Source organism: Ranitomeya imitator, chromosome 5 (genome assembly GCF_032444005.1).
Source record: "Ranitomeya imitator isolate aRanImi1 chromosome 5, aRanImi1.pri, whole genome shotgun sequence".
NCBI classification, from domain to species: domain Eukaryota; kingdom Metazoa; phylum Chordata; class Amphibia; order Anura; family Dendrobatidae; genus Ranitomeya; species Ranitomeya imitator.
In genome coordinates, this window is record NC_091286.1 from 403,770,964 (window position 1) to 403,843,052 (window position 72,089).

Sequence of the window (72,089 nt, forward strand, 5' to 3'; positions counted from 1 at the left end):
ACTTATCACTATAGGTATGATTTTTATATGAAAAATGGATAATATTGTTTTACGATGTTTTACTTATATTCAGCACAAAATAAAGATGGTGGCTCTGTTACAATTTTCCTATTGGTCGAAAAAACAGTCGAAGATGGAATGAAAATTCTGAAACCGTATACGGTTTACATTATATATAAATGACATTTATAAATAATTATCACTAGAAATAATTTACTTTTTTATCTGCACTTTAGAATCGAGTTTCATTCTACTTGCCACGTGTTACTGAACTAAATTACGAAGCCAAAATTCATCTACCAAGTCATCATGAGTGAAAGTGATGCTGGATCTAGTTTCCGCCATAATCCAAGAAAACGTGTTTGTAGGTTAGTATCATTTTGTGAAAAAGCCAATAATGTAGTATTGTGTAGTATTTCGGAAAATTATTTATTTTTCATTTTTTCATATGTACAGATTTACGTCTGACGAAATAATGCGAATGCTAGAAGAATCTGATTCTGAGCATGAGGAAGAACCATATGTTGCATCTGATGATGAAAACTATGTACCACAAGTGGATGTTACTGAATACTGAAGAAGATTCAGACATTGAACAAGAAATGGTCATAAAGCTGGAAAAAGAATACGACTCAGACGAAAGTGTTGAGGATGAGTCTGTGCCTCAAAGTGCAGGCGACATTTGGACTGCTAAGGATAAAACTCAATGGTGTAGTGATCCACTGCCAAATGCACAAACAAAATCTCGTAATGTCCTACGACAAAGAGGTGGCCCTGCAGCAATCAGCAACCTGTATACAGCAAAACAGCTATTCAAGTCAATCATGACTCCCGAGATGTGTGACATCATATTACGAGAAACGAATCAAAAAGCCAAGAGAGTTTGTGATGCTTACAACAACGAACTGGTACAACGTTTTCCTGATTCTTCTGAACGGCCACCACAAAAAACATTCAAGCAATTTACTGAAACTGAACTCCATGCATTTTGGGGCATACTGATTGCTGCTGGTGTGCACATAGACAACAAAGAGAATCTGGAGGAAATGTGGAATGTTGCTGCTCTGCCTCCTATACGTGCAGCCATGTCTTGTGACCGCTTCAAGATGATACTCAGATTTATCAGATTTGACAACGAAAATACACGTGCAGAACGTGTGCAAACAGATAAAGCTGCACCAATATGGGACATCTGGACAATGCTGAACAGAAACCTGGAGAGAGCCTACAAGCCATATAAATGTATCACCGTCAACGAGCAATTATTTCCATTTAGAGGCCATACTAAATTTACCCAGTATATACCTTCAAAACCAGCTAAATATGGCATAAAGATTTTCTGGGCTTGTGACTCGTCAAACGCCTACCCATTACAAGGTCAGCTCTACACTGGGAAACCAACTGATGGTCCTCGTCAAGTAAACATTGTTGAACGAACAGTATTGGACCTAGTGAGCTCGTATAAAGGCTCTGGAAGAAATGTCACCACGGATAACTTCTTACAACCATGGAACTAGCTAAGGTATTGAATTCCTGGAACATGACACTAGTTGGTACAGTGAGAAAAAAACAAAAGGTTCCTACCTAGCAACATGCAGCCTGCCAAAGAAAGGCCTGTAAACTTGACAAATTTTGCCTACAATCATGATGCAACAGTCTGTTCATATGTACCAAAGAAGAACAAATCAGTCGTGCTTCTATCATCTATGCACATGATGGGAGAAGTTAAAGAGACACTAGCAGCCAAGCCAGAGATAATAAAATACTACAACAAAACAAAAGGCGGAGTTGATGTTATGGATAAAATGTTGGGAGAGTACACTGTGAAACGACTAACATTACGTTGGCCTCTGGCATTTTTCTACAATATGATTGACGTCACTGGGTTAGCATCCTACATCATCTACAGAGAACACAATCCAAGCTTCAGGACAAAGGATCAATGAAGAAAGTTCCTGAAAGATCTCGCAAATCAGCTGTGTATGCCTGCAATTGAAGATCGTAGTACAAACCGAATGATGATGACAAACCATTTTCTACGAGGTGCAGTAGAAATGGTGCTTGGACGATGCATTCTGGTAGCATCGCAAGCAGCAGCTGGCCCTCAAATACCTCATGGTAGTCGTGGACCTTCCCCTGTTGTTGGTTGTTGCTATGTCTGCCGAGACCTGAGGCGAAAACAACATAAGACTAGAAAGTCTTGTGTGGTTTGTGTGAATAATATATTCAGCTGTGGTATAGTCCCCAAAAAATAATATCAATACATAAAGGACTAAAATATAACTTTTACTAGATATAATTAAAATAGTATACAAAAAAGTGCAAGGTGCAGACCAAAAACAAACAAATGTGGATAGCGCTATGGATCTATTACTACTTTTAGCACCTTCAAGATACAGCGCAATAACCACTGAAGCCCCACTCACAATCTAGGCATCTGTAGATACAAACTAGAAAGTATGGTTAACTTCCAACAACGGGCCTATGATCCCCATCCATGTCAGTACTCTAAAGGGTTATCATACCCCTGAGTGACATCAAAGACCCCTTTCTTAGGTACTCAGGACTGGGGGTTAATTCAATGAATACTCTGCTACAGCATATACCAACATATGAACCATAAAAATTGTGTATTGCTTAGCATATGTACAAATCCATCCATTTGACTGGAACAAATAAGGAACGGTCTCACCCGCCCAGAACCGTATAGCGCACTATCATTCAGTTCCCCTCATGGCAGTGGACCTCTTCCCCTCCTCTCCCGACGCGTTTCGGTATTCCTCATCAGGGGATAGCGTTGGGGTTATCTCATGACTGCTGTCCAGCCGACGCTGACATCCATGTGCGTAGTCGTTGATTTGTAAGTCAGCCTCTGTGTGAAACCCATTTGCGATGAACACTCGGTAGCAAAGACAACATGCATTACTTGCAAAGAAAATCAATAAAAAAAGTTTCTTACATTTTCTTTTATAATGTAAATGAACAGTTTTTTTACTTGTTTATAATAATAAAATAGCATTATCATTAAAAAAATATTATTCTTTTTTCCTTGCATTATCTTCATTCAAAATATATGAGGGTACATTTGTACCTATGCAGCTTGTTATGGATGCAAACATATCTTGACCCCTTATCTCGGAAGGGAGTGGAGATATTTTATTGAAATTTGTCCAATATATTCTGGACCAAAACTGCAGAGATGTCATGAAATTTCAGCCCTCTACGGCTTTTCGAAAAAAAATTATTGCAATTTTAAAACGGAATAGTTACAATTGTACCTACTCAGCCGGACGAAGGTTAAGCACAAGATCGAGACAGAGAAAGCTTTGGCCCCCTGCCCCCAATGCCCCTCCTTTTAACTCCTCACCCCTGTTTTTCCAAAACCAGTTTCTCCATCATGACAGAAGATCAGCTCTCCACCTTTCTGTCAAGATCACATCTCACACTTGCACGCTTGACCCGCTCCTGTCCCACCTCATCCCTAACCTCACCACAGTCTTCATCCCAACCGTAACACATTTCTTCAACCTTTTACTTGCAAATGGTGTCTTCCCCTCATCGTTCAAACATGCCTCAATCACACCCATCCTCAAAAAGCCCTCCATCGACCCATCCTCAGTTCTAGGACCCCTACTCTTCTCCATCTACACCTTCAGCCTGGAACAGCTCATAGAATCCCACAGTTTGCAGTATCATCTCTACGCAGATGACACGCAGATCTACCTATCTGAACCTGACATCACCTCCTTACTGATCAAAATCCCACAATGTCTGTCCGCTATTTCATCTTTCTTTTCTGCTCGCTTTCTAAAACTGAATATGGACAAAACAGAATTCATCATCTTTCCCCCTTTTCACTCTACCCCTCCACCAGACCTATCCATCAATATCAATGGCTGCTCACTTTCCCCAGTCTCGCATGCTCGGTGCCTCGGGGTGATCCTCGACTCTGCCCTCTCTTTCAAGCCACATATCCAAGCCCTTGCCTCCTCCTGCTGACTCCAATTCAAAAACATTTCCCGGATCCGTACATTCCTTGACCAAGAAACTGCAAAAACACTTGTGCATGCCCTCGTCATCTCCCGACTCGACTATTGCAACCTCCTACTCTCTGGCCTCCCAACTAGCACTCGTGCACCACTCCAATCTATCCTAAACTCTGCTGTCCGACTAATCTACCTGTATTCCCCAGCCTCTCCTCTCTGCCAAGCCCTTCACTGGCTTCCTATTGTCCAGAGGCTCCAGTTCAAAACCCTCACTATGACATACAAAGCCATCCACAACCTCCCCTTCACAGTCTCCCCCATACATCTGTGACATGGTCTCCCAGTACTTACCTACATGCAACTTTCGATCCTCTTAAGATCTCCTTCTCTACTCCCCTCTTATCTCTTCTTCCCACAACTGCATACAAGACTTCTCCCGTGCTTCCCCCATACTCTGGAACTCTCTACCCCAACACATTAGACTTCCGCCTACCATGGAAACCTTCAAAAGTAACCTGAAGACCCACCTCTTCCGACAAGCCTACAACCTGCAGTGTTCCTCAGTCTACTGAACCGCCGTGCGACCAGCTTTACCCTCTCCTAGTGTATCCTCACCCATCCCCTGTAGACTGTGAGCCCTCGCGGGCAGGGTCCTCTCTCATTCTGTACTTGTGTGTGCCTTGTATTGCTCATGTTTATTGTACTTGTCTATGTATGCCCCTTTTTTCACATGTAAAGCGCCATGGAATAAATGGCGCTATAAGAATGAATAATAATAAACAAAGTTTATAATATGATACAAGTACACTGCAAAAATATTTGTAAGGATTTGCTTTGAAATTGACTTTTTCAAAAACTTGTAAATTAGTAGATAGTAGAAAAAGCAAGCAATTGAAAATTGTAGAAGAAGAGGACTAGAAAAGCTTTGACCAAGAATTTAATTGGGAGCTACCCATGTAAATGTGAAGCAAGGCAGAACAAGAGCGTCCATATATGCTGGCTATGGAAATAAGCTGCATGTCAAAAATGTCTCAGTATGTCCAGATAAGGTCAAGTTATGGATCCCATACACATTGGACAACAGGGGGTTCAGCCAACATTTATCAATCGGTTTGGCCAACAGTTTAATGAGTATGGGGGCCCCTGACAAATGATGTTGGGGGAGATAAGAATCTGGCATGTCCAACTTTGGAATGCTGTACCTTTTGTTCTCCTTGAGAAAAGCTTCTGCCACAGGAGTCTGATAGCAGCTTTCTCATCAAGAACAAAGGAGCATTTGATAGAGCGAGAGCTCCGGTGTACTGTAAACTTGGGGGAGATAGCTGCTGACCAAACAATTTAAGAGCAGAAATCTCCAATGTTGAGAAATTGAGAAGGTATATAAGTGGGTCAGATGTAACACCTGATACAGGAGTAGACTACAAAAGGTTTTCAAAGTTCAAGTGATTCATTTTCTGAATCTTGCCCATATTAGGAAAATGTTATGGTATTTCTCCTCCACGCTGTTCAGGCTGATGTAGGAGTAGGAGACCAGGAATGTGGTCCATCTGACAGCTGGAAATGGAAATGGTCCAAAAGATTAACGCCTTTTTTTTAGAAATCAAGATAATAGTTTATTAGGGAGGATTATAAGAGAAACAGTTAAATCTAAAGTTGTACATCCTGCCAAACATAGCAAGCAGCGACTGCACCACCTGTATCAAATCTCCTTATGTTCAGAAAGTCTGTTTCTTGGCACATTTTTTTCCTCCCACTAACTATACGATGCCAAATGGAATTATTCATAAGGTATAAGGAGCTGCAGTGAACATGGCTCATACGCTATGCTGGTTAACAAGTCTCTGTAAATGACTGCAGTCTTGATTTGGAGAACCTCACACCAATATTTTTGATGTGTCTCTTATCTCCCAATATTTTGCAATGACATTGAATGAAAAAGGTTTTTTAAGAGCCAAAAATAAGGATGTGAAATAGATTGTACATGATTGTTTTATTTATATTTAAACCTAAGATACTAAAAGTTAAATTTTAAGCACATTAACAATGTTAAAAACACCAACTAATTCATATTTTCATTCCATTAATTCAATGAGTGAAGTTAGAACAATCTAATTTTGAATAACATAGAGAAATTCATATAAAATTACTGCAGTCTAAAAATTTCCGAATTGGATGAACTGCACTGGGTTAATACTAAAGGTTGACAAGCTTCTAAGACTAGCTTATCATCATAATGGAAGTAAATGAGAAGAGAAACGTAAACTTGTCTATTTATGTAATTTCTCAGCGACGCCGGCTTTTACTTCATCGACAAATACAAATCGAGTGGTAAATGTTAAAGTTATTTTTAAACTCTGGGCATTCACTACAAGTAAAAAGTTGGTTTAAAGCTGCATGTGTAACATTTGTCTTTTTTTTTTATCTAGAAAGAACATGACTAATACCAGTGATCTCTTCAACACCTACACTACATAGAAAAAAATGACAAAAAGTGACATTAAGGATGGTGTTTGACAGAAAAGACGAAAAATAAGATTTCATTTTCTATTACTTTTTACGTGTTGCCTTAAAGATTGACGTCTAAAATGTGTAATGGGTGGTATGTATATAGATCTCCCGCAAGGGCGGTAAAAAAGGGGAACAGAGGTAACAAAGATCTCTCTGTCACATATGAAAGACTATTTGAATAAGTGACTGACATCTCCGCAAGCACAAGTTCGATTACGCTGAAGTGATTCTCAAAGGGAGACGCTTTTTTATTAATGCTAATTAATATGTTAGAGAATGTAAATATCATGATTTTTGCACGTGGTTTTATTTTCCAAAACTATACTGCAACACTGATATGTGAATTCCTCCACATGCCATCTCCACATTTGCTTCTTTTCATGCTGTAGTTGCATATGATTACAGCCAACAATGCTGTGCCCAGCAATGGTGGCTAAGCCTATCCGCTGTTTCTGGATACTTTCACTGCACTGGATGGTCTTTCAGGAGAGAGCATTCTGTAGTGTACAGTATAGTGATGTCTCTCAGGCGTGTGCAGTAACCTCAGAGCCTTTTCTTTCATTCTTTAATTCTCCAGATAGGATAAAAGTGCATGTTGAAGTAAGTGGCATCAAAAAAAGTCATTCACAAATCCAGTGGATCTTGGGAGTTGCTTTCAAGAACCACGTGACAAAGAGCAGACCACATAACTGCTCAACATTGGAAACAAAAGTGTTTTTTACATTGATATCTTCCAACTAGGATATTAATAGGAGCTGGATATCCAATTTTTTTTTATTTTAGTTAGGGATTATCTTTTCCAGGAATAATGGTACTTTTGGAGTTGGAACATCTTTTTCCAGCCTACATGCATCAGGGACGTAATCCAACCTATACACATGAAGATGGTATGTAACTTTGATTATAATGTGAAATTCTAATATTAATAAGTGATATTCCATTTTTCAGTTTCAACAGATTATTGCATAATGTGAATGAAGGACCAGCGGCGTAACTACAGTCTGATGGGCAAGATTTGGTCCGCCACCCTCCCCATTGTGAATAAATTATAAATATATACAGTTATGCTCAAAAGTTTACATACCCTGGCAGAATATATAAATATGCATATGTGCCCTCCATCCTGGTATGCATGTCCCTCATCCTGGTATATACAGTGGGTACGGAAAGTAGTCCGTTAATGAATGAAGATAATAATAACAAAGAATTTGTGTTTGCAATCATTTTCAGGAAGAAACTGAGTATTATGTGACAGAATTGCAGGGGTGTCAATACTTTTGGCCACAACTGTATGTATTAGCATGGCCACTAATTTAAAAATAAATAATTAACTTCCCTGCGCTCCCCCGCCGCACACATCCTCTTGTGAGTTGGTCATGCGCCCCTGGTCAGGTGCACGTCGACATCAGATACTGGTCTCGGATTGGTCGACAGCATGCATCACAGCACAGACTGATGAGTCTGCATGGGGCAATACACTTCAGCTGATTATGTGTCAGAGGATGCACATCCAGTTGAAGTTTCTGCTGTTGTTAGAGGCCCCTGAACTGCCGGGCCCTGCTGCAGCGGCGGCTGCTGCAACTGTAACATAGTAAGATAGTTAGTAAGGCCGAAAAAAGACATTTGTCCATCCAGTTCAGCCTATATTCCATCATAATAAATCCCCAGATGTACGTCCTTCTACAGAACCTAATAATTGTATGATACAATATTGTTCTGCTCCAGGAAGACATCCAGGCCTCTCTTGAGCCCCTCGACTGAGTTCGCCATCACCACCTCCTCAGGCAAGCAATTCCAGATTCTAGTAAAAGAGAAAAATGTTCCAGCTTCTTGATAAAATGTAAAACTTTAATCCATCATATAAAATAGTAAAAGACACACTCCTGGGACAATGCCATATCACAAGTGAAGAAAGCTACGCGTTTCGACCATACGGTCTTTGTCACAGCTGGACGAAGTTCCGTGCTCCTTGCATATATCGGTGAGCTGGCTTTTTTCTTTCTTTGTACTTAATTCCAGATTCTCACTGCCCTAACAGTAAAGAATCCTCTTCTATGTTGGTGGAAAAACCTTCTCTCCTCCAGACGCAAAGAATGCCCCCTTGTGCCCGTCACCTTCCTTGGTATAAACAGATCCTCAGCGAGATATTTGTATTGTCCCCTTATATACTAATACATGGTTATTAGATCGCCCCTCAGTCGTCTTTTTTTTCTAGACTAAATAATCCTAATTTCGCTAATCTATCTGGGTATTGTAGTTCTCCCATCCCCTTTATTAATTTTGTTGCACTCCTTTGTACACTCTCTAGTTCCATTATATCCTTCCTGAGCACCGGTGCCCAAAACTGGACACAGTACTCCATGTGCGGTCTAACTAGGGATTTGTACAGAGGCAGTATAATGCTCTCATCATGTGTATCCAGACCTCTTTTAATGCACCCCATGATCCTGTTTGCCTTGGCAGCTGCTGCCTGGCACTGGCTGCTCCAGGTAAGTTTATCATTAACTAGGATCCTCAAGTCCTTCTCCCTGTCAGATTTACCCAGTGGTTTCCTGTTCAGTGTGTAATGGTGATATTGATTCCTTCTTCCCATGTGTATAACCTTACATTTATCATTGTTAAACCTCATCTGCCACCTTTCAGCCCAAGTTTCCAACTTATCCAGATCCATCTGTAGCAGAATTCTATCTTCTCTTGTATTAACTGCTTTACATAGTTTTGTATCATCTGCAAATATCGATATTTTACTGTGTAAACCTTCTACCAGATCATTAATGAATATGTTGAAGAGAACAGGTCCCAATACCGACCCCTGCGGTACCCCACTGATCACAGCGACCCAGTTAGAGACTATACCATTTATAACCACCCTCTGCTTTCTATCACTAAGCCAGTTACTAACCCATTTACACACATTTTCCCCCAGACCAAGCATTCTCATTTTGTGTACCAACCTCTTGTGCGGCACGGTATCAAACGCTTTGGAAAAATCGAGATATACCACGTCCAATGACTCACCGTGGTCCAGCCTATAGCTTACCTCTTCATAAAAACTGATTAGATTGGTTTCACAGGAGCGATTTCTCATAAACCCATGCTGATATGGAGTTAAACAGTTATTCTCATTGAGATAATCCAGAATAACATCCCTCAGAAACCCTTCAAATATTTTACCAACAATAGAGGTTCGACTTACTGGCCTATAATTTCCAGGTTCACTTTTAGAGCCCTTTTTGAATATTGGCACCACATTTGCTATGCGCCAGTCCTGCGGAACAGACCCCGTCGCTATAGAGTCCCTAAAAATAAGAAATAATGGTTTATCTATTACATTACTTAGTTCTCTTAGTACTCGTGGGTGTATGCCATCCGGACTCGGAGATTTATCTATTTTAATCTTATTTAGCCGGTTTCGCACCTCTTCTTGGGTTAGATTGGTGACCCTTAATATAGGGTTTTCATTGTTTCTTGGGATTTCACCTAGCATTTCATTTTCCACCGTGAATACCGTGGAGAAGAAGGTGTTTAATATGTTAGCTTTTTCCTCGTCATCTACAACCATTCTTTCCTCACTATTTTTTTAAGGGGCCTATATTTTCAGTTTTTATTCTTTTACTATTGATATAGTTGAAGAACAGTTTGAGATTAGTTTTACTCTCCTTAGCAATGTGCTTCTCTGTTTCCTTTTTGGCAGCTTTAATTAGTTTTTTAGATAAAGTATTTTTCTCCCTATAGTTTTTTAGAGCTTCAATGGTGCCATCCTGCTTTAGTAGTGCAAATGCTTTCTTTTTACTGTAAATTGCCTGTCTTACTTCTTTGTTTAGCCACATTGGGTTTTTCCTATTTCTAGTCCTTTTATTCCCACAAGGTATAAACCGCTTACAGTGCCTATTTAGGATGTTCGTAAACATTTTCCATTTATTATCTGTATTCTTATTTCTGAGGATATTGTCCCAGTCTACCAGATTAAGGGCATCTCTAAGCTGGTCAAACTTTGCCTTCCTAAAGTTCAGTGTTTTTGTGACTCCCTGACAAGTCCCCCTAGTGAAAGACAGGTGAAACTGTACAATATTGTGGTCGCTATTTCCTAGATGCCTGACCACCTGCAGATTTGTTATTCTGTCAGGTCTATTAGATAGTATTAGGTCTAAAAGTGCTGCTCCTCTGGTTGGATTCTGCACCAATTGTGAAAGATAATTTTTCTTGGTTATTAGCAGAAACCTGCTGCCTTTATGGGTTTCACAGGTTTCTGTTTCCCAGTTAATATCCGGGTAGTTAAAGTCCCCCATAACCAGGACCTCATTATGGGTTGCAGCTTCATCTATCTGCTTTAGAAGTAGACTTTCCATGGTTTCTGTTATATTTGGGGGTTTGTAACAGACCCCAATGAGAATTTTGTTACCATTTTTCCCTCCATGAATTTCGACCCATATGGACTCGACATCCTCATTCCCTTCGCTAATATCCTCCCTTAAAGTGGACTTTAGACAAGACTTTACATAGAGACAAACCCCTCTTCCTCTCCGATTTTTACGATCCTTTCTAAACAGACTGTAACCCTGTAAGTTAACTGCCCAGTCATAGCTTTCATCTAACCATGTCTCGGTTATTCCCACTATGTCAAAGTTACCTGTAGATATTTCTGCTTCTAGTTCTTCCATCTTGTTTGTCAGGCTTCTGGCGTTTGCGAGCATGCAGTTTAGAGGATTTTGTTTTGTTCCAATCTCCTCGCTGTGGATTGTTTTAGAAATGTTCTTACCTCCCTTCTGAGTATGTTTTCCTGGGTCTTCTTTGTTCGAGTCTGTTTTTCTTCCCGTCCCCTCTTCTTCTAGTTTAACGCCCTCCTGATGAGTGTAGCGAGTCTTCTGGCGAATGTGTGTTTCCCAGGTTTGTTGAGGTGTAGTCCGTGTCTGGCGAGGAGTCCATCGTACAAGTAATTCACACCGTGGTCCAGGAATCCGAATCCTTGTTGTCTGCACCATCGTCTTAGCCAGTTGCTCGCATCAAGGATCCTGTTCCATCTCCTGGTGCCATGCCCGTCTACTGGAAGGATAGAAGAAAAAACTACCTGTGCATCCAGTTCCTTTACTTTCTTCCCCAACTCTTCAAAGTCCTTGCAGATTGTCGGTAGGTCCTTCGTTGCCGTGTCATTGGTGCCAACATGTATCAGAAGAAATGGGTTGACATCCTTGGAGCTGAAGAGCTTTGGTATCCTATTGGTCACATCCTTGATCATCACACCTGGAAGGCAGCATACTTCTCTTGCAGTTATGTCCGGTCTGCAGATGACTGCTTCTGTGCCTCTCAGTAGTGAGTCTCCCACCACCACCACTCTTCGTTGCTTCTTGGCTGTACTTTTTGCTGTCACTTGTTGCTGTGTGCCCTTTTCTTTTTTGCTTGCTGGTATTGCTTCATCCTTAGGTGTGCCATCTTCATCCTCTACAAAGATTTGATATCGGTTCTTCAGTTGTGTGGTTGGTGATTTCTCCATGGTCTTCCTGCTTCTTTTGGTCACATGCTTCCACTCATCTGCTTTTGGAGGTTCTCTGACACTTTTTTCACCTTCTCTGACCAGTAGAGATGCTTCTTTTCTGTCTAGGAAGTCTTCATTCTCTTTGATGAGTTTCAAAGATGCTATTCTTTCTTCTAGACCCTGCACCTTTTCTTCTAAAAGGGCCACTAGTCTACACTTCTGACAGATGAAATTGGATTCTTCTTCTGGTCGATCTGTGAACATGTAGCACATGCTGCAGCTCACCATGTAGGTTGTCACATCTGCCATGTTGCTCCTAGATCCTGCTGACTTGCTGTGTGTTTTCCTTCTTGTGTAATCTACTCAGCCAAGCTTTCTTGCAATAACGTCCTACAGTCTTTACGCCACTCTGAAGGTCTTCAAATGGGTGTAGGGATTCGCTCTTTTTCATAGTTGGTAGAGTTCACCAATACGGTCCAGTCCAAAAATCTGAATTTGTATTGCTTCATAAGATTACAGTAGTTACAAAATCAAAAGCTTCTCCCAGGCACAAAGGTGAAACAGGAAGATAAACAGTTTGTGTACCAGCAGACAAGTAATAGCAGGGCTGGCCCACCCATTCAGATCACAGTCCTCGTGCGTTCAGATCACAGTCCTCGTGCGCTCAGCTTCTGGCTGAGGCTGCCAACACTAGAGGTTTTTTTCTTCCTCCCACACACAGACCACAGTCTCTCACCCATGTAGCAATCCAGGCACTTCATCTGGCTCAGTTTGGTCAGCAGCAAATTGCATTTTGCAACTCCCCACAGAATCCACACACACTGGACACCAAGTAAACCTATTTCATGGTTCTAGTGAAAAGCTAGGCAGGTGCTTCTAATCAAATACTGCAGAGCTAGAATTTAGTCCTGTCCTACCTGGCTTTTCTACAAGAAGTTGTTCTATCTTCTTTGTCAGGCGCACACTTTTCCCTAGTCTTCTTTGGCTGATTGCTAAAGGGACAGTGTGCTCCAGCTTGATTAACAGTTTTGACAGCTGCCATGATTGCTCTGTTGGCCCAAATAGTGCACTCTCCGATGCTGCTATATGCGTCTGCTTTGGTTTTGAAGTAATATATTATTGGCCAAGATGACACAATTATAGGCACAGTATGAATTTTAATCTGATGCTTTAACCCCTTAATCCCATATGACGTACTATCCCGTCCAGGTGACCTGGGACTTAATTCCCAGTGACGGGATAGTACGTCATATGCGATCGGCCGCGCTCACGGGGGGAGCGCGGCCGATCGCGGCCGGGTGTCAGCTGCCTATCGCAGCTGACATCCGGCACTATGTGCCAGGAGCGGTCACGGACCGCTCCCGGCACATTAACCCCCGGCACACCGTGATCAAAGATGATCGCGGTGTGCCGGCGGTGCAGGGAAGCATCGCGCAGGGAGGGGGCTCCCTGCGGGCTTCCCTGAGACGATCGGTACACGGTGATGTACTCACCGTGTACCGAGCGTCTTCTCCCTGCAGTCCCCGGATCCAAAATGGCCGCCGGGCTGCATCCGGGTCCTGCAGGGAGCACTTCCGGGTCAGGATCAGGCTGCAGCTGCAGCTCTAATCCTGCCCGGCTGTATGTCAGATCACCGATCTGACAGAGTGCTGTGCACACTGTCAGATCGGTGATCTGTGATGTCCCCCCCTGGTACAAAGTGAAAAAGTAAAAAAAAAAATTTCCACACGTGTAAAAAAAAAAAAAAAAAATTCCTAAATAAAGAAGAAAAAAAAAATATTATTCCCATAAATACATTTCTTTATCTAAAAAAAAAACCAAAAAAACAATAAAAGTACACATATTTAGTATCGCCGCATCCGTAACGACCCGACCTATAAAACTGGCCCACTAGTTAACCCCTTCAGTGAACACCGTAAGAAAAAAAAAAAAAACGAGCCAAAAAACAACGCTTTATTATCATAACGCTGAACAAAAAGTGGAATAACACGCGATCAAAAAGACGGATATAAATAACCATGGTACCTCTGAAAACGTCATCTTGTCCCGCAAAAAACGAGCTGCAACATAGCATCATAACCAAAAAAATAAAAAAGTTATAGTCCTCAGAATAAAGCGATGCCAAAATAATTATTTTTTCTATAAAATAGCTTTTATCGTATAAAAGCGCCAAAACATAAAAAAATGATATAAATGAGGTATCGCTGTAATCATACTGACCTGAAGAATAAAACTGCTTCATCAATTTTACCAAACGTGGAACGGTATAAACGCCTCCCCCAAAAGAAATTCATGAATAGCTGGTTTTTGGTCATTCTGCCTCACAAAAAATCGGAATAAAAAGCGATCAAAAACTGTCACGTGTCCGAAAATGTAACCGATAAAAACGTCAACTCGTCCCGCAAAAAACAAGACCTCACATGACTCTGTGGATCAAAATATGGAAAAATTATAGGTCTCAAAATGTGGAGACGCAAAAACTTTTTTGCTATAAAAAGCGTCTTTTAGTGTGTGACGGCTGCCAATCATAAAAATCCGATATAAAAAACGCTATAAAAGTAAATCAAACCCCCCTTCATCACCCCCTTAGTTAGGCTAGGTTCACATTGCGTTAATGGGTTAACGCTAACGGACAGCGCTGCACGGCGAAAATGTCACAATTAACGCCGTGCAACGGGTCCGTTAGCACACCCATTGACAGCAATGTGATTTTCGAGTGTAGTGCATCGCTAGAGCGTGCCATTTTCGGCTCGCGCTAGCAAGGTGCCGTTCTTTTGTGGCTCGCCTCAGACGCTGCTTGCAGCGTCTGCGGCGCGCCCGAGGTCCGATCCCCGATCTTCCAGAGCGGGGACGTTAACGCGACCACTAAACACGACACCTAAAAAGACATTGCGTTAGCGCAATCCGCTAGCGCTAAACGGATTTCCCTAACGCAATGTGAACCTAGCCTTAGGGAAAAATAATAAAATTAAAAAAAATGTATTTATTTCCATTTTCCCATTAGGGTTAGGGCTAGGGTTAGGGTTAGGGCTAGGGTTAGGGCTAGGGTTAGGGTTTGGATTACATTTACGGTTGGGATTAGGGTTGGGATTAGAATTAGGGGTGTGTCAGGGTTAGGTGTGTGGTTAGGGTTACAGTTGGGATTAGGGTTAGGGGTGCGTTTGGATTAGGGTTTCATTTATAATTGGTGGGTTTCCACTGTTTAGGCACATCAGGGGCTCTCCAAACGCGACATGGCGTCCGATCTCAATTCCAGCCAATTCTGCATTGAAAAAGTAAAACAGTGCTCCTTCACTTCCGAGCTCTCCCGTGCGCCCAAACAGGGGATTACCCCAACATATGGGGTATCATCGTACTCGAGACAAATTGGACAACAACTTTTTGGGTCCAAGTTCTCTTGTTATCCTTGGGAAAATAAAAATTTTGGGGGCTAAAAATCATTTTTGTGGGAAAAAAAAGAATTTTTATTTTCACGGCTCTGCGTTATAAACTGTAGTGAAACACTTAGGGGTTCAAAGTTCTCACAACACATCTAGATAAGTTCCTTGGGAGGTCTAGTTTCTAATATGGGGTCACTTGTGGGGGTTTTTTACTGTTTGGGTACATCAGGGGCTCTGCAAATGCAACGTGACGCCTGCAGACCAATCCATCTAAGTCTGCATTCCAAATGGCGCTCCTTCCCTTCCGAGCTCTGCCATGCGCCCAAACAGTGGTTCCCCCCATATATGGGGTATCAGCGTACTCAGGACAAATTGGACAACAACCTTTGGGGTCCAATTTATTCTGTTACCCTTGTAAAAATACAAAGCTGGGGGCTAAAAAAGCATTTTTGTGAAAAAAAAAAGAATTTTTATTTTCACGGCTCCACGTTATAAACTGTAGTGAAACACTTAGGGGTTCAAAGTTCTCACAACACATCTAGATAAGTTCCTTGGGAGGTCTAGTTTCTAATATGGGGTCACTTGTGGGGGATTTTTACTGTTTGGGTACATCAGGGGCTCTGCAAATGCAACGTGACTCCTGCAGACCAATCCATCTAAGTCTGCATTCCAAATGGCGCTCCTTCCCTTCCGAGCTCTGCCATGCGCCCAAACAGTGGTTCCCCCCCACATATTGGGTATCAGCGTACTCAGGACAAATTGGACAACAACTTTTGGGGTCCAATTTATTCTGTTACCCTTGTGAAAATACAAAACTGGGGGCTAAAAAATAATTTTTGCGAAAAAAAAAAAATTATTTTAACGGCTCTGCGTTATAAACTGTAGTGAAACACTTGGGGGTTCAAAGCTCTCAAAACACATCTAGATAAGTTCCTTAGGGGGTCTAGTTTCCAAAATGGTGTCACTTGTGGGGGGTTTTAATGTTTAGGCACATCAGGGGCTCTCCAAACGCAACATGGCGTCCCATCTCAATTCCAGTCAATTTTGCATTGAAAAGTCAAATGGCGCTCCTTTCCTTCCGAGCTCTGCCATGCACCCCAACCAGTGGTTTACCCCCACATATGGGGTATCGTCGCACTCAGGACAAATTGCACAACAACTTTTGTGGTCTAATTTCTTCTCTTACCCTTAGCAAAATAAAAAATTGGTGGCGAAAAGATCATTTTTGTGAAAAAATATGATTTTTTATTTTTACGGCTCTGCATTATAAACTTCTGTGAAGCACTTGTTGGGTCAAAGTGCTCACCACACCTCTAGATAAGTTCCTTAAGGGGTCTACTTTCCAAAATGGTGTCACTTGTGGGGATTTCAATGTTTAGGCACATCAGGGGCTCTCCAAACACAACATGGCATCCCATCTCAATTCCAGTCAATTTTGCATTGAAAAGAAAAATGGCGCTCCTTCCCTTCCGAGCTCTGCCATACGCCCAAACAATGGTTTACACCCATATATGGGGTATCAACGTACTCAGGACAAATTGGAAAACAATTTTTGAGGTCCAATTTCTTCTCTTACTCTTGGGAAAATAAAAAATTGGGGGTGAAAAGATCATTTTTGTGAAAAAATATGATTTTTTATTTTTACGGCTCTGCATTATAAACTTCTGTGAAGCAATTGGTGGGTCAAAGTGGTCACCACACATCTAGATAAGTTCCTTAGGGTGTCTACTTTCCAAAATGGTGTCACTTGTGGGGGGTTTCAATGTTTAGGCACATGAGGGGCTCTCCAAATGCAACATGGCGTCCCATCTCAATTCCTGTCAATTTTGCATTGAAAAGTCAAATGGAGCTCCTTTCCTTCCGAGCTCTGCCATGCGCCCAAACAGTGGTTTACCCCCACATATGGGGTATCAGCGTACTCAGTGCAGATTGTACAACAACATTTGGCATCCATTTTATCCTGTTACCCTTGGTAAAATAAAACAAATTGGAGCTGAAATAAATTTTGTGTGAAAAAAAGTTAAATATTCATTTTTATTTAAACATTCCAAAAATTCCTGTGAAACCCCTGAAGGGTTAATAAACTTCTTGAATGTGGTTTTGAGCACCTTGAGGGGTGCAGTTTTTAGAATGGTGTCACACTTGGGTATTTTCTATCATATAGACCCCTCAAAATGACTTCAAATGAGATGTGGTCCCTAAAAAAAAATGGTGTTGTAAAAATGAGAAATTGCTGGTCAACTTTTAACCCTTATAACTCTCTAACAAAAAAAATTTTGGTTCCAAAATTGTGCTGATGTAAAGTAGACATGTGGGAAATGTTACTTATTAAGTATTTTGCGTGACATATCTCTGTGATTTAAGGGCATAAAAATTTAAAGTTGAAAAATTGCAAAATTTTCAAAATTTTCGCCAAATTTCCGTTTTTTTCACAAATAAACGCAAGTTATATCGAATAAATGTTACCACTAAAATGAAGTACAATATGTCACGAGAAAACAATGTCAGAATCGCCAAGATCCGTTGAAGCGCTCCAGAGTTATAACCTCATAAAGGGACAGTGGTCAGAATTGTAAAAATTGGCCCGGTCATTAACGTGCAAACCACCCTCGGGGCTTAAGGGGTTAACATATTTCAAGACATGTACATGCAACCCCAAACGTCTATTTAACTTAAACCATCAGTCTTCACAAGTCCGTGGCTCTGAATCCTAACAGCTGGGCTCTGTAGGGCCCCATTGTGAATGAAGCAGATTTGCGCAAGTTCGACCTCTGCTCCATTCATTGTATGAGAGCAAAAATCCCAGTTGCATACTGAATGCAAGGGTGGTGACACTAATAGTGGCCGACCCTATAGAGGACAACACCAACTCCAAAGAACATGAGATTAGTAGGAGAATAAGGAGTAACAGGTGAATACAATACAAGCGTAACTTTTTGGGTCCAAGTTCTCTTGTTATCCTTGGGAAAATAAAAATTTTGGGGGCTAAAAATTATTTTTGTGGGAAAAAAAAGAATTTTTATTTTCACGGCTCTGCGTTATAAACTGTAGTGAAACACTTAGGGGTTCAAAGTTCTCACAACACATCTAGATAAGTTCCTTGGGAGGTCTAGTTTCTAATATGGGGTCACTTGTGGGTTTTTTTTACTGTTTGGGTACATCAGGGGCTCTGGAAATGCAACGTGATGCCTGCAGACCAATCCATCTAAGTCTGCATTCCAAATGGCGCTCCTTCTCTTCCGAGCTCTGCCATGCGCCCAAACAGTGGTTCCCCCCACATATGGGGTATCAGCGTACTCAGGACAAATTGGACAACAACTTTTGGGGTCCAATTTATTCTGTTACCCTTGTAAAAATACAAAGCTGGGGGCTAAAAAATCATTTTTGTGAAAAAAAAAAGAATTTTTATTTTCACGGCTCCACGTTATAAACTGTAGTGAAACACTTAGGGGTTCAAAGTTCTCACAACACAGCTAGATAAGTTCCTTGGGAGGTCTAGTTTCTAATATGGGGTCACTTGTGGGGGATTTTTACTGTTTGGGTACATCAGGGGCTCTGCAAATGCAACGTGACTCCTGCAGACCAATCCATCTAAGTCTGCATTCCAAATGGCGCTCCTTCCCTTCCGAGCTCTGCCATGCGCCAAAACAGTGGTTCCCCCCCCACATATTGGGTATCAGCGTACTCAGGACAAATTGGACAACAACTTTTGGGGTCCAATTTATTCTGTTACCCTTGTGAAAATACAAATCTGGGGGCTAAAAAATAATTTTTGCGAAAAAAAAAAATTATTTTAACGGCTCTGCGTTATAAACTGTAGTGAAACACTTGGGGGTTCAAAGCTCTCAAAACACATCTAGATAAGTTCCTTAGGGGGTCTAGTTTCCAAAATGGTGTCACTTGTGGGGGGTTTTAATGTTTAGGCACATCAGGGGCTCTCCAAATCAACATGGCGTCCCATCTTAATTCCAGTCAATTTTGCATTGAAAAGTCAAATGGCGCTCCTTCCCTTCCGAGCTCTGCTATGCGCCCAAAAAGTGGTTTACCCCCACATATGGGGTATCGTCGCACTCAGGACAAATGCACAACAACTTTTGTGGTCTAATTTCTTCTCTTACCCTTGGGAAAATAAAAAATTGGGGGCGAAAAGATCATTTTTGTGAAAAAATAAGATTTTTTATTTTTACGGCTCTGCATTATAAACTTCTGTGAAGCACTTGTTGGGTCAAAGCGCTCACCACACATCTAGATAAGTTCCTTAAGGGGTCTACTTTTCAAAATGGTGTCACTTGTGAGGGGTTCCAATGTTTAGGCACATCAGGGGCTCTCCAAACGCAACATGGCGTCCCATCTCAATTCCAGTCAATTTTGCATTGAAAAGTCAAATGGCGCTCCTTTCCTTCCGAGCTCTGCCATGCGCCCAAACAATGATTTACACCCATATATGGGGTATCAGCGTACTCAGGACAAATTGGACAACAATTTTTGAGGTCCAATTTCTTCTCTTACTCTTGGGAAAATAAAAAATTGGGGGTGAAAAGATCATTTTTGTGAAAAAATATGATTTTTTATTTTTACGGCTCTGCATTATAAACTTCTGTGAAGCAATTGGTGGGTCAAAGTGGTCACCACACATCTAGATAAGTTCCTTAGGGTGTCTACTTTCCAAAATGGTGTCACTTGTGGGGGGTTTCAATTTTTAGGCACATGAGGGGCTCTCCAAATGCAACATGGCGTCCCATCTCAATTCCTGTCAATTTTGCATTGAAAAGTCAAATGGAGCTCCTTTCCTTCCGAGCTCTGCCATGCGCCCAAACAGTGGTTTACCCCCACATATGGGGTATCAGCGTACTCAGTACAGATTGTACAACAACGTTTGGCATCCATTTTATCTTGTTACCCTTGGTAAAATAAAACAAATTGGAGCTGAAATAAATTTTGTGTGAAAAAAAGTTAAATATTCATTTTTATTTAAACATTCCAAAAATTCCTGTGAAACCCCTGAAGGGTTAATAAACTTCTTGAATGTGGTTTTGAGCACCTTGAGGGGTGCAGTTTTTAGAATGGTGTCACACTTGGGTATTTTCTATCATATAGACCCCTCAAAATGACTTCAAATGAGATGTGGTCCCTAAAAAAAAATGGTGTTGTAAAAATGAGAAATTGCTGGTCAACTTTTAACCCTTATAACTCTCTAACAAAAAAAATTTTGGTTCCAAAATTGTGCTGATGTAAAGTAGACATGTGGGAAATGTTACTTATTAAGTATTTTGCGTGACATATCTCTGTGATTTAAGGGCATAAAAATTTAAAGTTGAAAAATTGCAAAATTTTCAAAATTTTTGCCAAATTTCCGTTTTTTTCACAAATAAACGCAAGTTATATTGAATAAATGTTACCACTAAAATGAAGTACAATATGTCACGAGAAAACAATGTCAGAATCGCCAAGATCCGTTGAAGCGTTCCAGAGTTATAACCTCATAAAGGGACAGTGGTCAGAATTGTAAAAATTGGCCCGGTCATTAACGTGCAAACCATCCTCGGGGCTTAAGGGGTTAACATATTTCAAGACATGTACATGCAACCCCAAACGTCTATTTAACTTAAACCATCAGTCTTCACAAGTCCGTGGCTCTGAATCCTAACAGCTGGGCTCTGTAGGGCCCCATTGTGAATGAAGCAGATTTGCGCAAGTTCGACCTCTGCTCCATTCATTGTATGAGAGCTAGAATCCCAGTTGCATACTGAATGCAAGGGTGGTGACACTAATAGTGGCCGACCCTATAGAGGACAACACCAACTCCAAAGAACATGAGATTAGTAGGAGAATAAGGAGTAACAGGTGAATACAATACAAGCGTAAGTTTTTATTAGAAAAGCATTAATAATAACGGGTAACAAGATAAAAGTGACGCAATACAAAGACAAACAGATACAACAGGGTCACCCATCATATATAGGGGCGTTTATCAGGCAGCACGGTGGCGCAGTGGATAGCACAGCAGCCTTGCAGCGCTGGAGTCCTGGGTTCAAGCCCCACTAAGGACAACATCTGCAAAGAGTTTGTATGTTCTCTCTGTGTTTGCGTGGGTTTCCTCCGGGTTCTCCAGTTTCCTCCCACATTCCAAAGACATACTGATAGGGAATTTAGATTGTGAGCAATGATAATGTGTGCAAACTGTAAAGCGCTGTGGAATATGTTAGTGCTATATAAAAATAAAGATTATTATTAATCTCACAACCATTCATTGTATATAGGACTGCCGGAAACATCCGAGCACTGTCCTTAGCTAAATTTGTTTGTTCCATAGCAAATTAATGGAGTGGAGGCTGAAGATGTGAATGTCCGCTTCACTCAAGACAGGGCTCTGTAGATTACTGGGGGTCCCATCACTACGGATATGAGAAAACATTTGGTTTTGGGGAATAGCCGATTAAGCAGGTAAGGCATTATAGAAGTTCTCGAATTAATAGTGTCCTGTCTGGTGACAAATGTATTTAATAGGATTTGCAGTGTAGCATTTAGCAGTCTTTAAAGGGTTTAATATTTCAAAACCCAGTTGGTGACTTCAAAATGAATGATGCATCAGTGACAAATCCTTCACAAATGTGCTGATGTCATATACATATATTTATGGAATAAACAATCTGTAAATGAAGATTCCATAAAAGGGCACACTTCCATGTGCAGTGCTATATTTCATGTGTATCATCTCAAACCACTTGAAAATGCTCTGCTATGGCACAATTGTAAAGGAGGAGAGTTTCCAGCACAGAATGCCCCTATAGCAGCCATGGTAGAAATAGCTGCTGCAAAAAAAATGCTTGTGTTGGAGGAGCCTTATACTAATTTCATGTATACAATGACATTCTTTATTTCTGTTACGGGCTCACCTGTTGAAGTGGTTTCTCTAAGCAGTAGGTCAGGGTAAGCAGAATGGACAGGAGGCAATGGTGCAGTGAAGTATGTGTTGATTGGAGACACATCTATCACCAGGAATGCGGTGTATTTAGTACTGCAGACAAACAACCAGGCAGGTAGCACAAAAGGAGCAGAGTAGATGGGTACATGCTGAATTAATAACTATAGAGGAATCAGGTATCTTTCAGCAGATATGCAGTTAATCACAGGATTGCAGTCTGGTAACTTCCAGCAGGACAATGGTTGATCACAGGTATAACAGAGAAGTTAATGCAACCTGGTAACTTCCAGTACAGAAATGATTAAAGAAGAAATTATTAAAGAAGACTCCCATTAAGTTTTTATTAATAAAATGTATGTATATATATGCACATAATGTAGTTTAAGTGTATTAATATACTCACCTCCTGTTGCTTTCTATGGTCTCCAGCACTGTTCGCCTCTTCTGAGTGATGTCAGCGCTCTGCAGACTCTCCGGGCCACACAGCACTCTACGTGACTTTTACAATGTAAACCTATGGCATTCATTGTAAAAGAGACTTCCAGCTCACGCACAGCGCATAGAGTGAACTCACAATTTCAGTGATGTCACTCAGAAAAAGAAGACAAAAGCGGTGCTGGACACTGGAGAGAACAGCAGTTGGTGAGTATGTTAACACACTCATGCTACATTAAATGGATACATACACATATTTAAATGATACAAAATTTAATTGGACTGTTTTTAATATCAGCAACATATGAAAACTGAGACATGTAGCAAGGTAATGGCTAACCTCAGGATAACAATAAATTACAGTTGAAACTAGAAATTTTACATACACTATATAAAAAGACACATATGCATGTTTTTCTCAATATCTGACATGAAATCAAAATAACCTTTCTCGTTTTATGTCAATTAGGATTACTGTATTTTTCGTACTATAAGATGCACTTTTTTCCTCCAAAAATGTGGAGGAAAATGGGGGGTGAATCTTATAGTCCGGATATACCTGCTCTGGCTGTGGTGGGGATGTGGAGGAACGGCAGCAGCGGAGCATCGGGTCACTGGAGGCAGGAGCTGGCTGCTGTGGCTAACTCATGTTCCCTCTGCTAAAGAGAAATGAATATTCACTGCATTCCACACCCATGGGCGTGGAGGGCAATGAATATTCATTTCTCTTTAATAGAATCCTGGTATGAATGGCCCCATCCTTATTCTGGTATGATTGGCCTCCGTCCTGGAATGCATGGCCCCATCCTTATCCTGGTATGATTGGCCCCCATCCCCATCTAGATATGCATGGCCCCATCCTTATCATGGTATGATTAGTCCCATCCACATCTTGGTATGCATGGGTCCATCAGAAAAACATTAAAAAAAACATTACACTTACCTTTCTGCGCTCTCTTGCAGTGTCTTGTTCCGGTGCCAGCAGCTGCTTTATGCTTGTAAGCAGCACATGGCATGGATGTAATGCGCTGCTTACAAGCAGAGCACAGCTGTCGAAGTGCTCACTGCTCTGCACGCTGGGACTATGTGCGTGGAGGGCAGTGAGTATTCATTGCTCACTGTTTAGTAGCGAGCACAGTGTCAACTGCAGGCTTCCTGCAGCTGCCGATGCTCACGTGTGCCCGCTACTTAAGAGGAATGAATATTCACCGCATTCCACACCCATGGCATTCCACCCCCTTTTTTGGATGGTTTTATAGTAATATTGGAATTACATTCAAACCCAATAAGTGCCTCCTTAATGTCCTCCAACAAATTAGGGATCACCTGATGTTTCCTGGGACTAATTTTACGGATTTCCTCTGGAACAAGATTAGCAAGTATGTCAATGTTACTAAAATCTCCTGATGGTGGCATCTGTGTACTTTTCATCCTCAAATATGAAAAGGGGCTTTCACGCAAACCTCTCTCTCCCTTCTCCATCAGAGTAGCATCAGATAGTTCAATTGCAATGCCTAATTGTTCACATTTATGTCTATCATTATTAATAAAATATTCTTTCCATTTAAGTTCCCATAAAAATAGACTGACATCTTTGACCCACATAAATGGATCAAAGGAGAGTCCTGAGCTAAGAACTATTTGCTCCCTATCAGTAAGTGGATGCAAAAACAGATTGATAACACAGTTCAATTCCTCATGGGTTCTTGAAACAAGTCCCTTTCTGTCTATCTGTGGCGGAATTCCATTCTAGTCTATTCTGGCTCTCACAGACCTGTTTGTTTTTCTTTAAGAAGCCCCCTACTCTGCACTCATTACCTGTATTACTTGCTTCTGTTTGAACTCATTACCGGTATAAAAGACACCTGTCCACACACTCAATCAATCACACTCCAACCAGGGACAAAATTGTAGACCTGCACAAGGCTGGGAAGGGCTACAGGACAATAGGCAAGCAACTTAGTGAAAAGGCAACAACTGTTGGCACAATTATTAGAAAATACAAGAAAAACAAGAAAAAGTAATAAGCAAAGGGTTGAGAACAAATGTACCACTAGGGGTCAATAGAATAATAGCAAAAGTGGTAGTATAAAACAACTTTTAATGTTAGATATAACCTAAAATGTCAAAATATGCCTAGATATATGAGTCGCCCAGCCAGGGCAGTGGGGTACTCGGTACCGAGTCCGGTCTCAAGAGGGATGTCACGGTGGCTGTGACCCGGTCCGTGGCCCTGGGGCTTAACGTTAAAGGGGAATGGTCTTTAAAGGGGAAAATGTTCAAAGTCTGTCGTGATGCCACCTGTGGTGTTCGGTCAGTAGTGTGACCAACGCTGCATTGAAGGGGGTCCCCTGGGGGATGTTGTGGCAGCACGAGTGTTACACTTCCCACAGGTGAAACGGGGTCCCCAAGGTTCCTATGGTGTGTGGCCAAGATGATGGTATGTGCCGATGAATAAATGGAGGAGACAAGCTGTAAGTCTTTACCTGGTTTACTGCAGGTGGTAGGCCACAGTCCAGGGCACCGGCAACAGGCACCTTAGGAGTCCAGGCAGTCCAGAGACAAGTGGAATCCCCTTGGCAGGTCAGGTTGGGGTCCTTCCACTCTGCGGTTGCTGTGTCTGAGGTCCCTGCTGCCACTAAGTGGTCCCAACAAGGTCCTAATTGTTTCCCCTGTCCTGGGACAGGTACTTGTATGGTAGGCAGCTTGAGCCGTCCCTTCTGGGGGTCTCTGCACGGTGACTCCAGGCTCAAGGGTGCTGCTGTACCACAGGTGCAAATGGGCAATTTCCGTGTAATCCTATGCCCTCCGGTTCTGCTCTGTGTCTTAGAATTTCCACAAAAGACTCGGGCTCCCGGTACCCGGTTTCTGCGCACTGACTCCTTGGAGGCCTACTCTTAGCCTCGAGTCCTGTATCTCCTCTCTGCTCCCTTCCTGTCTGTCCTCGCTCACAGACTGTCTGTACAAACTGATCTAGCTCCTCCTCCAAACCAGGATCTTTATCCAGGGAAGCTGCCCTAAAACAGGGTTTTGAGCTCCCCCTCCTGGCCTGGACTTGGAAGGTGTTGTGTGTGTGATAACCTGCCAAAGGGAATCTCACTTGTCTCAAGGCATAGCACTACCCTCCCCGAGAGGAAGACAGCACTACTGTGGTACCCGAACTCCTGGGGTGCCACATTTACAGTGCAAAACAGTGCAGTGCCACACAAACAAGACATAACGTATAAGAATTTCAGCCAGCACTGACCAACAAATAGAATCAGAAAAATCCTGGCAGTGCTAGATTAACAATAATACAATTTTAAATCAAAACATATTTGATAAATAATACCAGCAGGTATTAATATGTATAAGGCCCAAGGGTAAATCCCCATTGTGTAAACATATTAAACAATCATCACTCTAAATATTAGTTTGGAATCCTCTCACCCAGTCAGAAGAATGGGGCTGCCAACTCATATAGTGATGACCAGAAATCCATGGTGAATCGGGGTACCCTGCTCCCAATGGTGACGCTGCACCACTTTGTGGACTTTGTTGCTACCTTATCAGAGGATCATAATGGCTATGATGGTGTCATGTTCCCACTTTATCGGTTCTTACTTCCCTGAAGTATCTTTATGAGAGGAAACGCATTGGGAGTAGAGCACCCCTATTCACCACGGATATCTCTCTTGTCAGATATAAAATGACTGCTTATGGAGCAGCATCTGACCAGGAGACCAATCCATCACCACCGCCTCTATCAGGAAAAAGGTTTTCCCATACTCCATCAGCCATCACTGCATTATATATCTAACTAGAGAGGATAGTATGTAATAAAGAACAGGGAGGTATAAATAACAAAAATAACAAGAAAATTCGATATTTAAGAAATGATGTAATAAGAAGCGCAAATATGCATGAAAGGAGACTGCGCAATTATATATTATCTGTAGCTTGGTTTCCATAAAAGTTTTTTTTTGAGGGGGGGGGGGGGGCGAACATATTTATTGCACAGGGACACCAAGCTGTCAGGGTCCACCCCTGATGCATTTATTACATTGTCATGATATTATATGTGTATTTATTAATTATTCTGTTTACCCATGTAGTCCACATTTTTACCCATTTATTGTATTGATATAACTCATGGTCTATTTATTTGTACATTTACTTAATTTCATTGCTCTTCCAGTGATGTTGCCATCTGTGTATGCTAATTTTTAAATCTTTATCTCTTTAATGAAGTATATCTATTTTATATTTATTGCTTTTCGTCCGTGTGAGGCCATTGACTAGAGGTATCAACATGGAAAATTCTATTCGAAGCAAAACATGCTTCTAATCACAGGTGATTTGAATGAAAGGAAAATGTATACTGTATATACTCGAGTATAAGCCGACCCGAGTATAAGCCGAGGCACCTAATTTTGCCACGGAAAACTGGGTAAGCTTATTGACTCGAGCCCCCCTCATCCCTGTCCTGGTATGCATGGCTCCCCTGTCCTGTCCTGCATGGCTCCCTCGTCCTGTCCTGGTATGCATGGCTCCCCGTCTTGTCCTTGTACTGCATGGCTCCCCGTCCTATCCTGGTATGCATGGCTCCCCCATTGCTGTCCTGGTTTGCATGGCTCGTTATCCCCTATCCTTGTATGAATGGTTCCCACTAAAAAAAAACAAAAACATCCTACTCACCTTCCACGCGCCCTCGCAGCATCTTGTGTTGGTCCTGATGCCGGCATGTCTTTCTGTGCAGAGCGATCACGTGGCCCGGTCATTAAGGTAATGAATATTCCCTACAAGCCTATGGGAGTGGAGAGGTGTGCATATTCATTACTTTAATGAGCGGGGCCACGTGATCGCTCCTCACAGGAAGAGATGCCGATGTTGGGACCATCGAGATGCTGCGAGGGTGCCAGGACCACCGAGATGCTGCGAGGGCGTGCAGGAGGGTGAGTAGGATGTCTTCTTGAAGCCGGTGTCTGCGGGTGTCACTTTAGCAGCAGCACAGGCTTTAGTCACAGTTGCCGGTACCTGCCTCTGTCACCCGCCGCTCTCCCTCCCCCGCTGGCTTTCTGGGACAATTAACTTGCGTATAATCCGAGGGGGGCTTTTTCAGCACAAAAAAATGTCCTGAAAAACTCGGATTATACACGAGTATATACAGTAATTAAAGTTACAATTAAAAGAGATAAATATAAGATATAAAAGGCATATATGGCACCCCTATGAATATAAGAGAGTGGTCTAATGTATAAGGGACATTATATTTATGAAGAATAACTTCTTCAAGAACTGAATTTCCCTGGAAAATCTGCACAAACAGGCAAATTTGAATTTTGCTTGATCCGCTCATCCCTATCTATCTATCTATCTATCTATCTATCTAGTCATGGTTAAAAATGTTGGCACCCTTGAAATTGTTCCATAAAATGAAGTATTTCTTCCTGTGGTCGGCGCTCATAGCAAGCCTGTAATTCAACTACATAGCAGCGATCTGATGATCGCTGCTATGTAGCAGAGCCGATCGAGTTGTGCCAGCTTCTAGCCTCCCATGGAGGCTATTGAAGCATTGCAAAAGTAAAAAAAAAAGTAAAAAAAAATGTGAAAAAAATAAAAAATATATAAAAGTTTAAATCACCCCCCTTTCGCCCCATTCAAAATAAAACAATAAAAAAAATCAAACCTACACATATTTGGTATCGCCGCGTTCAGAATCGCCCGATCTATCAAAAAAAAAGCTTTAACCTGATCGCTAAACAGCGTAGAGAGAAAAAAATTCAAAATGCCAGAATTACTTTTTTTGGTCGCTGCGACATTGCATTAAAATGCAATAATGGGCGATCAAAAGAACGTATCTGCACAAAAGTGGTATCAATAAAAACGTCAGCTTGGAACGCAAAAAATAAGCCCTCAACTGACCCCAGATCACGAAAAATGGAGACGCTACGGGTATCGGAATATGGCGCAATTTTTTTTTTTGGCAAAGTTTGGAATTTTTTTTCACCATTTAAATAAAAGAGAACCTAGACATGTTTGGTGTCTATGAACTTGTAATGATCTGTAGAATCATACTATCGGGTCAGTTTTAGCATTTAGTGAACCTGGCAAAAAAGCCAATCAAAAAACAAGTGTGACATTGCATTTTTCGTGCAATTTCACCGCACTTGGAATTTTTTTCCTGTTTTCTAGTACACGACATGGTAAAACCAATGGTGTCATTCAAAAGTACAACTCGTCCCGCAAAAAATAAGCCCTCACATGGCCATATTGATGGAAAAATAAAAAAACTTATGGCTCTGGGAAGGAGGGGAGCAAAAAACGAACACAGAAAAACAGAAAATCCCAAGGTCATGAAGGGGTTAAGTTAAGGGTACCATCATTTCTGTCCAGGCCTATTTAATGAGATTTATTTTTTAAATTCTGTGGAAGCATGGTTGGAAAGCAATGTCTAACTTTCGTTTGTTTATTTTCATAGATTTTTTTTATTTTATTATTACTTTTGTCAGACTCAAGTTATTTCTGTGACCATTGTGGGTTTTTCTGTCATTAAACGAGGGGAACCAATAATTTTGACCACGTGTGTAATACAATATTCCCATCTCCAAGATCCTATCCCAATATGTAGTAGGTGTAAGAATAATAATATTAGCAAATACCTCCAATAGAAATGTTTATTCCTATATGTCCAAAAAATAAGTGTGTGGAACTTCAAAATTCATGAACCAACATAATCTAGTATGGTAGACCACCATTTAGATGAGAAGCGATTCCAACTCAATGGTAAAACAAAGAATAATTTTATTAAATATCAATATATAAAAACAATTAAAAGCAGGGAACAAAAAACCTCCATAAAATGATGTGAATCTGAAGAAGTATCAGAGGATGACAGTGTGGGCTGAGATGATCGTAATATCCATAGCAATAAGAATTGTATAATACTTTTGCACTGAAGTTGCAATAGACTGCTGCAAGGCTGCTATGTAGCATACCACTTCAATAATCTGGAAAGTAATAACCCTCACAATGGCTCAGTTAAATCAAATAATAATATCAGTATGCCAATGTAGCAAAAAATGCTCTGCACTAGCACCATACTGAGTAACCCCCCCATCCCGAGGAGAGAAAGACTCCCCCTCCTCTCATGCACCCATACCCCAAGGTATACAGATAAATGATGTTACCTGAAGTAGAATGCTTCTTCCGGGGACATGGCAGGTTGGGGGTGCCAGTGCATGTTAAATACTGCTATTCCTATGAGGCTCCTTATGTGATAGGCTGTTCCCAAAGAACATAGTGGTAGTGTGTGCTGCTAGGACTCCGCCCCCTGTGGCTAAAGGGACTCCCGGAATTGTGCTCAGTGGAACTCACCGCAGTCCACTGTATGATCACTTCCGGAGGTTTGAGGGGAACCCAGACACCGGCGCATGCGCAGTACATTTGGCAAGATCCAGACTGGCCAGAAGTAGCGTAGGACAGAGTTCTGGATAAATGTAGATGTGGTGGATAGCAATGGTAATGGAAGGGGGAGAGGGCGAGGGAGGGGTCAGGGAAAGGAGAAGTTGGTGACCCGTGATCAACTGATGAAAATAAATTATTAAAATTACATGTGAAATATAATATTCATCATAATGATTCAAGTATTAGTGAAATCATATAGACAGAATGAAGAATACATGAGTTGAACTATGAGCACGCACAGGGGGGCAGGATAAGGTGAGTATTGTACCCATACCCATGTTATACTCTCTGATATCACTAGCAGAATCCCCATGTATAAAAAATGGTTGAAGGAGGGAAAGGGAATGGATTGTCTAGATCTCAGAATAGTGTTTTTTTCTGATGGCATGATCACTACTGGTCTGTACAGAAGAAAACCTACAGCAACTAATTCCCTCCTGCATGCCACACCATCGCACCCCCCTGCCACCAATAGAGGTATTCCGATGGGCTAATTTCTGAGGGCCAGAAGACTTTGTTCTTAGAACAACTTTTTTCAGGATCAAGCAGTGAATCTTGCAGACAGATTCACCAAGAGGGGTTACAGTAAACGGTCAATTAGACAGGGATACAGAAGAGCAAAGAAGAAATTCAGAGGAGAAAATCTGGTTTATTCAGCCTACAACAAACAGTCGGGACAAATGGATGGACAGGTAAGATTCATCTTCACTTTTAACAACCAGTGGGATGATCTTAACCCCTTAGTGACGGAGCCAAATTTTTGAAATCTGACTAGTGTCACTTTATGTGGTAATAACTCTGCAATGCTTCAATAAATCCCAGTGATTTTGAGACTGTTTTTTCGTGACACTTTATACTTTATGAAAATGGTAAATTTAGGTCAATATGTTTTGTGTTTATTTATAGAAAAATATCAAACATTTGAGAAAAATGTTAAAAAATTAGCAATTTTCAAAATTTTAATGATTATCCCTTTAATCCAGATGGTCATACCACAGCAAACCATTAATAAATAATATTTCCCACATGTCGGCTTTACATCAGTACCATTTGTATAATGTTACCGTATATACTCGAGTATAAGCCGAGATTTGCAGCCCAAATTTTTGGGCTGAAAGTGCCCCTCTCGGCTTATACTCGAGTCAAGGTGGGTGGCAGGGTCGGCGTTTGAGGGGGAGAGGGCGCTGAGGCATACTTACCTGCTTCCAGCGATCCTGGCGCTCCCCGCCTGTCCCACGGTCTTCGGTGCTGCAGTTCTTCCACTGTTCAGCGGTCACGTGGGACCGCTCATTAGAGAAATGAATAAGCGGCTCCACCTCCCATAGGGGTGGAGCCGCATATTCATTTCTCTAATCAGTGGTGCCGGTGACCGCTGATAGAGGAAGAAGCTGCGGCACCGAAGACAGCTGTCCGGGAGAAGGAGCTGGACGCCGGGAGCAGGTAAGTATCGCATATTTACCTGTCCCCGTTCCAGCCGCCGGGCGCCGCTCCATCTTCCCGGCGTCTATCTGCACTGACTGTGCAGGTCAGAGGGCGCGATGACGCATATAGTGTGCGCGGCGCCCTCTGCCTGATCAGTCAGAGCGGAGAGACGCCGGGACCGGACGCTGAGGAGCTGCAAGCAAGACAGGTGAGTATGGCATTTTTTTTTTTTATTGCAGCAACAGCAGCAATGGCACAGATTTATGTGGAGCATCTATGGGGAAATATGAACGGTGCAGAGCACTATATGGCACAGCTATGGGGCAATATGAACGGTGCAGAGAACTATATGGCACAGCTATGGGGAAATATGAACGGTGCAGAGCACTATATGGCACAGCTATGGGGAAATATGAACGGTGCAGAGCACTATATGGCAGAGCTATGGGGAAATATGAACGGTGCAGAGCACTATATGGCACAGCTATGGGGCAATATGAACGGTGCAGAGCACTATATGGCACAGCTATGGGGAAATATGAACGGTGCAGAGCACTATATGGCACAGCTATGGGGAAATATGAATGGTGCAGAGCACTATATGGCACTGCTATGGGGAAATATGAACAGTGCAGAGCACTATATGGCACAGCTATGGGGCAATAATGAACGGTGCAGAGCACTATATGGCACAGCTATGGGGCAAGAATGATCTATTTTTATTTTTGAAATTCACCGGTAAATGCTGCATTTCCACCCTAGGCTTATACTCGAGTCAATAAGTTTTCCCAGTTTTTTGTGGCAAAATTAGGGGGGTCGGCTTATACTCGGGTCGGCTTATACTCGAGTATATACAGTATTTTATTTTGTTAGCATTTTAGGAGGTTTAAAAATGTAGCACCAATTTTTCATTTTTTCAAGGAAATTTACAAAAACAATTTTTTTAGAGACTTATCCATGTTTGAAGTGACTTTAGGGGTCTCATATATTGGGAAACCCCCAAACATGATACCATTTTAAAAACAGCACCCCCTGACATATTGAAAACTGCAGTCAGGTAGTTTATTAACCCTTCAGGTGCTCTACAGTAATTAATGCAAAGTGGTATGACAGAAATGAAAATGTGTATTATTACCACCTAAATGTCGCTAACTTCTGAACAGATTACTACAGCCGTCAGACTCTAAGGCCGCTATTTGGTCGTGAATTGCCATCGCAAACATCAGGACCACAAAATCATGATCTGAGGGCACTAATTTGGATAAAGAGGAAGCCCCCACACCCTGTTAACCATTTATAAAGTTGTAGTCACTATTGACAGCAGCATCTAAGGGGTTAAACAGATTTGGACGGTGCAAACACTGATTGTGGCTGATGCAGAAAGTTGTCAGCTATAGTGTACAGTGGACAGCTGCGGGATTCTTACCTGTATGGGGAGGCTATTCTCTTATATCTCAGGCCAGTTAAAAGACGTATTGGCTGTCATTAATGGGTTAAACTAATTCTGGGCAAACACTGGAACATCCTCATAACGGATCCTATTCTTCATAAAATTATTCCACCATCTCCATTCAAGGTAGTCCATATCTAAATGGTGGTCCACCATACTAGATTATGTTGGTTCTTCAATTAGAAATGTAGTATAGCTTTTTTGATTAGCTATGTCTTTTTCCTTATGTGGAGGCATTGCAGGACATTAGGTATTCATGGTTACGACCACTGATATAGTAAAAGTTAACTAGCTGCTAGTGGCCGTAACCATGGATACCAAAGGTCCTGCAATGCCCTGCACATGAAGAAGAAGACATCTGGATTATTACCACAGTTATATAATTTCTAACCTTCTGTAATAGTATCTTTTACCCTATTTGATGGCTATTTTTGAGTGTTTTTTATTATTCTAGGATCTCCCCCTGGTACATACTTCAATCTTGGATTTTCTGCCGTAATACATCTCACTATGTCATTTTGACCACCCGAACACTGGTGCCAATGCATGGCTGTGTACATACACTATAACTATTGTGAGGCAATGACCGATGTCACAGGTAGGGGTCACTGTGTGTTCTCCCCAGGATGTGCACGGAGGCGTATGGAAGCCATGAGAGTGCATTGTGGTCACAGGCGTAGCTGTGATTGCAATGCAGACTAAAAATAAGAGTTAGTCTTGGGCATGTTAGTGTCCAGGGCAGAGTTGGGAAAACCTGCTTTGGGGTTTTTGTATTTTGAAACAGGCTGCACAATGGTAGTAGTGCAGTCTATTTCATTCCAGGCCCGAGTTTTCCATGTGACTGAAGGCCACAGAGCCCAGTTAAAATCCCTGCAGTAAAGGGTTTGGGTGTGTCATGTTGAATGTCAGTCTGGTGTGTGCTAGAGGGCAGAGCTGTCGGCTCTGCGGAGGTCTGGTATGAGGCAACACAGGCAAGCGGACCCAAGCAGCTAGGGGAGCAGAGATGCCTGGCACCCACAGCGTGCACAGCGGTGCAGTCGCCCATGGTAACTAGTCAGAGGAGGACTGGCGTGTTTAGTGACTATAAACTGAAGGATATCGTGTACTGTGGAAAGCTGTGAGTAAAGAGACATTAACAAGATATTGCAGTCGCCCATGGCAACCGGTAAGAGGTGGACTAGTGTGTTTAGTGACTGTAAACTGAAGGATATGGTGAATAGTTTGCAGATTCCATATAAAGAGCCCTTAAGTGCTAGAAAAGCAGAATACCTCCTCAAGTGACCACATTTTGGAAATTATAACCCTTCGGGAATTTATATACAGATTTAGTGACGATTTTGACTCCATGGGCGTTTTTCCGAAACAAGCGATGTTGCCGAGTGAAAATTGAAAACTGCCGCTGTAGTGACCAGTATATTATGCTCAGCTCATGCTCTTCGAGACATGCACCTGTAAATTAGGCAGGCTCTCATCACTACAGAAATGCCAAACATGTGGGCGCTAAATGTGGTTTACCATATTTTGAGAGCTATAATTTTTCAATATTTCAGCTGACAAGCCATAACATGACTCTTGCTTTTTGCGGGACGAGCTGACATTTTTATTGGTACCATTTTCAGGCACATAATATTTTTTGATCGTTTTCTATTCTGATTTTTGGGAGACAGAATAAATAAAAGCCAGCAATTCAGGAATTGCTTTTTGTTTGTTTTTTTTTTCAACCATTCTGCGTGTGGTAAAATTGGTAAGGCAGCTTTATTCTTTGGGTCAGTATGATTACAGCGATACCCAATTTATATTTTACAGAATAAAAACTATGTTATAGAAAAAATAATTATTTTTGCATCGCTTTATTCTGAGAGCTATAGCTTTTATTTTTTTGCTGATAGAGCTGTATGACAGCTTGTTTTTTGCAGGACAAGATGACGTTTTCAGCGGTACCATTTTTAGCTGCATTCGTCTTTTTGATTGCATTTTATTGCACTTTTTGCTTGGTGGTATGATGATAAAGCATTGTTTTTTGCCTCATTTTCTATTTATTTTTTACAGTGTTCACTGAAGGGGTTAACTAGTGGGACAGTTTTATAGAGGGGGTCGTTACAGACTCAGCGATGCCAAATATGTGTGCTTTTATTGTTTTTTTTTTTACGTGAATGTATTTATTGGAAAAATATTTGTTTCTTTTTTTTCTTTATTTGGGGATTTAAAAATATATATATATTTTTACACTTTTTAATATTTTTTAAAAACTTTTTACATTGTCCCAGTATGGGACATTACTGTATAACATTAGATCGCTGATCTGATGTTCTGCAATGCATCTGCACTGCAGGGCATTAGACCAGGTCTTGCTCTGAGCAGGCACTGGCGTGCCACCTTCCCTGAAGGACCCCGTGGCCATCTTGTGACTATCAGGACAATGTAATTGCATCGTTTTGTCCTGATGGAAGCTCACAGGGAGCCCCCTCCCTGCACGATGCCCCTCTATGTCACTGCCACTACTGACTGCTAGCACCGATCGTTGACGTTGCTATGGGGTGTCAGCTGTTACATACAGCTGACACCCACATCCGATCTTTGTGGCGCTCAGCATGAGGCTGCGCGATCGGTTTGCCATACTAGTACTGCTGTTTGCGGGAGCGCTGTTCCCGCAGAGCAGTACTGGTACGGCATATGTCGGGAAGGGGTTAATATAGGTAACGAGTGCAAAGTAGGAGAGCTTCTTAAAGAAAAACTAACAGGTCTGTGAGAGCCAGAATTCTTCCTAGTCGGTAGGTGATCAAATACTTATTTAATGCGATAAAATATAATTTAATTATTTCAAAATCAAAATGAGTTTTTGGTTTTTATTTTTAGATTCTGTCTCTCAGAGATGAAGTGTGCTGTACCTATGATAAAAATGACAGACCTCTCCATTCTTTGTAGTTGGGAAAACTTGCAACATCAGCAGTGTATCAAATACTTATTTTCCCCACACTACATGTTTCATCTTTGGGGATGGAAATACTATAGGTCACTGTGTGAATGATTTGTGAACTCATAACACCTTAAAAGATTTTTTTTAGGGAGAACATTTGATCCGGGAGGTTGTTGGTTCTTACCATATATAGGTGCTTCTCACAAAATTAGAATATCATCGATATAAAAAGTGAAACTCATATATTATATATATTATATAGAGGCATTACAGAGTGATCTATTTCAAGTGTTTATTTCTATTTATGTTGATTATGGCTTACAGCCAATGAAAACCCAAAAGTCATTATCTCAGTAAATTAGAATAATTAACAAAAAACACCTAAAAAGGCTTCCAAAGTGTTTAAAAAGGTCCCTTAGTCTGTTTCAGTAAGCTCGACAATCATGGGGAAGACTGCTGACTTGACAGATGTCCAGAGGGCAGTTATTGATACACTCCACAAGAAGGGTAAGCCATAAAAGGTCATTGCTTAAGAAGCTGGCTGTTCACAGAGTGCTGTATCCAAACATATTAATGGAAAGTTGAGCGGAAGGAAAAAATGTGGCAGAAAAAGGTGCTATAGCAACCGGGATAACTGCAGCCTTGAAAGGATTGATACGAAAAGGCTATTCAAAAATTTTGGGGAGATTTACAAGGAATGGACTGCTGCTGGAGTCATTGCATCAAGAGCCACCACACACAGAGGTATCCAGGACATGGGCTGCAAGTGTCGCATTCCTTGTGTCAAGCCACTCATGACTAGTAATGAGCAAATTTGTTTGGAAAATGATCACCAAACATAAATTTGGCATGAATATGGCACATTCTGATTCGCAATCGGAAACACGAGCAAAATTTTATAAAATCAGGAAAAATCAGTAACATTCGGTAACATAGTAACATAGTAACATAGTTAGTAAGGCCGAAAAAAGACATTTGTCCATCCAGTTCAGCCTATATTCCATCATAATAAATACCCAGATCTACGTCCTTCTACAGAACCTAATAATTGTATGATACAATATTGTTCTGCTCCAGGAAGACATCCAGGCCTCTCTTGAACCCCTCGACTGAGTTCGCCATCACCACCTCCTCAGGCAAGCAATTCCAGATTCTCACTGCCCTAACAGTAAAGAATCCTCTTCTATGTTGGTGGAAAAACCTTCTCTCCTCCACACGCAAAGAATGCCCCCTTGTGCCCGTCACCTTCCTTGGTATAAACAGATCCTCAGCGAGATATTTGTATTGTCCCCTTATATACTTATACATGGTTATTAGATCGCCCCTCAGTCGTCTTTTTTCTAGACTAAATAATCCTAATTTCGCTAATCTATCTGGGTATTGTAGTTCTCCCATCCCCTTTATTAATTTTGTTGCCCTCCTTTGTACTCTCTCTAGTTCCATTATATCCTTCCTGAGCACCGGTGCCCAAAACTGGACACAGTACTCCATGTGCGGTCTAACTAGGGATTTGTACAGAGGCAGTATAATGCTCTCATCATGTGTATCCAGACCTCTTTTAATGCACCCCATGATCCTGTTTGCCTTGGCAGCTGCTGCCTGGCACTGGCTGCTCCAGGTAAGTTTATCATTAACTAGGATCCCCAAGTCCTTCTCCCTGTCAGATTTACCCAGTGGTTTCCCGTTCAGTGTGTAATGGTGATATTGATTCCCTCTTCCCATGTGTATAACCTTACATTTATCATTGTTAAACCTCATCTGCCACCTTTCAGCCCAAGTTTCCAACTTATCCAGATCCATCTGTAGCAGAATACTATCTTCTCTTGTATTAACTGCTTTACATAGTTTTGTATCATCTGCAAATATCGATATTTTACTGTGTAAACCTTCTACCAGATCATTAATGAATATGTTGAAGAGAACAGGTCCCAATACTGACCCCTGCGGTACCCCACTGGTCACAGCGACCCAGTTAGAGACTATACCATTTATAACCACCCTCTGCTTTCTATCACTAAGCCAGTTACTAACCCATTTACACACATTTTCCCCCAGACCAAGCATTCTCATTTTGTGTACCAACCTCTTGTGCGGCACGGTATCAAACGCTTTGGAAAAATCGAGATATACCACGTCCAATGACTCACCTTGGTCCAGTCTATAGCTTACCTCTTCATAAAAACTGATTAGATTGGTTTGACAGGAGCGATTTCTCATAAACCCATGCTGATATGGAGTTAAACAGTTATTCTCATTGAGATAATCCAGAATAACATCCCTCAGAAACCCTTCAAATATTTTACCAACAATAGAGGTTAGACTTACTGGCCTATAATTTCCAGGTTCACTTTTAGAGCCCTTTTTGAATATTGGCACCACATTTGCTATGCGCCAGTCCTGCGGAACAGACCCTGTCGCTATAGAGTCACTAAAAATAAGAAATAATGGTTTATCTATTACATTACTTAGTTCTCTTAGTACTCGTGGGTGTATGCCATCCGGACCCGGAGATTTATCTATTTTAATCTTATTTAGCCGGTTTCGCACCTCTTCTTGGGTTAGATTGGTGACCCTTAATATAGGGTTTTCATTGTTTCTTGTTTCGTAAAGGTGCGAGAAATATTTGCGTTGCCACAAAAGTATTTTCAGCACTTTAGCAACGATAATGGTGGTGTATCATGAGTGTTTGGCACGTGTTTGATGAGGGGAGGGGCTTTGCAGAGCTCAGAGGCGTGGCGTTCTTTTAAACAGCCATTTTTTTTCTCCTAACTTTATGTGTGCACATTGCAGCTAGCCAATCAGGGAGCAGGAAACGGCTTGTGTCATTGGCTTCTGAAATCATGTCCCTCTCCATATAAATAGCGACATCTTGTTTTAGCACCAATTTGACACTAACAGCGCAAAGAGGCTGCTCCTGACGCTGGCACTGTTAACAGCAAGATTTTATATAGTTAGTTAGGCGGTTGTATATCAGTCATAATGTAGCTAGCTAGTGTCCAGTGTGGCTGTTAAATTTACCTTCCAGCACTTTTTTTTTGGCCACTACTTAGGTCCACAGACAAAGCCAGTGGCACACATGTCCTACAAGTGCACTGCTTCTATCGTGCTCCATGCAAGAGTATAGTATTCTAATTAATGTTTTGTCACAAGCTAAATGTGAAACAGCCTGCTGTATCCCACCTTGTCATTTAGTGCTGTAGTGATATAAAACTGTCTGCACATAAAAAAAAAAAAATTTCTGTTGCTAAATATGAAACAGCCTGCTGTATCACATGTTGTCATTTTGTGGCAGTGATATGAACCTGTCTGCAGACCTAAGGCACATAAAAAAAAAAGAAATTCTGTTGCAAAAAGTTAGACAACCCGCCGTATCACACTTTGTCATTTGGTTTGGTTGAAATTAAGCTGTAGAGACCTGATCCAGACGCTACAAAAATTCTTCTGTTCCTAGTGTCATACACTAGGGAACCTGACTTTAAAATAGTTTGTAACATCTAGTGTGTTATAGAGTCCTGGTCCACAGGCCACCAAAAAATTCTTCTGTTCCTAGTGTCACAGAGTAGGGACTTGACTTTAAAATAGTTTGTAGCATCTAGTGTGTTATAGAGGTCTGATCCAAAGGCCACAAAAAATGTTCTGTTCTTAACGTCATACAGTAAGGGACCTGTGAAAAGAAAACACCGTGTGCACAGCTCACAAAATGGTGCTAAGACTTAGGTTCCCAAACCGTCAATATGTGTAATATCAAAGTCTAGCACTCAACTTCAGTAACCGTAGAAACAATTGTAAACGTAGAAACGATTTATTTGTAGCACAAGAGAAACGTTTCAGTCCCTTGGGACTTTCATCAGTCACGTGCCTATGCAGGCCTGAGGGGCAAATCCAATGTAACTGAATATGATATGGATAGATATGGCGCATCCGTGGGTCGCCCTAGTATAGATAGAGTATAAAGAAGCACGCTGGAGAGCGTATGGAATATGGTGGAAAATGTCCACCTGTCGGGTAAATGACCCGTGACTTAGGATCCTGGATGGGGAGGGGAAGAGAAGAGAGACCACCTCGAGACACGGCGTCCACCGCAAGTTGGGAACTTCTGTTCCTAGTGTCAATACAGTAGGGGACCTGACTTTCAAATTGTTTGTAGCATAACTTCTTTGTAATACAGGCCTCATTCACACTCAAACAATTCTTTTTTCTGTGACTAACAATACAGCATGCCATATTTCAACTTGGAATTTACAATCGCTGAAATTCAGCTGTTTGCAAAGGTGGTGCAGAGGTTTAAAATCTAAATTTTTGTTACTAATACTGTGCTCATACTACACTATCTGAGCAACATGACTGGGAAGAAGAGAGGCAGTGGTGGAAGGGAAATTAGGTTTGGTGTTCAAGGTGTAGGTGGGGTAGGTGGTGATATTTGTGAAAGCACTAGTGAAGCAACGTCACGTCCTATGCAAAGACAACTGACAACTTATGTTACTGGACAGGCTACATCACTACCTTTTTTTGGCAGACGCACAGTGGTGCGCCTTGTCAATGATGCCCAGAAAGAGCATGTACTCGATTGGATGGCAAGCACAGCTTCAAGTGGCCTCTCCTCCTCTTCCTCCACCTCAACATCACAACCAGTGCAGTTCACAGAAGTGACACCTAAATTCCACTTACTTCCCCCCACGTTCCAACTATCCAACCCTCAACTGACTGTACAGAACCACAGATGGGGGAGTCTGAAGAGCTGTTCACACTCTATGCCATGTTCATCAGAAGTGTACTCAAAAGCTTCCAGTGTCAAGAGGAGGGAATCTGCACCAATGCCCCAAATTTTTTTAGCTTGGATCCGGGGCAGGACGAAGTATGGTCCAAACAGCATCCTGACTCTCGTCATAAGATGTTAACCCCTCGGGGGGAGGTGATCCTAATGAGACTCAGATATCTGAGGCTCACGCGGACTGTAATGTGCTGTTAGGGCAAGAAGAGGAGAAAGGTGACTCCAAGGGAGAGAAACGTGATAACACAGAGAATAATGATGATGAGGTGATAGATCCCAGTTGGCGTGAGCATAGAGGCACACAGCTAAGTTATCAGAGGAGGAAGGTGAGGTTACGTTGCCCCGTACGTCGCAGAAATGTAGTGAAGTAGCCACGGCGAGCAATGCATCCTCAGCCACAACTGTGCCTGTGATCAGCAGCATCCGTGTGTCTGCAGCTTGCAGGGGTGGCAAGGGTTACCTAGCCTGAGCCTTTTTTGACACTGCAAAGGATGAGCCAACTCACATAATCTGCCAACTTTGCAAAAAAAATGAGTTGAGGTAAAAAGTGCAATAATTTGACTACTACATGTATGAACCTTCACATGCGCAATCAACATTTTACTGTGGAAATCCCACTGTGCAAAAATACGGACCAGCGGACCTCAACAACCATCAGCCACCCCATCAATCGCATCTGCTGCTTTCTCCTTCTCTGTTACCGTGCCAACTATTGAGACGCAGGTCTTCGACCACAGAACCTCGGGTTCTTTACCAGCTCCAGTCACGCTGGCTGAGAGCCTGCCTTCAGCTGTAACTGAAGAGGACATGCCTGCTGTTTTTGATCGATTTCAGAGAACGAGCACACCACTAGTTTCTCGATCCACCAAAACATCGCCGCCTGCACCTCTCTCATGGTTCAGCAGTTTGTCCGGTTCACCGTACTCCACCCTCTCTCAGCACTGCAGCCAGCCACAGTTCCGCAGTTGTCACGTAAAAGATTGTTTCCTCCTACGCATGACAAAGCTAAGAGGCGGAATTCCACCATCTCTAAACTGTTAGCCACGGAAATGCTGCCTTTCCTTTAGATATAGATGGTTTCCGAAAGCTGATAGCCATCGTACCAATTACCCAGTCGACATTACTTTTCTATGAAAGCTGTGCCTGCGCTAAACCAGCATGTTGCAGACAACATCACCAGTTCCTTTTCAAAATCTTTGTCTGCCAGGGTGAATTTCACCACAGACATTTGGACGAGTAAGCATGGCCAAGGGTGGTACATCTTGCTGAATGGGCACTGGGTGATTCTGGTGGTTGTGGGGACAGTCACTGCTCCACAAGTCTTGGAATCCCCAAGGCTTGCAGTACAAACCTCTACATTTAACACTTCCTCCACTACTTCTGCCTCTCCCATGGCCTCCACCTGAGCCCTCATTCTCTGCCTTAACGAGACACGCGTTCCAACAGTGCAGAGGGAATCCCCACCACTTCCGTACTGCGCAACCAGAGTTGACCGCAATCAGGCAGTATTAAAATTGATATGCCTTGGAGATCGCAGTCATACAGCTAAAGAGTTGTGGACAGCTCTCCAGGCTGAGTTTGATCAATGGCTGTCTCCGCTGAACCTGCATCCTGGGAAGGCGTGTCCGATAACTGTGCAAACCTGGTGGTGCCCTACGGCGAGGTAATCTCACCCATGTGCCCTGCATGGCTCACATCTTCTCCCTGGTGGTACAGCATTTTCTTCGCCACTATCCAGGCCTGTGTGAGCTGCTCCAGAAAGCATGCAAGCTATGTGCTCATTTCTGCCCTCTGCACCCCTCTGGTCAACAACTTGCATCGATACAGCGGTCTTTCTCTCGCAATTCATCTATTTGCTGTAACAAAAATACTTATATCATCTAAGTGGAAATCAATAGATGTTCCCTCCATTTCAGAAATGATGAATAGAATGTCTACCCATAATTCTTTTGAACATTCTTATGCTCTAAGAAACAATTCTTTAAAAAAAATACTATTCCACATGGTCATCTTGGAATCTATTTCGTTCCTCAAGTCGGAATGCCCCCTTTTAGGTTAAAAGCTTTATTACTTGCCAAGAAGTACAAATACAATTACATATTTAATGAAGCAAATTGAAAATTGTTTTATTAGAAATATTGTTTCAATAAGGATGATCTCTTCCCCTGTCCCTACTCTCCACATTTATCTGATCCCACCTTCTCCTATGCCCTCTTCTTTCCTTCCCCTTCCCTTTCCCCCTCTTCCTTTCCTAACTTTTCCTTCTACATTCTTTTCCTCTTGCATTAACCTTTTATTTCTCTGTTGATTCTTCTTTGAATAAATCTTCTTACTTACTTGTTTAATAGAACAAGTTTTACATCACTATGTTATGTTTTATTGCTCGCCTTACTGTCTATAGCTATAATCCCCTTCCCATAAATTGTTAAAAAATCCCCCCAAATAAAAAAAATATTCTTGATACATAGGTCTTTCTCCATGCCAGTTAACAGGTTGATATGCGATGTGGCAACACAGTAGAATACCACTCTGCACATGTGCAGCGACTGTGGCAGCAGCAATGAGTCCTGATGCAGTATGTCATGTCGTATAGCTGGGCCGACGCAGTACAGATGCGGCGCATATCATGTTTACAGAATGGGCACAGATTAAGGACCTCTGCATCCTTCTGCACAGTTTCGAAATGGCTACTAAGATGGTTAGCGCTGACAACGCCATCATCAGCATCACTATTCTGGTCATCTATATGCTGGAGCAGACTTTGAATAGCCTGCGGGAGGAGCTGGTGGTCCCAGAAGAAGAAGAGAATGCGGAATGGATAACATTGTCTCTAAGTTCAAGATTGTCGTCACACAGGTGGGTGCCAAGGGAAGGTGGATTACTGCGATCAAGGGGGGCTGGTGATAACAGACAAACTCTTATCGAAGGTGCAAGATCCGAGGAACAAATGGAGGAGGAAGAGGTGATGGGCAAGCAACTGTCAGATGAAGAGGATAATCCTCCCCTCTCTGTTTTACGTGGCTGGTGGGAGGGGATCGAGGAAATGAGCCTCATTGTTACCCAGCCACCAACACAGCATGGGTTTGGACTCATGGTAGGGCCCGACATATGAGTGCCTTCTTGCTGCACTATCTGCAATATGATCCCCGTATAGCTATGATTAGGAATAATGCTGACTACTGGGTTGCCACTCTGTTAAAATTCACGTTATAAAACCAAATTTTGCCAGATGATTCCCACCCTAGAAAGGGACCTACGAATGCTGAAGTATTGAAACACGCTTTTATACAACCTTAAGAGAGCTTTTCCCCAAGACAGCAGTGAAGCACACAGTTCGCATTGCAGCTCTAAGCTTCCAACCTCTGACACGTCAATTCGTCAACACTAGGGTTGAGCGACTTTTACTTTTATAGGATCGGGTCGGGTTTCACGAAACCCGACTTTCTCAAAAGTCAGGTCGAGTGAAATCGGCCGATCCTATAGAAAAGTCGGGGTCGGGGTCGGCCGAAACATGAAACCCAATGCAGTGCAATGGGATACTATGGTTCCCAGGGTCTGAAGGAGAGGAAACTCTCCTTCAGGCCGTGGGATCCATATTTAAGTGTAAAATAAAGAATTCAAATAAAAAATATTGCTATACTTACCCTCTGACGCGCCCTGGTACTAACCGGCAGCCTTCCTTCCTTAGAATCAGTGCGTGAAGGACCTTTAGATGATGTCGCGGCTTGTGATTGGTCGCGCGACCGCCCATGTGACCGCTCACGTGACCAATCACAAGCCGCGACGTCACCGAAGCTCCTTCAAGCGCTGATTCTTAGGAAGGAAGGCTGCCGGAAAGAAGCAGGGCGCGTCCAAGGGTGAGTATATTCCTATTAGGTATATACTCACACTATCCTTACATTTTTCTGACAATGGTAGTTTATAAGCAGGTAGAGGTGTTGCATGTGGTATCAGGCTCCCAGCAAAGGTGGCCTATACTGATCCCTCACCCACCTCATTTTACTGTGATGTTCAATTGAAACTACAACAATATGAGTACTGACTCCCCTTGAAAAAGCACGGGCGAAACGCGCGTCGGGGCGTTCCTAGGCAGCGGAGCACAAACCATGGGTAAGCATGATTCATTTACTGGCTGATTTTCACATTGCACATTGAATTCTCATCATCCGGGAACAATAGATGTTGTAATTATCCTTAAAGGATGTGTTGGGAACTCTGTATCTACATGTGTGATTAGTGATTGTAGTAGATTGTGCATTTTAATGCTTGACATGACATGGTTGGATGCGATTTTTCTGCAGCTCATGGAATTTTTTGACTAATTCTCTTTGATAAATTTCGTATGGTAGGATGTACTATTTTTAACTTGTTTTCAATAAACTTTATTGATTTTATAATAGTGTGATATAGTGGTCTGTGGGTACTTAGTACTCATATTGTTGTAGTTATATGGACTTGTCCACTAATCGGTAATAGGTTGCTTATTATTGATAGAGAAGCAAGTACAGAATGCTTCTGGCTAAGATTGGCTATTTCTGCTTTTTGAATCTATATTTTGATGTTCAATTGAAAGCTGTAAATGTTGTCCCAGATACCGATACCTCATGCCTGGCTCATTGTTACAGTTCCATGTAAAAATGTGTACTGTGGGTGAATTTAGGCCGCTTTCCTGGTGTCTGCCCCACATTTGATTTGTTTTGGCAGCATTCGGGGCTCTTATAAGGTGTCGTGCATGCGTTTGGTTTTGCCTCCCATTGACTATAATGGCGTTCAGTTATGTTTGGCGAATATTTGCAAATATTCGGCGATCGTAATCCAAACCAACATTGAAATATTCACTCATCTCTTCTCATGACCAATAGACAACGCCCGAAACATCTTACCTGGGCAAAGGAGTAAAAGAACTGAACTGTTGTTCAGTGGTCCAAGGTTTTGTTTTCAGATTAAAGTAAATTTCATTTGGAAATCAAGGTCCCAGACACTGGAGGAAGAGTGGAGAGGCCACAATCCAAGCTGCTTGAGGTCTAGTGTGAAGTTTCCACAATCAGTGATGGTTTGGAGAGCCATGTCATCTGCTGGTGTAGGTCCACTTTCTTTTATCAAGACGAAAGTCAGCGCAGCCGTCTACCAGGAAATTTCAGAGCACTTCATGCTTTCCTCTGCCAACAAACTTTTTGGAGATGGAAATTTCATTTCGCAGCAGGACTTGCCACCTGTCCACACTGCCAAAAGTACCAATACCTGGTTTAAAAACAACAGTATCACTGTGATTGATAGGCCAGCAAACTCGCCTGACCTTAACCCCACAGAGAATCTATGGGGTATTGTCAAGAGGAAGATGAGACACCAGACCCAACAATGCAGACGAGCTGAATGCTGCTATCAAAGCAACTTGGGCTTCGATAAAACCTCAGCAGTGCCACAGGCTAATCGCATCCACGCCGCATTGATGCAGTAATTGATCCAAAAAGAGCCCCGACCAAGTATTGAGTGCATTTAGGCCAACATTTCGGATTTTAAAATCATTTTTCAAGCTGGTGTTATGAAGTATTCTATTTTACTGAGATAATGACTTTTGGGTTTTTATTGGCTGCAAGCCATAATCAACAACATAAGCAGAAATAAACACTTGAAATAGATCACTCTGTTTGTAATGATTCCATATATGAGTTTCACTTTATGTATTGAAAAACTGAAATAAATTTGAAACTGAAATAATTTTGCTTTTTGAGGATATTCTAATTTAGTGAGAAGCACCTGTATATCCTTGGTATATGGACTCATTCTACTTGTGGTGCCTTGGTGAGAATTACTTCTATGATTTGTGTTTAGTGACCTTTTCTATATCCCCTTATTGCATCTGTAATACACTTTATATGATTCATGTTCATATTAAAATATACAATAGGATACTTTTCCCTAATACAGTCTCTTTAAAAACATTGTTTACCACTAACGTGCATGTGCCATTTGAATAATAACTGTAGGGTAACTGGTTTCCCTTTTAAATACAGTTTCTGTGCTCTTTTTCATTCTAAATGCCTGCCACACTGATAAAACAGTTTCAGGGAATTTTTCCCTTATCTAAGATGGCACCCGCAAAGCGCTGGGTCTATAGTGCACAAGCCAGATTGCTTCCTATTGGCCAATTAGCTGTGACATGCGCAGTAGCACTTCCTGGACACAGATATTGGCGCTTTCATCTGCCTTAGGCTACTTTCACAGATCCGTCTTTTGCCGTCAGGCTCAATCCGGCAAATTTTGAAAAAACTGGATCCGGTGAAAGATGCCACCAGATCCAGTTTTTTCCCATAGACTTTTTCCCACAGACTTGTATTAGCGCCAGATGAGCTTACGTTTCTTCCGGTTTTCAACGGATCCGGAAAAAATGTTGATTTCTGCAAAAAACTTACACAGTAACGTTTCTTGTCTCTTGCTAGAATGGAAGACGGATCCGGAAAATGATGGATTCCGGCACCGGATTCCATTTTTTTAAACTGAGCATGCTCCAATTTTTTTTAATTCCAATTATCTGGGCATGCTAGTTGGATCCGTCAAAAAAACTGATCCGTCACATCAGTTAATCACAATCTGCGATGGATCTGTTTTTTTTCAACATTCGACGGATTGTGCCTGACGGCAAAAACTTGATGTGTGAAAATAGCCTTATTAAAAGTCATTCTTCTCATAATGTTATCTCATTAACACACTGTAGCAAGTGATGGCAGATATACGAAGTATTCACATATCTGATCATTTTTCCTTTTTCACTTGCACTTTGAAATGTATGTCTCTACATATTGCACATGATGCTATGTAATGTGGATTTTTCAGACATTTATTCTAATGAGACTGTGATTATGTAATGTTGTAACACTGCTATATGTACCTCTCACTTATCTATGTTCACTGCTTGAGAAAGGTTCTTTGTAACCGAAACGTCGTCATGCCACATGAACTATTAAAGGTCTACTTGCTAATTGTGGTGTGCTGCCTATTTTTTATTTTTATTTATTTTGTAATTGGATATTTACGTGGGAGGCTTTGCACCCTACGTCATTTTGGTGCTGTCCCTATTTTTTGCATAGAGAGAGATATACACACACGCACGCACGCACGCACACCATTATAACATTCAAAATTAGGTTTCTCCCCAATACATATGTATTCTAATATATTTCCTGTACATCAATTAAATAAAAAGGATGAAGCCATTGGCCTGTGAAGCAAGCGTCAAAAAGAGACACTTCTGCCATAACTTTGATCCATAGGACCCATAGGAATGGTGCAGAATATGGCTGCATACCTCCCATACATGTTCTTACTTCTCTGTGAAAGGCCGTTTAGTATACAGCATACTTTTGGTTGCATAGATAATTCATATAGCACAGCAGTCTATTTGCCTTCGACAATCTTGTCTTCTGCTGTATAGTGTTACCATAGTTACTTTTCTAAATGCAAAATGTACTGACAGCTAAAGTTTACAGTAACTGATATTCTCGCTCTAAAACTCACATTTTATGGAAAAAAAAAATTCAGCTGCTGAAGATATAAAATATAGAGAAGAAATTATTCTACGATATTTTCTTTACATCCACTCCTTATTTTGTCTCCAAGAAAGTAAGATTAGATAATACATAAAAGTAGTGTGTGAACAAGACCTTTAAAGGGACTTTTCACTGGATATTTTCATTAAAACTGAGTACGTCCTATTATTGCTTCAATGTTTCACTCATTTTGGGCGTATACCGCAAACGCCCATAGAGAAGTTCTGTGATATCCACTCGGTTGAATTAAAAAAAATTGTAATTTGCTTTATTACAGTCGGAGGGTGGGTGGGACATAACTGCGGAACAGAGGCTAGTGCCAAAAAGGAAAATAAATTACCTAATGATAAGCACATCTGTGATATAAAATATAATTTTTTTTTTAAATTACAAAACACCATATTTCAATAAAAACAAATAAAAACCCAATATCCCCACAATACACTGAAATCTGCAAGAAAAACCACTAACAATATACAGGAGCAGCATAATAACTAAATGATCCCAGACAATGGTATCCCTCGAATGGTAACAATAAGAGGTCAGTAAGAATAAGTATAAGTGCAGCGCCCCAGAGATCTGGTCGTTGCAGTATGGCGCTCTGCCGCTAAGGGGAGTGGCGGTACGTCTGATGGCACTGAAGGAATTCTACTGACCAGGTATCACCAGCACACATTACACTTCACACTCCGGCCGCTAGGGGGAGCAAAAGGCTTTATTTATTGGGCCACTCCTCACACTGGTAAAACTAGGGGTTGGATAGGAAGTTAGTGAGAAGCTGACTGGGTTGGATTCAGGCAACATCCCGTGGCAGGGGGTGTTGCAGGGAGAAGACACAGGGGGGTCCCTGTCAGGCGTGGGAACCTGGCAGGTGCCTAGCGAACAGAGCAGAACGTTACGGAACCGCGCCTGCACACCCCGCGGCGGTATCCTAAGAAAGAGACACGCAAGGAAGGGTGTTGTGGAACAGTGAGAAACGAGATCAAGCACAAAGGAGAACCAGTAGGAGTCGTGCCGTGAGACCGAGGCAACATCCTACTGAGACGCGTAGCCGGTGGCCGGAACACCGCGGAAGTAACTGACTCTAGGCCTTACTTCAAACTCCGCAGGACAGTTAATTATAGGTTGGCTGTCTACCTTAATTTTCCTAAGAAGACATAGGGGGCAACGCGTGAAGAGGGGTGTCTCTAGGGTCCCGGAAGAGCTCCGAGCTTTCCCATCATATGGGTGCATCCTAGCCATAACATACTGGGGGACGAGAAACTAGTAACATCTGGAACAAGCGAGAGAGAATTAGAAAGAACGAACGAACGAGAACAGAAGTTGTGAGGACTATTCCGAATGCTCAGCAGGGTAGCACTACAACACACAGGCGCTAGTGGTAGGCACTGATTTCCACCTGCAAAGGGAACTCTGGAAGTGCACATCGGACCAGCCGGTCCCAGATAGCCCTGTTAATCGTGCTCTGGATTGAGGATCCTGAAGTCTTCAGTAAAGAGGTAAAGAGACTGCAACCTTTTGTCCTCGCTATTGACTGCACCTCACACCATCACCATCCACCTTACTGGGAAGCCCTGGGGACATACTTCACCTGTGGGAAGGTATACCATCCAGCTGCCATTCCATCACCCTAGCGGACCCCACGGCAGCATCGGTCACCCTGACCGAACACCACAGGTGGCGTCACGAAACCTTGACAGACTCCTATCACCTTTTATTGGACGCCCCTTAGCAGGGTCACGGACCGGGTCTAGCCACCGTGACAGCCTCAGAACCGAATCAGAGAGGCCCGGTACCGAGAACTCGTGGCCCTGTGTCTGGGGGCGCTCCATAAGCATAAATAGCCAAAGTATGCAAAATATATTTATATATATCTCAACAGTAATAATGATGAACATCAGGCATCAAATGACTGATAAGTAGATGGTAAATGGCTCATAAATCCAAGAGGAGATGATCACAATACCTCTTTACCAACTAATTGAAACAATATCTATCCTAATGTGGTTAGTCACTATGTTCAATTTAATTCAAAGTTTATTAGGTAGTGTACTTGTTATTATGTGTATTATATAACTATATATATATATATATACACACACACAGTATATATGTGTGTGTGTATGTATATATATATATATGTATATGTGTGTATAGCTATATATATAATCGTCTAAGGTCCACTTCCGTTTGTTTGTCACTGAAATCCCGCGTCGCTGAATGGTCGCGGCCGGCTGTGCGAGACCAATCAGCGACAGGCACAGAACGGCCATGAATTGGTTCCTCACTACTCCCCTCCAGTCAGTCCCCTCCATACTCCCCTCCAGTCAGCGCCCACATAGCGTTTTAGCATTAAACCGACTGCGTTACACTGCGGCATAATGCGGTGTAACGCAGTCCGTTAACACTGCCATTAAGCCTGTTACCGGGCTTATCGCCAACGCATGCCATACTGGGCATGCGCTAGCGATGTGCCGTTATTCTGTGACAGACCCGGAAATGCTGCCTGCAGCATTTCCGGGTCCATCACCGCTTTTGACACGTGTGACCAACTTTTTACTATTGATGCATCAATAGTAAAAACATATCATGTTAAAAATAATAAAAAATAAAAAAAATCGTGATATTCTCACCTTCCGGCGTCACCGGCAGCTTTTCCCGACCCTCGCGATGCTCCGGTCCCAGTACTGCTTTTCAGTAATGACCCCAGATGACAGCGACAGGCGCAGTCACGGCCCAGCCAGCCGCGACCAATCAGCGACATTGCTGTGGGATTTAAACACCGCTTCACTGATAGGTCGCATCCGCCGGCCGCAACCAATCAGCGACATTGGCGTAGGATTTAAACACCGCTTCACTGATTGGTCGCGCACTGTGTTTAAACCCCGCGCTAATGTCGCTGATTGGTCGTGCCCGGCCGTGACCAATCAGAGAAGCGTGCTTGAAATCCCGCGCCAATTAGCGGCCGGACTGCACCTGTCGGTGATTGGCGCTGGATTTAAACACCTTCTAGAATACCCAATGCATTAGAATCGGGCCACCATCTAGTATATATATATATGTATATATATATACAGTGGGGCAAAAAAGTATTTAGTCAGTCAGCAATAGTGCAAGTTCCACCACTTAAAAAGATGAGAGGCGTCTGTAATTTACATCATAGGTAGACCTCAACTATGGGAGACAAACTGAGAAAAAAAAATCCAGAAAATCACATTGTCTGTTTTTTTAACATTTTATTTGCATATTATGGTGGAAAATAAGTATTTGGTCAGAAACAAAATTTCATCTCAATACTTTGTAATATATCCTTTGTTGGCAATGACAGAGGTCAAACGTTTTCTGTAAGTCTTCACAAGGTTGCCACACACTGTTGTTGGTATGTTGGCCCATTCCTCCATGCAGATCTCCTCTAGAGCAGTGATGTTTTTGGCTTTTCGCTTGGCAACACGGACTTTTAACTCCCTCCAAAGGTTTTCTATAGGGTTGAGATCTGGAGACTGGCTAGGCCACTCCAGGACCTTGAAATGCTTCTTACGAAGCCACTCCTTCGTTGCCCTGGCGGTGTGCTTTGGATCATTGTCATGTTGAAAGACCCAGCCACGTTTCATCTTCAATGCCCTTGCTGATGGAAGGAGGTTTGCACTCAAAATCTCACGATACATGGCCCCATTCATTCTTTCATGTACCCGGATCAGTCGTCCTGGCCCCTTTGCAGAGAAACAGCCCCAAAGCATGATGTTTCCACCACCATGCTTTACAGTAGGTATGGTGTTTGATGGATGCAACTCAGTATTCTTTTTCCTCCAAACACAATTTCTACCAAACAGTTCCAGTTTGGTTTCATCAGACAATAGGACATTCTCCCAAAACTCCTCTGGATCATCCAAATGCTCTCTAGCAAAGTTCAGACGGGCCCGGACATGTACTGGCTTAAGCAGTGGGACACGTCTGGCACTGCAGGATCTGAGTCCATGGTGGCGTAGTGTGTTACTTATGGTAGGCCTTGTTACATTGGTCCCAGCTCTCTGCAGTTCATTCACTAGGTCCCCCCGCGTGGTTCTGGGATTTTTGCTCACCGTTCTTGTGATCATTCTGACCCCACGGGGTGGGATTTTGCGTGGAGCCCCAGATCGAGGGAGATTATCAGTGGTCTTGTATGTCTTCCATTTTCTAATTATTGCTCCCACTATTGATTTCTTCACTCCAAGCTGGTTGGCTATTGCAGATTCAGTCTTCCCAGCCTGGTGCAGGGCTACAATTTTGTTTCTGGTGTCCTTTGACAGCTCTTTGGTCTTCACCATAGTGGAGTTTGGAGTCAGACTGTTTGAGGGTGTGCACAGGTGTCTTTTTATACTGATAACAAGTTTAAACAGGTGCCATTACTACATGTAATGAGTGGAGGAAAGAGGAGACTCTTAAAGAAGAAGTTACAGGTCTGTGAGAGCCAGAAATCTTGATTGTTTGTTTCTGACCAAATACTTATTTTCCACCATAATATGCAAATAAAATGTTAAAAAAACAGACAATGTGATTTTCTGGATTTTTTTTTCTCAGTTTGTCTCCCATAGTTGTTGTCTACCTATGATGTAAATTACAGACGCCTTTCATCTTTTTAAGTGGTGGAACTTGCACTATTGCTGACTGACTAAATACTTTTTTGCCCCACTGTATATATATATATATATATATATATATATACATATATATATATACTAGATGGCAGCCCGATTCTAAAGAATCGGGAGTCTAGAATCCATATATACTTTATTTATTCGAATGTAAGAATAATACAATTAATAAATAATAGTAAGAAAGAACAAAAATAATAGGCAGTATATGGAGAAAACACCAAACAAAAGTTCAAAATTGGTGTGAAAATGTCACTGAACCACTTCACAACTAAATATATATAGTTTTGGTAAATGGTATTATCATTTTTTTGACGAAATTCGGCAGGAGCTTGAAGAGCAACGTCACTGGGCCCGCCTCCACGCAGTAGAAACTTGCTGTGAGGTAAAAATTCAAAAATCACACCAAAATGGCGGGCGGAGTGTGTCACAGTACGGCACGTTTCTGATTGGTCGCTCGCAGCAGGCGGCAACCAATCAGACACTGGACACTGTTGACGTCACTTATCTCCGGACATTAGCTCCGGACATTAGCTCCGGACAAAGCCACGGAAGTTGGCACAAATTGCAGGAAGTAGTATTCTAGGCAATTATATATTAGATATATATATATATATATATATACACAGGGTGGTCCAAAAGTAGGTGGCCAGAAAATAATAACATTTATTTTGATTATTATTTATTTAGAATTTTTATTCATAACTTTTTGGTTTAACAGAATAAAAATTCAAAATAAATAATAATAAATGTTATTACGGTATTTTCTGGCCACCTACTTTTGGACCATCCTATAAAAGTTAAAATGTTCATTTTTTTCTTCCATGTTGCTTCTGCTGCTGTGAAATACCTGACGGGTTAATAAACTTCTTGAATGTGGTTTTGAGCACCTTAACCCCTTTCTGCCATTAGACGTACTATTCCGTCCATGTGGGGTTGGCTTTACTTCCCAAGGACGGAATAGTACGTCATAGCCGATCGGCCGCGCTCACGGGGGGAGCGCGGCCGATCGCGGCAGGGTGTCAGCTGCTTATCGCAGCTGACATCCGGCACTATGTGCCAGGAGCGGTCACGAACCGCCCCCGACACATTAACCCCCGGCACACCGCGATCAAACATGATCGCGATGTGCCGGCGGTGCAGGGAAGCATCGCGCAGGGAGGGGGCTCCCTGCAGGCTTCCCTGAGACCCCCGCAGCAACGCGATGTGATCGCGTTGCTCCGGGGGTCTCCTACCTCCCTCCCTGCATCAAGTCCCGGATCCAATATGGCCGCGGATCCGGGTCCTGCAGGGAGGGAGGTGGCTTACCAAGTGCCTGCTCAGAGCAGGCACTTGGTAACGCTGCAGCGCTCTGAGACAGATCGGTGATCTGTCAGAGTGCTGTGCAAACTGGCAGATCACCGATCTGTATTGTCCCCCCCTGGGACAAAGTAAAAAAGTAAAAAAAAAATTTTTTACAAGTGTGTAAAAAAAAAAATATATTATTCCCATAAATACATTTATCTAAATAAAAAAAAAAACAATAAAAGTACACATATTTAGTATCGCCGCGTCCGTAACGACCCGACCTATAAAACTGGCCCACTAGTTAACCCCTTCAGTAAACACCGTAAGAAAAAAAGAAAAAAAACGAGGCAAAAAACAACGCTTTATTATCATACCGCCGAACAAAAAGTGGAATAACACGCGATCAAAAAGACAGATATAAATAACCAGGGTACCAGAAAGCGTCATCTCGTCCCGCAAAAAATGAGCCGCCATAGAGCTACATCAGCAAAAAAATAAAAAAGTTATAGTCCTCAGAATAAAGCGATGCAAAAATAATTATTTTTTCTATAAAATAGTTTTTATCGTATAAAAGCGCCAAAACATAAAAAAATGATATAAATGAGGTGTCGCTGTAATCATACTGACCCGAAGAATAAAACGGCTTTATCAATTTTACCAAACGCGGAACGGTATAAACGCCTCCCCCAAAAGAAATTCATGAATAGCTGGTTTTTGGTAATTCTGCCTCACAAAAATCGGAATAAAAGGCGATCAAAAAATGTCACATGCCCGAAAGTGTTACCAATAAAAACGTCAACTCGTCCCGCAAAAAACAAGACCTCACATGACTCTGTGGACTCAAATATGGAAAAATTATAGCTCTCAAAATGTGGTAACGCAAAAAATATTTTTTGCAATAGAAAGCGTCTTTCAGTGAGTGACGGCTGCCAATCATAAAAATCCGCTAAAAAATCTGCTATAAAAGTAAATCAAACCCCCCTTCATTACACCCTTAGTTAGGGAAAAGTAAAAAAAATTTAAAAAATGTATTTATTTCCATTTTCCCATTAGGGTTAGGGTTAGGGTTAGGGCTAGGGCTAGGGTTAGGGTTAGGGCTAGGGTTAGGGCTAGGGTTAGGGCTGAGGTTAGGGCTATGGTTAGGGCTAGGGTTAGGGCTAGGGTTAGGGTTAGGGCTAGGGTTAGGGCTAGGGTTAGGGCTAGGGTTAGGGCTAGGGTTAGGGTTAGGGTTAGGGCTAGGGCTAGGGTTATGGTTAGGGCTAGGGTTAAGGCTACAGTTAGGGTTAAGGCTACAGTTAGGGTTAAGGCTACAGTTAGGGTTAAGGCTACAGTTAGGGTTGGGGCTAAAGTTAGGGTTAGGGTTTGGATTACATTTGCGGTTGGGAATAGGGTTGGGATTAGGGTTAGGGGTGTGTCAGGGTTAGAGGTGTGGTTAGGGTTACCGTTGGAATTAGAGTTAGGGGTGTGTTTGGATTAGGGTTTCAGTTATAATTGGGGGGTTTCCACTGTTTAGACACATCAGGGGCTCTCCAAACGCAACATGGCGTCCGATCTCAATTCCAGCCAATTCTGTGTTGAAAAAGTAAAACAGTGCTCCTTCCCTTCCGAGCTCTCCCGTGTGCCCAAACAGGAGTTTACCCCAATATATGGGGTATCAGCGTACTCAGGACAAATAGGACAACAACTTTTAGGGTCCAAGTTCTCCTGTTACCCTTGGGAAAATACAAAACTGGGGGCTAAAAGATAAGTTTTGTGGGAAAAAATTTTTTTTTTAATTTTCACGGCTCTGCGTTATAAACTGTAGTAAAATACGTGTGGGCTCAAAGTTCTCACAACACATCTAGATAAGTTCATGGGGGGGTCTAGTTTCCAATATGGGGTCACTTGTTGGGGGTTTCTACTGTTTAGGTACATCAGGGGCTCTGCAAACGCAATGTGACGCCTGCAGACCATTCCATCTAAGTCTGCATTCCAAATGGCGCTCCTTCCCTTCCGAGCCCTCCCATGCGCCCAAACGGTGGTTCCCCTCCACATATGGGGCATCAGCGCACTCAGGACAAATTGGACAACAAATTTTGGGGTCCAATTTCTCCTGTTACCCTCGAGAAAATACAAAACTGGGGGCTAAAAAATAATTTTGGGGGGAATTTTTCTTTTCATTTTCACGGCTCTGCGTTAGAAACTGTAGTGAAACACTTGGGGGCTCAAAGTTCTCACAACACATCTAGATAAGTTCCTTGGGGGGTCTAGTTTCCAATATGGGGTCACTTGTGGGGGGTTTCTATTGTTTAGGTACATTAGGGGCTCTGCAAACGCAATGTGACGCCTGCAGACCATTCCATCTAAGTCTGTATTTCAAATGGCGCTCCTTCCCTTCCGAGCCTTCCCATGCGCCCAAACGGTGGTTCCCCCCCACATATGGGGTATCAGCGCACTCAGGACAAATTGCACAACAAATTTTGGGGTCCAATTTCTCCTGTTACCCTCGAGAAAATACAAAACTGGGGGCTAAAAAATAATTTTGGGGGGAATTTTTCTTTTTATTTTCACGGCTCTGCGTTAGAAACTGTAGTGAAACACTTGGGGGCTCAAAGTTCTCACAACACATCTAGATAAGTTCCTTGGGGGGTCTAGTTTCCAATATGGGGTCACTTGTGGGGGGTTTCTATTGTTTAGGTACATTAGGGGCTCTGCAAACGCAATGTGACGCCTGCAGACCATTCCATCTAACTCTGTATTTCAAATGGCGCTCCTTCCCTTCCGAGCCTTCCCATGCGCCCAAACGGTGGTTCCCCCCAACATATGGGGTATCAGCGCACTCAGGACAAATTGCACAACAAATTTTGGGGTCCAATTTCTCCTGTTCCCCTCGGGAAAATACAAAACTGGGGGCTAAAAAATAATATTTGTGGGAAAAAAAATTTGTTTTATTTTTACGGCTCTGCATTATAAACTTCTGTGAAGCTCTTGGTGGGTCAAAGTGCTCACAACACATCTAGATAAGTTCCTTAGGGGGTCTACTTTCCAAAATGGTGTCACTTGTGGGGGGTTTCAATGTTTAGGCACATCAGTGGCTCTCCAAACGCAACATGGCGTCTCATCTCAATTCCTGTGAATTTTGCATTGAAAAGTCAAACGGCGCTCCTTCCCTTCCGAGCTCTCCCATGCGCCCAAACAGTGGTTTACCCCCACATATGGGGTATCAGCGTACTGAGGACAAATTGTACAACAACTTTTTGGTTCCAATTTCTTCTCTTACCATTGGGAAAATAAAAAATTGGGGGCAAAAAGATAATTTTTGTGAAAAAAAAAAGATTTTTTATTTTTACGGTTCTGCATTATAAACTTCTGTGAAGCACTTGGTGGGTCAAAGTGCTCACCATACCTCTAGATAAGTTCCTTAGGGGGTCTACTTTCCAAAATGGTGTCACTTGTGGGGGGTTTCAATGTTTAGGCACATCAGTGGCTCTTCAAACGCAACATGGCGTCCCATCTCAATTCCTGTCAATTTTGCATTGAAAGGTCAAACGGCACTCCTTCCCTTCCGAGGTCTCCCATGCGCCCAAACAGTGGTTTACCCCCACATATGGGGTATCAGAGTACTCAGGACAAATTGTGCAACAACTTTTTGGTTCCAAATTCTTCTCTTACCATTGGGAAAATAAAAAATTGGGGGCGAAAAGATCATTTTTTTTACATAAAATATTTTTTATTTTTACGGTTCTGCATTATAAACTTCTGTGAAGCACTTGGTGGGTCAAAGTGCTCACCACACCTCTAGATAAGTTCCTTAGGGGGTCTACTTTCCAAAATGGTGTCACTTGTGGGGGTTTCAATGTTTAGGCACATCAGTGGCTCTCCAAACGCAACATGGCGTCCCATCTCAATTCCAGTCAATTTTGCATTAAAAAGTCAAATGGCGCTCCTTCGCTTCCAAGCTCTGTCATGCGCCCAAACAGTGGTTTACCTCCACTTATGTGGTATCAGCGTACTCAGGACAAATTGTACAACAAGGTTTGGGGTCCATTTTCTCCTGTAACTCTTGGCAAAATAAAACAAATTGGAGCTGAAGTAAATTTTTTGTGAAAAAAAGTAAAATGTTAATTTTTGTTTAAACATTCCAAAAATTCATGTGAAACACCTGAAGGGTTAATAAACTTCTTGAATGTGGTTTTGAGAACCTTGAGGGGTGCAGTTTTTAGAATGGTGTCACACTTGGGTATTTTCTATCATATAGACCCCTCAAAATGACTTCAAATGAGATGTGGCCCCTAAAATAAAATGGTGTTGTAAAAATGAGAAATTGCTGGTCAACTTTTAACCCTTATAACTCCCTAACAAAAAAAAATTTTGGTTCCAAAGTTGTGCTGATGTAAAGTAGACATGTGGGAAATGTTACTTATTAAGTATTATGTGTGACATATCTCTGTGATTTAATTGCATAAAAATTCAAAGTTGGAAAATTGCAAAATTTTCAAAATTTTCGCCATATTTCCGTTTTTTTCACAAATAATCGCAAGTAATATCAAAGAAATTTTACCACTATCATGAAGTACAGTATGTCACGAGAAAACAATGTCAGAATCACCGGGATCCGTTGAAGCGCTCCAGAGTTATAACCTCATAAAGGGACAGTGGTCAGAATTGTAAAAATTGGCCCGGTCCATAACGTGCAAACCACCCTTGGGGGTAAAGGGGTTAAGGGGTGTAGTTTTTAGAATGGTGTCACGCTTGGGTATTTTCAGCCATATAGAACCCTCAGGCCATGTTCACACAATGCGGTTTTTACTGCGGAACCGCCGCGATTTTGCCGCTGCGGGTCCGCAGCTGTTTTCCATGCAGGGTACAGTACAATGTACCCTATGGAACACAGGAACCGCTGTGCACATAATGCGGAAATTCACTAAAAAAGCCGCGCTGAATAGCTGCGGTAAAAAAGAAGGACCATGTCACTTCTTTGTGTGGAACTGCAGCGGTTCTGCACCCATTGACCTCCATTGTGAGGGTCAAACCCGCAGTAAAACCCGCAGACGAAAAAAATATCTGCGGGTTTTCTGCGGTTTGTGGTGCAGAACCGCTGCAGCAGGAAGTGCGTGGGCGGAGTGTGGCTGTCCCCCCCGTGCCCCAATCCCACCCCCCCATGCTCCGATGCCACCCCCCGTGCTCCGACGCCCCCCCGTGCCCTCATCTCCCCCCCCTTATACTTACCGGGCCTCCCGGTGTCCATCCGTCCGTCTTCTCCCTGGGCGCCGCCATCTTCCAAAATGGCGGGCGCATGCGCAGTGCGCCCGCCGAATCTGCCGGCTGGCAGATTCGTTCCAGGCACATTTTGATCACTGTGATAACCTCACAGTGATCAAAATAAAAAAAAAGTAAATGACCCCCCCCCCTTTATCACCCCCATAGGTAGTAACAAATATAATAAAATAAAGAATTTTTTTTTTTTCCCACTACAGTTAGAACTAGGGCTAGGGTTAGGGGTAGGGTTAGGGTTAGGGGTAGGGTTAGGGGTAGGGTTAGGGGTAGGGTTAGGGTTAGGGGTAGGGTATTTTCAGCCATTTAACCCTAAAAAAACTTCCTAGAAAACACACAGACTCTGCAGAGAAAACTGCATAAAAAAACGCACTAAAAACTGCATCAAAAAACGCATCAAAAAACGCACCAAAAACGCACCAAAAAACGCACTTGCGTTTTCTGCCAAGAGCTGCGGTTTTTAGTGCAGAAAAAACAGCAGGGAAATCAGGAACATGTGAACATGGCCTTAAACTGACTTCAAATGTGAGGTGGTCCCTAAAAAAATGGTTTTGTAAATTTTGTTGTATAAATGAGAAATCGCAATGTTTCCAAAATTGTGCTGACTTAAAGTAGACATGTGGGAAATGTTACTTATTAACTATAACCTACATGTCTACTTAACTGCAGCAGACATATCTCTACAACAACTGTTAATAGGAGACTTTGTGCAGCAGGCCTTCATGGTAAAATAGCTGCTAGGAAACCACTGCTAAGGACAGGCAACAAGCAGAAGAGACTTGTTTGGGCTAAAGAACACAAGGAATGGACATTAGACCAGTGGAAATCTGTGCTTTGGTCTGATGAGTCCAAATTTGAGATCTTTGGTTCCAACCACCGTGTCTTTGTGCGACGCAGAAAAGATGAACGGATGGACTCTACATGCCTGGCTCCCACCGTGAAGCATGGAGGAGGAGGTGTGATGGTGTGGGGGTGCTTTGCTGGTGACACTGTTTGGGATTTATTCAAAACTGAAGGCATACTGAACCAGCATGGCTACCACAGCATCTTGCAGCGGCATGCTATTCCATCCGGTTTGCATTTAGTTATTATTATTATTATTTATTATTATTATTATAGCGCCATTTATTCCATGGCGCTTTACATGTGAGATGGACCGTCATTTATTTTTCAACAGGACAATGACCCCCAAACACACCTCCAGGCTGTGTAAGGGCTATTTGACCAAGAAAGAGAGTGATAGGGTGCTACACCAGATGACCTGGCCTCCACAGTCACCAGACCTGAACCCAATCGAGATGGTTTGGGGTGAGCTGGACCGCAGAGTGAAGGCAAAAGGGCCAACAAGTGCTAAGCATCTCTGGGAACTCCTTCAAGATTGTTGGAAGACCATTCCCGGTGACTACCTCTTGAAGCTCATCAAGAGAATGCCAAGAGCATGCAAAGCAGTCATCAAAGCAAAAGGTGGCTACTTTGAAGAACCTAGAATATAAGACATAATTTCAGTTGTTTCACACTTTTTTTGTTAAGTATATAATTCCACATGTGTTAATTCATAGTTTTGATGCCTTCAGTGTGAATTTACAATTTTCATAGTCATGAAATCTATTTCATAATCAGAAAAATCTTTAAATGAGAAGGTGTGTCCAAACTTTTGGTCTGTACTGTATATGTAGCAGAGCTAGATGCGTCATGGGACAAATGGATTATCTTCTCGGCGGATATGTGAGGAACATGGTTGTTTATTATTTTAAGTCTGTTACAGGAGACATTAACTTCAGTGGATTGGGCGTTTGTTGTGAATTCTGTTGTCGGGCTCCCTCCTGTGGTCATGAATGGTACTTCGGCTGGTTCTGTCCATGGACTTCCTCTGGTGGGTGTTTCTGAGTTTCCTTTCACAGGTGACGAGGTTAATTCGTTAGCTGCTGCTCTATTTAACTCCACTTAGATCTTTGCTCCACGCCACCTGTCAATGTTCCAGTATTGGTCTAGTTCACTCCTGGATCGTTCTTGTGACCTGTCTTCCCATCAGAAGCTAAGTTCCAGCTTGTATTTCTTTGGTTTGCTATTTTTCTGTCCAGCTTGCTATTTAATTTGTTGTCTTGCTTGCTGGAAGCTCTGGGACGCAGACGAAGCGCCTCCGCACCGTGAGACGGTGCGGAGGGTCTTTTTGCGCCCTCTGCGTGGTCTTTTTGTAGGTTTTTGTGCTGACCGCAAAGTAACCTTTCCTATCCTCAGTCTGTTCAGTAAGTCGGGCCTCACTTTGCTTAATCTATTTCATCTCTGTGTTTGTATTTCATCTTTACTCACAGTCATTATATGTGGGGGGCTGCCTTTTCCTTTGGGGAATTTCTCTGAGGCAAGGTAGGCTTTATTTTCCTATCTTCAGGGCTAGCTAGTTTCTTAGGCTGTGCCGAGTTGCATAGGGAGCGTTAGGCGCAATCCACGGCTATTTCTAGTGTGGTTGATAGGTTTAGGGATTGCGGTCAGCAGAGTTCCCACGTCCCAGAGCTCGTCCTTTATTATCAGTAACTATCAGGTCATTCCGTGTGCTCTTAACCACCAGGTCCATTATTGTCCTGACCACCAGGTCATAACAGTACAGGTGGCCCAAAGTACTAATGCATCTCAATAGAGGGATAAGAGAAGTTCTGAGACCATTTTTTTTTCTTTGCAGTGTGTTTTGTCTCAATTTTCCCCTTTACCTCTGGGTGGTTCAGGACACTGGTGTAAACATGGACATTCAAGGTCTGTCCTCTTGGATGGATAATCTCACTACAAGGATACAAAACATTCAAGATTTCGTGGTTCAGAATCCTATGTCAGAGCCTAAGATTCCTATTCCTATTTTGTTTTTTGGTGATAGATCTAAGTTCTTGAATTTCAAAAATAATTGTAAATTGTTTCTTGCCTTGAAACCTCGCTCCTCAGGTGACCCTGTTCAACAAGTAAAGATCATTATTTCTTTGTTACGTGGGGACCCTCAAGACTGGGCATTTTCCCTTGCGCCAGGAGATCCGGCATTGCGTGATGTTGATGCGTTTTTCCTGGCGCTTGGATTGCTTTATGACTAACCTAATTCAGTGGATCTGGCAGAGAAAATCTTGCTGGCTCTGTGTCAGGGTCAGGATGAAGCGGAGATATATTGTCAGAAGTTTAGAAAGTGGTCTGTGCTCACTCAGTGGAATGAATGTGCCCTGGCAGCAATCTTCAGAAAGGGTCTCTCTGAAGCCCTTAAGGATGTCATGGTGGGGTTTCCCATGCCTGCTGGTCTGAATGAGTCTATGTCCTTGGCCATTCAGATCGATCGACGCTTGCGTGAGCGTTAAGCTGTGCACCATTTGGCGGTACTATCTGAGCATGGGCCTGAGCCTATGCAATGTGATAGGACTTTGACCAGAGCTGAACGGCAAGAACACAGACGTCGGAATGGGCTGCGTTTTTACTGTGGTGAATCCACTCATGCTATCTCCGATTGTCATAAGCGCACTAAGCGGTTCGCTAGGTCTGCCACCATTGGTACGGTACAGTCTAAATTTCTATTGTTTGTTACTCTGATTTGCTCTTTGTCATCCTATTCTGTTATGGCATTTGTGGATTCAGGCGCTGCCCTGAATTTGATGGACTTGGAGTATGCTAGGCGCTGTGGTTTTTTCTTGGAGCCCTTGCAGTATCCTATTCCATTGAGAGGAATTGATGCTACGCCTTTGGCCAAGAATAAGCCTCAGTATTGGACGCAATTGACCATGTGCATGGCTCCTGCACATCAGGAGGATATCCGCTTTCTGGTGTTGCATAATCTGCATGATGTGGTCGTTTTGGGGTTGCCATGGCTACAGGTTCATAATCCAGTATTGGACTGGAAATCTATGTCTTTGTCCAGCTGGGGTTGCCAGGGGGTACATGGTGATGTTCCATTTTTGTCTATTTCGTCTTCCACTCCTTCTGAAGTTCCAGAGTTTTTGTCGGATTATCGGGATGTATTTGATGAGCCCAAAGCCAGTGCCCTACCTCCTCTTAGGGATTGCGACTGTGCAATTAATTTGATTCCTGGTAGTAAGTTTCCTAAGGGCCGATTGTTCAATTTATCTGTGCCAGAACACGCCGCTATGCGGAGCTATATAAAGGTATCCTTGGAGAAAGGCGATATTCGCCCGTCATCATCACCGTTAGGAGCGGGGTTCTTTTTTGTGGCCAAGTAGGATGGTTCTTTGAGACCTTGCATTGATTACCGCCTTCTTAATAAAATTACAGTCATTTCAGTATCCTTTGCCGTTGCTGTCTGATTTGTTTGCTCGTATTAAAGGGGCTAGTTGGTTCACCAAGATAGATCTTCGAGGGGCGTATAATCTTGTGCGTATTAAACAAGGCGATGAATGGAAAACAGCATTTAATACACCCGAGGGCCATTTTGAGTACCTGGTTATGCCATTCGGGCTTTCCAATGCTCCATCAGTATTTCAGTCCTTTATGCATGACATCTTCCGAGAGTACCTGGATAAATTCCTGATTGTGTATTTGGATGATATTTTGGTCTTTTCGGATGATTGGGAGTCTCATGTGAAGCAGGTCAGAATGGTGTTCCAGGTCCTTCGTGCGAATTCCTTGTTTGTGAAGGGGTCAAAGTGTCTCTTTGGAGTTCAGAAGGTTTCATTTTTGGGGTTCATTTTTTCCCCTTCTACTATCGAGATGGACCCTGTTAAAGTCCAGGCCATTTACGATTGGACTCAGCCGACATCTGTGAAGAGCCTGCAAAAGTTCCTGGGCTTTGCTAATTTTTATTGGCGCTTCATCGCTAATTTTTCTACTGTTGCTAAACCGTTGACTGATTTGACCAAGAAGGGTGCTGATGTGGTCAATTGGTCTTCTGCGGCTGTAGAGGCTTTTCAGGAGTTGAAGCATCGTTTTTCTTCTGCCCCTGTGTTGTGCCAGCCAGATGTTTCGCTTCCGTTTCAGGTTGAGGTTGATGCTTCTGAGATTGGAGCAGGGGCTGTTTTGTCGCAAAGAAGTTCTGATGGCTCGGTAATGAAGCCATGTGCTTTCTTTTCTAGAAAGTTTTCACCTGCTGAGCGTAACTATGATGTTGGTAATCGTGAATTGTTGGCCATGAAGTTTGCATTCGAGGAGTGGCGTCATTAGCTGGAAGGAGCCAAGCATCGCGTGGTGGTCTTGACAGATCACAAGAATTTGACTTATCTTGAGTCTGCCAAACGGTTGAATCCGAGACAGGCTCGATGGTCGTTATTTTTCTCCCATTTTGATTTTGTGGTTTCGTACCTTCCGGGCTCTAAGAATGTGAAGGCTGATGCCCTGTCAAGGAGTTTTGTGCCTGACTCTCCGGGTGTTCCTGAGCCGGCGGGTATTCTCAAAGAGGGGGTAATTTTGTCTACCATCTCCCCTGATTTGCGGCGGGTGCTGCAAAAATTTCAGGCTGATAGACCTGACCGTTGCCCAGCGGAGAAACTGTTTGTCCCTGATAGATGGACTAGTAGAGTTATCTCTGAGATTCATTGTTCAGTGTTGGCTGGGCATCCTGGAATCTTTGGTACCAGAGATTTGGTGGCTAGATCCTTCTGGTGGCCGTCTTTGTCGCGGGATGTGCGTTCTTTTGTGCAGTCCTGTGGGACTTGTGCTCGGGCTAAGCACTGCTGTTCTCGTGCCAGTGGGTTGCTTTTGCCCTTGCCGGTCCCGAAGAGGCCCTGGACGCATATTTCTATGGATTTTATTTCGGATCTCCCCGTCTCTCAAAAGATGTCGGTCATTTGGGTGGTTTGTGATCGCTTTTCTAAGATGGTCCATTTGGTACCTTTGTCTAAATTGCCTTCCTCCTCTGATTTGGTGCCATTATTTTTCCAGCATGTGGTTCGTTTACATGGTATCCCGGAGAACATCGTTTCTGACAGAGGTTCCCAGTTTGTTTCAAGGTTTTGGCGATCCTTTTGTGCTAGGATGGGTATTGATTTGTCTTTTTCCTCGGCTTTCCATCCTCAGACAAATGGCCAAACCAAACGAACTAATCAAACTTTGGAAACATATCTGAGATGCTTTGTTTCTGCTGATCAGGATGATTGGGTGTCCTTTTTGCCGTTGGCTGAGTTCACCCTTAATAATCGGGCCAGCTCTGCTACTTTGGTTTCGCCGTTTTTCTGCAATTCTGGTTTCCATCCTCGTTTCTCTTCAGGGCAGGTGGAGTCTTCAGACTGTCCTGGTGTAGATACTGTGGTGGATAGGTTGCAGCAGATTTGGACTCATGTGGTGGACAATTTGACATTGTCCCAGGAGAAGGCTCAACGTTTCGCTAACTGCCGGCGCTGTGTGGGTCCCCGACTTCGTGTTGGGGATTTGGTTTGGTTGTCGTCTCGTTATGTTCCTATGAAGGTTTCCTCTCCTAAGTTTAAGCCTCGTTTCATTGGTCGGTATAAGATTTCTGAGGTTATCAATCCTGTGTCATTTCGTTTGGCCCTTCCTGCTTCTTTTGTCATCCATAATGTGTTCCATAGGTCGTTATTGCGGAGATACGTGGCGCCTGTGGTTCCATCCGTTGATCCTCCTGCCCCGGCGTTAGTTGAGGGGGAGTTGGAGTATGTGGTGGAGAAGATTTTGGATTCTCGTGTTTCGAGATGGAAACTCCAGTACCTGGTCAAGTGGAAGGGTTATGGTCAGGAAGATAATTCCTGGGTTTTTGCCTCTGATGTTCATGCTGCCGATCTGGTTCGTGCCTTTCATTTGGCTCATCCTGGTCGGCCTGGGGGCTCTGGTGAGGGTTCGGTGACCCCTCCTCAAGGGGGGGGTACTGTTGTGAATTCTGTTGTCGGGCTCCCTCCTGTGGTCATGAATGGTACTTCGGCTGGTTCTGTCCATGGATTTCCTCTGGTGGGTGTTTCTGAGTTTCCTTTCACAGGTGACGAGGTTAATTCGTTAGCTGCTGCTCTATTTAACTCCACTTAGATCTTTGCTCCACGCCACCTGTCAATGTTCCAGTATTGGTCTAGTTCACTCCTGGATCGTACTTGTGACCTGTCTTCCCATCAGAAGCTAAGTTCCAGCTTGTATTTCTTTGGTTTGCTATTTTTCTGTCCAGCTTGCTATTTAGATTGTTGTCTTGCTTGCTGGAAGCTCTGGGACGCAGACGGAGCGCCTCCGCACCGTGAGTCGGTGCGGAGGGTCTTTTTGCGCCCTCTGCGTGGTCTTTTTGTAGGTTTTTGTGCTGACCGCAAAGTAACCTTTCCTATCCTCGGTCTGTTCAGTAAGTCGGGCCTCACTTTGCTTAATCTATTTCATCTCTGTGTTTGTATTTTCATCTTTACTCACAGTCATTATATGTGGGGGGCTGCCTTTTCCTTTGGGGAATTTCTCTGAGGCAAGGTAGGCTTTATTTTCCTAGCTTCAGGGCTAGCTAGTTTCTTAGGCTGTGCCGAGTTGCATAGGGAGCATTAGGCGCAATCCACGGCTATTTCTAGTGTGGTTGATAGGTTTAGGGATTGCGGTCAGCAGAGTTCCCACGTCCCAGAGCTCGTCCTTTATTATCAGTAACTATCAGGTCATTCCGTGTGCTCTTAACCACCAGGTCCATTATTGTCCTGACCACCAGGTCATAACAGGCATTGGCGTGAGTATACAGGTTTTTGGTAAAATTAATAAAGGACTTTACTCAAGGTGTGTGTATTTTTTTTTAAATAACCCTATGGGGTTAGTCATGGAGGCGTCTTATAGAGTCTCTCCATTACTAACCCCTGGGCTTGATGTCACCTGAAAATACAAAGGTCACCTTTACTATACAAAGGTCACCCAATACTATCACTCCACTTGCCACTGCACCAGAGCAAGTGGGAAGAGCGAGGCCAAGTACCAAAATTGGTGCCTCTTCAGAGGCGGCTGAGAGCTGATGCTTTTAGTTTGGGAGGGGGCCAATATCCATGGTACCTTCCTAGGCTAATAATATCAGCCCGCAGCTGTCTGCTTAGCCTTTGCTGGTTATTAACCCCTTTCCGACATCTCACGTACTATCCGTCGAGGTGGGGGGGGCCCGTATGACCACCGACGGGATAGTACGTCATAGCGATCAGCAGCGCTCACGGGGGGAGCGCGGCCGATCGCGGCCGGGTGTCAGCTGACTATCGCAGCTGACATCCGGCACAATGTGCCAGGAGCGGTCACGGACCGCTCCCGGCACATTAACCCCCGGCACACCGCGATCAAACATGATCGCGGTGTGCCGGCGGTATAGGGAAGCATCACGCAGGGAGGGGGCTCCCTACGGGCTTCCCTGAGACCCTAACAGCAACGCGATGTGATCGCGTTGCTGCGAGGGCCTCTTACCTCCTCCTTCTCCTTGCAAGCCCGGATCCAAGATGGCCGTGGCATCCGGGTCCCGCAGGGAGGGAGGTGGCTTCACAGCGCCTGCTCAGAGCAGGCACTGTGAAGCCTGCAGCTCTGCATGTCAGATCGCTGTTCTGACACACTGCACAGCAAAGTGTCAGATCAGCGATCTTACACTATAACATGATGCCCCCCCCCCAGTGTTATAGTGTAAAAAAAAATTTCACATGTGTAAAAAAAAATAAAAAAAAATTCCCCCAAAAATTCCCCCCCCCCAAAAAAAAAATTATTGTTCCTATAAATACATTTTTTATCTAAATAAAAAAAAACAATAAAAGTACACATATTTAGTATTACCACGTCCGTAACGACTCCACCTATAAAACTTTCGTGCTAGTTAACCCCTTCAGTGAACGCGGTAAATAAAAAGAAAAAAAAAAGTGGGGGAAAACCGCCAAACAAAAAGTGGAATAACACACGATCACAAAAAAAAATTAAATAACCATGGTGGCGCTGAAAACGTCATCTTGTCCCGCAAAAAACGAGCCGCCACACAGCATCATCAGCGAAAAATAAAAAAGTTATAGTCCTCAGAATAAAGTAATGCAAAAATAATTATTTTTTTCTATAAAATAGTTTTTATCGTATAAAAGCACCAAAACATAAAAAAATGATATAAATGAGGTATCACTGTAATCGTACTGATCTGAAGAATAAAACTGCTTTATCCATTTTACCAAACGCGGAACGGTATAAACGCCTCCCCCAAAAGAATTCATGAATAGCTGGTTTTGGTCATTCTGCCTCACAAAAATCAGAATAAAAAGCGATCAAAAATTGTCACATGCCTGAAAATGTTATCAATAAAAACGACAACTCGTCCCGCAAAAAACAAGACCTCAAATGACTCTGTGGACCAAAATATGGAAAAATTATAGCTCTCAAAATGTGGTAACGCAAAAAATATTTTTTGCAATAAAAAGCAGTGTGTGACGGCTGGCAATCATAAAAATCTGCTAAATAACCCGCTATAAAAGTAAATCAAACCCCCCTTCATCACCCCCTTAGTTAGGGAAAAATTAAGAAATAAAAAAAAATGTATTTATTTCCATTTTCCCATTAGGGTTAGGGTTAGGGTTAGGGCTAGGGTTAGGACTAAGGTTAGGGTTAGGGTTGGGGGATACTATTTTATCCATTCTATTTTGTCGGGTCACGCTGTGATTTTACTCTATGCGGCAAATGAACTGACGGCTTTTCAAAGGGCATTGGTGTGTAAAAATCGGATGGCACTCACATGGTCCTAGTGCTGTGCGATTTTTTTTTTATTTGCAATGGTGACTCTCGTCCAAAATATGAGGACAATCGCAGCATGCTATGATTTTTTTTCTCATCCCGATCTGAGAAAAAAAAAATTGCAGATGAGCAGGGAATCATAGATTAACATTGGTCAGAGTGCAACCCAATTTTTTATTAGATTGCACTCGTCCATTAGCAAATGAGTATGAGCCCTTAATGTAGCTTTGTGGCTGTGAAGACAACCATGTAGTAAGTAGAGAGCTGTGGGTGTCTCTTAATGTGTAAACAGGGGCTATGGGCCATGATACTGTGTATGATCATAGTCCCCCTGTGAAGTAATCATCGCTGTACTAAGCTGAGTGCTGTATTCATGTAGGATTGTTGATGGTCCTGTTGCTGTATTCATGTACTGACGGTGGTTCAGTTGCTGTATCACTTCATAATAGACACTGATTTGTTGCTTTGACATTGTAATACTGTGGAGTTGCAGTATATGGTATAAGCGATCAGATTTTAATCCTTCCCCCATCATCCCCCTGTCAGCGGCTGACGTCGGCGACGCTGACAGAGGGCGCGATGAGTCACTGCCCGGCGCCGAGACGAGCAGGAGCTCAGAGCAGCGCAGGAACCAGGAAGAGAGGTATTTATTTTTTTAGGGGTGCTGCCTTATAATACAGAATCTGCCAATGGGGGGTCTGCCTAATACTACAGGGTCTGCCTATTGAGGGTCTGCCTAATACTACAGGGTCTGCCGCCTAATACTACAGGGTCTGCCTATGGGGGGGTCTGCCTATTAGAGGGGTCTGCCTAATACTACAGGGTCTGCCTATGGGGGGTCTGCCTAATACTACAGGGGTCTGCCTATGGGGGGGGTCTGCCTACTACTACAGAGTCTGCCTATGGGAGGGGGTCTGCCTAATGCTACAGGGTCTGCCTAATACTACAGGGTCTGCCTATGGGGGGGTCTGCCTAATACTACAGGGTCTGCCTGTGGGGGGTCTGCCTTATACTACAGGGTCTGCCTATGGGGGGATCTGCCATATACTACAGGGTCTGCCGCCTAATACTACAGGGTCTGCCTATGGAGGGTCTGACTAATACTACAGGGTCTGCCTATGGGGGGTCTGCCTAATGCTACAGGGTCTGCCTTATACTACAGGGTCTGCCTATGGGGGTGCTGCCTTCCTTATAGAACAGGGTCTGCCTTTGGGGGTGCTGTCTTATACTACAGGGTCTGCCTATGGGGGTGCTGCCTTATACTACAGGGTCTGCCTATAGGGGTGCTGCCTTATAGTACAGGGTCTGTCTATAGGGGTGGTCATACTACAGGGTCTGCCTATAGGGGTGCTGCTATATACTACAGGGTCTGCCGGCGGGTGCTGCCTTATACTACAGGGTCTGCCTATGGGGTGCTGCCTTATACTACAGTCTGCCTATGGGTGCTGCCTTGTGCTACAGAGTCTGACTATGGGGGGTGCATTATACAATATAGAATAGGCCTATGGGGAGTGCATTATACTATAATGAGGACTATCTGGTACATTATACTATATTGAGGACTATCTGGTGCATTATACTATATGGAGGCTATCTAGAGGGGCATCATACCGTGTGGGGATTACAGTGTTGGAGCCATCAGTTTGGAGGCTACTAAGGGGTTAGTATACTGTATATAAGAGAGCATCATGCTGTGTATAGGGGAGCTGTACAGGGGGGAGACTCGGGACATTATTAAATGTAAAGTGGGTACTTATTGTTATAGGGGAACTCAGGTTACTGTGACTATCAAAGGGGCACACAGGACAATATTACTTTCTAGGGGGCAAAATATGGGCACTGTTTTCTAGGGCACTTGTATCTGGCAATGCTATATTATAGAGGGGTGCCTTAGAATTTAGAGGGCACACAGAACCACACAGCAGGGGCAGTAATATGGACACATACAGCAGCAGCGGCTCAGTATTGGGGTATCAGGGGCAGTAATAGGGACACATACGGCAGCAGCGGCTCAGTATTGGGGTATCAGGGGCAGTAATAGGGACACATACGGCAGCAGCGGCTCAGTATTGGGGTATCAGGGGCAGTAATAGGGACACATATGGCAGTAGCGGCTCAGTATTGGGGTATCAGGGGCAGTAATAGGGACACATACGGCAGCAGTGGCTCAGTATTGGGGTATCAGGTGTAGTAATAGGGACACATACGGCAGCAGCGGCTCAGTATTGGGGTATCAGGTGCAGTAATAGGGACACATACGGCAGCAGCGGCTCAGTATTGGGGTACCAGTAGGATGAGGAGTTTGTGCAGGTTGGGAATAAATGGTGAAGGGGCTGGAATGTGAGAAGTGAAATGTGTCTTTGCTGTATTCTCTGCAGCCGAGTCGTTGCTGGAAGAAGTTGTCATGTCGGTCTGGGCCAGATAGAAAAGATGGGAAAAGTGACGACTCCATCATAAAGAACGTCAATGGTAAGTCACCCTCTGTAACTGTGCTGTGATCTATGTTCTGTAGGGCTGGTATCTACCACTGACCATACGGTGGTAATATCCATATTGGTCGTTATATATAGATTATTTTCAGTAACAGCGCGGTCACCTGCTGAGGTTCTCCTCCGCTATTAGGGCGTGTCACCGAGTTGTAATCAAGGTTACCTGGTTAAGGGCCCACTCAGAAGCTTGGCCCCCCTAAGCCAAAACCCTAGCTACACCTCTGAATCCAGGAGTTGATCCTGCCAACTGTCTACATCTTCCAGCCTTTTGAAGAAACGAGATTGATTATCCTTAACCCTTCCATTAAATGGATGTACCTGTATATTCAGCTAGCAGGTGAATTTCCCGCAAATGGGCATATAATTCATCAGATGGATGTCACAGGATGAACATCTGTGTGCTGTCTCTTTTTCTTTAACTGATAAGAAAAAGTGATGAGACTCTGACCAAACTAATGACACGCTGATGAACCGCAGTCAGCTTTTCTCGTACGTAAAAAAAAAAAACCCTGACATCTGAATGAATCCTTAAAGAAGTTGTCCACTACTATAAACTT